Below are 62,395 nucleotides of genomic sequence, written 5' to 3'. Positions count from 1 at the left end.
CTGACCCTCACCCTCACCCTGACCCTGACCCTCACCCTCACCCTCACCCTGACCCTGACCCTCCCCCTAACCCTCACCCTCACCCTCACCCTCACCCTAACCCTCACCCTGACCCTCCCCCTCCCCCTCCCCCTCACCCTCACCCTCCCACTGCTACAGCCTACCTCTCCACAAATGGACAAAGAACATTAGTATTTTTTCTCCTCTGTTGCAGTTTCTGTTTAGTTATTTTTATTTTATGATTTACAACCCCCCTTTGTGTTATATTTCCCCCTATTCCCTCCCTCCTGATTTTACTGGTTATTATTTTCAGTATCTTGTGTGGATAACTCTTACCATAATGGCTTCAGAGTGTTGGCTTCAGGCCACGCCACACCACGTAGGCCTCCTCTACTAGCTGTTAACCCTGTAGAAAGAAACACAACAAGCAATTTAGATCTGAGTTCAATAAAAGTTCACCTCAAATTATTACAAGCTATTCATCACAGAGAGATTCTTGAAGAAGCAACCACAAGAGGCTCCCCTCCAACAGGGATGGGTCAAAAGGTAGCTCACCTGACTTCATTCATCAAGCCAGCTGCTCCAAACGACACGGTCCTAAATAAAATAAAAGATAACACTACGAAGTGGATGAACCAGAATCTGACTGCTCTAAAGAACACTATGCTGGGATCCTACTGGATCTCAGCACTGGTTTAGGGCCTTTCAACAATGAGGCTTATGACAGAGCCCTCAGGCGGGCCCACCAGGCTACGGCAGGCGACTGACTTCCTCCTCCATCACCACACTACACTCCCTGGTCACAGATATCCTCCTCCATATTCTGATCTAGCCCCCATCATGTAATCATCCGACTCTTGCCTGTCTATCTCCTCCTCCTCCCCCAGCCTGGCCCTGGACTGCCCAGCCTGTGCTCTTCCTCCCCTCTCTCCTCCTCCTCCTCCCCCTCCTCCTCCTCCTCCTACTCCTCCTCCTCCTCTTCCTCCTCCTCCCCCTCCTCCTCCTCCTCTTCCTCCCTCTCCTCCTCCTCCTCCTCCTCCCTCTCCTCCTCCTCCTCCTCCTCCTCCTCCTCTTCCTCCCCTCTCCTCCTCCTCCTCCTCCCCCAGCCTGGCCCTGGACTGCCCAGCCTGTGCTCTTCCTCCCCTCTCTCCTCCTCCTCCTCCCCCTCCTCCTCCTCCTCCTACTCCTACTCCTCCTCCTCCTCTTCCTCCTCCTCCCCCTCCTCCTCCTCCTCTTCCTCCCTCTCCTCCTCCTCCTCCCTCTCCTCCTCCTCCTCCTCCTCTTCCTCCCCTCTCCTCCTCCTCCTCCTCCTCCTCCTCCCCCCTCCTCCTCCTGCTCCCCCTCCTCCTCCCTCTCCTCCTCCTCCTCCTCCTCCTCCCCCTCCTCCTCCTCCTGCTCCCCCTCCCCCTCCTCCTCCTCCTCCTCCTCCTCCTCTTCCTCCCTCTCCTCCTTCTGCTCCTCCTCCACCTCCTCCTCCTCCTCCTCCTCCTCCCTGCCCCTCAGTAAGTGTAGCAGCCACTAGCCAGCAGCATCCACATAGGCCTAAAGCCCAGTTCAGACCAAAGATTCACCTTGCAACGACTTGCAACTCGCAACTCCTTGCGACGCCTTGCAACGAGACGGGCTGCGACGTTCTAAAACTGGGCAGTTCACACTGGCTGCAACGCGCTGCAACGGTCTGCGACGGTAGGTGGTTTCCCTAGCAACTGTGAACCAAGTTCACAAGTTGATCTGGCTGCCTTTCGTGTTTTCACGAAGAATTTATATTTTTTTTGCGGAAAATTTCTATGTGGGTCTACCGTACAACAGAATGAAATCCGACCTTATTAATATTCCGCCCCACGATAGTATGAGTTCGAATCCCGTAAAGTATCATATTTTAAGCATTCGTTTTTCATTTATTTCGGCTTTAAACGGTTCTACGTGACAAGTTTCTTTCAATTACACTCCAAATACGAATGAGATGGGAATGTTTTTGACATTTTATTGAAAGACAAATCAAAGAGGCATTCGCAAGGACAGCTACGTGTCTGCCACGATTTCCAACAGCTGGCGTAGCCACGACAACAAACTACGCATTCGGCTAATGGTCACCAGTTAACACGGTCACGAGTTGAACTTAATAATAATAATAATAATAAATTACATTTATATAGCGCTTAATATGGTACTCTAAGACGCTTTAAAACACCACACCAAGTGCCACCGCAATGTCGCAACAACATGCCAACGTCGCAAAGGACAGGTTGCTCTTCCAGCAAGCAAATTAAATTCTCCTCCCTCTCCTCGGACCAGAAGTCTGCCATCTTCGGATATTTATATGCTGGAGTGGACAGTACGGTACCGGGACGGAGTAAGGCCGTGACGTACAAGTTGTTCTGTGCTGTGATTGGCTGAAGAGAAATAGTTAAATCATCGCGTTCTAAAACTGGACCTTGCGATTTGACCTGTTCAATCTCTGGCGACTGCTTGCAACTCCTTGCAACGACCCGTTCACACCGCCCCTGCGACGTTCTAAAACCGTCTCGTTGCAAGCCGTTGCAAGGTGAATCTTTGGTCTGAACTGGGCTTTAGTATACTCACTGCCTGCATTTCATAGAAGCTGACCTTTTTCAGTAGAGACAAAACTGAATAGGCAAAATTGAAATGTGTTTCCCTTCAAGGCAAAACCAGTCAGGTAGCCTATTACAGGTTGTTTTTTGAAAATTATAAAACTATTTCATTTACCATAGGGTCCTATAGTCATCCTGGCAATACTGCAATTCTTTGTAGCTGAAATACAAAAGCCGTCATACTGACTTTTAGTGACTTTTAATATAGCCCACTCTTATTCTGTATGGTATGGAATTGAATTGAATTGAAAATGTTTTTATTTCAAACAAGTCCGCGTGCGTGCGTGCACGTATTGTGTGTGTGTGTGTGTGTGTGTGTGTGTGTGTGTGTGTGTGTGTGTGTGTGTGTGTGTGTGTGTGTGTGTATCAGTCCCGGCCCTCTGCCCCCAGCGCCCTCCAGAACCACGCTCCTCTGACTCACCCAGACCACGGCCCTCTGCCCCCAGCGCCCTCCAGAACCACGCTCCTCTGACTCACCCAGACCACGGCCCTCTGCCCCCAGCGCCCTCCAGAACCACGCTCCTCTGACTCACCCAGACCACGGCCCTCTGCCCCCAGCGCCCTCCAGAACCACGCTCCTCTGACTCACCCAGACCACGGCCCTCTGCCCCCAGCGCCCTCCAGAACCACGCTCCTCTGACTCACCCAGACCACGGCCCTCTGCCCCCAGCGCCCTCCAGAACCACGCTCCTCTGACTCACCCAGACCACGGCCCTCTGCCCCCAGCGCCCTCCAGAACCACGCTCCTCTGACTCACCCAGACCACGGCCCTCTGCCCCCAGCGCCCTCCAGAACCACGCTCCTCTGACTCACCCAGACCACGGCCCTCTGCCCCCAGCGCCCTCCAGAACCACGCTCCTCTGACTCACCCAGACCACGGCCCTCTGCCCCCTGCGCCCTCCAGAACCACGCTCCTCTGACTCACCCAGACCACGGCCCGGCTCCACGGCCGCAGTGTTAGTGGAGTCCTGAAGGGGTTCCCCAGTGGCTCCTAGCACCCTGCTCCCTAGAGGAGTCTCCTAGGACCTAGCACCCTGCTCCCTAGAGGAGTCTCCTAGGACCCTGCTCCCTAGAGGAGTCTCCTAGCACCAAGCACCCTGTTCCCTAGAGGAGTTTCCTAGCACCCTGCTCCCTAGAGGAGTTTCCCAGCACCCGGCTCCCTAGAGGAGTCTCCTAGCACCCAGCACCCTGTTCCCTAGAGGAGTCTCCTAGCACCCTGTTCCCTAGAGGAGTCTCCTAGCACCCTGTTCCCTAGAGGAGTCTCCTAGGACCCTGTTCCCCAGAGGAGTCTCCTAGCACCCTGTTCCCTAGAGGAGTCTCCTACACAGTAAAATTACAAGAGTAACATTTACTCAAATTGAAGAAATGTTTACTCTATTTTGGATAACATTTGGTCCCTCTCTAAGAAGAGTTAAGTTAACTCTTTCGATAGAGCTGTTTAATCTGAGTAATTTCTCTTCAATTTAGAGTAAAAATTATACTCTTTAATAGTACAATTCACTCTATGTAGAGACAATTTCAATTGACTCTCACTCTATTTTTACTCCTACTAGAGGAACTACAAATTTACTCCACAGCAATTTACTCCCTTAAAAAGAGTTAACATTCCTCAATTTTGAGTAATTGTTTCTCCGTAAGGAGTCCAATTTAGAAATTGCACAATTCAATATTAAGCTTGTACAATTGTTAAAAATGACAAAAGATCAATTATTCCACATGTCCTTTTATTTGGCACCAAATATTTGCTCTCAATAGAAAAGTATCCTCATCATCACAAAAAGCATTACATGAAAAAATAAGGAATTATAAACAAATCTGAATCAAGACCACATGACATTAAAATATCAAAAGACTTGTGGTGCAAAAGGTCTTTAAATTCCAAAACAATGGGTGTTTCTGTGGTGTGCATAACCTTGAAAGCATGGACATGTTCCTCTAAATAAAGAGTTTTCATAGCAGTCACACACTCATCTCTTACAACAATATTCTGGATTACATGAAACACAGGCATCTCATTCTCCACTCCTATGCAAACAGCCAGCCCAGGCCGATACAAATTCCCAAAACTCTTTATCCATTTTACATTGTAGATCGTTGTCCAAACAGGAACATTGAGCTTAACAGCGATCTCTGTGTAGGATTCTAGTCTATTCAAGGGGACCATTTTGCCAGGGCCTAATTTCAATTCATTTGGATTAAATGTTTGCCACAAATATGCCACATGACATTGGTGTTTTTTGGCCAATGTTTTTGTAATGTTTTTAAAACTTTTTATTTGTCTTTTGAAGTAATTGTGTTTTCCTTCGTAGCGCATGCACCAGCTATGTATCAAAGGGCCAAGTTTCTGCATCGACGTCGGGTAGTGGATTAAGAAATGATGTTTGGGCAGTAATTTCTTGTGGGGATATAAATACTTGAATAGACTGTGGTGTTCAGAAATCAGATGCTTCAAATATATAGTTATGCCACTCGATATGGCTGGAGACAAAACTATGCTGACTATTTGAAGCAGTAAAATTAATAGATACCAGTTTTGGTCACTTGAACAAACAAGATCCCCGAATATAATCGGGAGGTGGCGCAGCAAACACCAGCTTTGTGTAGCATTAAGGCTTAAGTCATTAGAACCCTCAACTAAATTAACACCTGGAGGTTTGTTGCACTGTTCCAAGCGACCATAATTGAAACTCTGAATTCGTCTGTGTATTTCTGGCGGTGTTGTGTAATTGTGACCCAAGTGTTGCAGAAGGAGCTTCATCTCAAATTGGGCAACCCCTTCAAATATGTCGTGCATGATATCGACTGAAAAATTTGTCGCCGTATGAAAATATTGCAAGGAATTTAAAAGGCACGACTTTTTCACGCCCATAACATAAGGAAGATGAGGGTTACTCTTGATAACCTCACAATGTTCTGCGTGAAGTTCTTTGGTTCGAAGTGAGATCTTACTGCTATCTTCACTGAATTCCGTTTGAAAATCTTCCTTCTCAAGTAGGCAAAAACGACAACAATAACGAGCACTGAACGATTCTACAAAACCAAATAAAGAATGGATACCAAGGTTGTCTCCTGTAACTTGAATGATGGTTCCGTAAACAGCATGATCATAAAGGGGAATCTGAACTCCTTCAGTTTCAAGACGAGATATATCCTTGACCAGTGGCTCAAGGATCTTATCAAATCCATACGTTTTGATGTCTTGTGCGTGAAATAATTAAACCAAATGGATGGCAAGTAAATTTGAGTTATATTTTGGAGAAATATTTCTCAACGTAAAATAGATGGCTCCTAACTTGTGTATTCCACTCTTGGACCCAAGGGGGTTTGAACACTCAAACTCATCAAAAAAGAGCTGGATCTGAAACGCATGGTTTTGCTTCAAGAAAAGGGCATGACTATTAAAGAATTCTCCATCCTGTATATCATAGAGAAACGTTTCTTTCTTTTCCCAATCTCTACTTAAAAAGTAATTAATATTAGGATGCTTACAAATGAACCGCAAAGTCTCAAGAATGGGAATATATGTAAACTTATCTCGGACAACAACTTGAGAAAATGACCCATTTGTCGTATTACGTCTGGTAGCAAACCTTGTCCCAAGGACATATTCGACTGGATAAATTTTCCCCCATTGCTCAGAAAAGTACTGCATTCTCTTGCTTTCAAAGTTTAATGCCAAGAATGGATTTTCAATTTTTTGGAATGACTGATCAATTTGAGAATCCACAACACTTTTCATTGGTTCCTGTAAAGATAAACCGTTTTTCACTGACACTAGAGTTTCGTTTTGTATGTCATCAATAACTTCCCCAACAGAGTTGACAACATTATTAATGGTGGTCTCTGCTACCCCAGCAACTTTCAGTTCTGGGGTAAAAGTTCTACATCCCTAACTGAAACGGCACTGGCTGAAGATGAACTTTCATTAACAATAGAACTGTCACGCAAAGAACACTTAGTGAGATGCTTTCGTAATCCAGAAAAACTATTATATACATGTGCACAACCCCTTTGAGCACATTTTAACCTGAGAGTTTTTCCGGGACAAAGACCATGAACCAACTTAAAGTGCTTAATCAAGGCATTGACACTGGCATGACATCTTGCACAAATGAAGCAGATCATAGGAGTTTACTTCAGCGTCCTGGCCCTCAACTCTGCAACTCTAGGATTTACCTTGGTGTTTTCCACATCTATGTCATAGACAGTGGTTGGCAGAAAGGTGTACACATTGGTCAATTCCTGACAGTATCTTGTGCCAAAGACGAAATGTGCTTTGAAAAGTTCATCAACACAAGCCAATGAAGTTGAGGTCTTACAGGGTAGAGCATGTTTGTCGATCACGATGTAGTAAGACTCGATCATGCTCTTCTTGGCACCAACAGCAAGTAGGTATGGCTGGAGACTCCCAGAGATGTTGTCCAGGTGTCCTTGGATGCTGGTCCCAATCTGTGGTTGAATAAGGAGGCATGGTCATTTATTATGTTTTGGATTTTTACAAAGTTACAATATTAGTAAAAAGGAAGAGGGCACACTATGCATAACACTTATTAGCGCATACGCTGTAAAGCACTCTGAAGACAACGCCGAAACACGTAAATGCAAATAAGGTCAGTGTTATGCAACGTGTGTGGCCACCTTTTGTTAGTTATTTAAGCGTTACCCAATGGCCCAGCACTATTAGAATAATAAAAGAGGAAGTATTTTCCAACCCTTTTTGTTCCACACAAAGCTCACCTTGATGAATTTTACAAGACTGTCGCATGCTTGTCTGGCTGAGATTTTCCCTGGTCTTTTTCGGCCTTGGCTTGAAGGTGGCAGAAGGTGAACCAGCAACAGCATTGATGACATGTCACTGTCCCAGCCTGGGGAATATATAACAAAAACAGAACAGTTAAGCATTTCATATTGACTCAGATTTACAGACAGAGCTGCAGACGGATTATCCATAACCAATAAAGCCTGCAAAAGGATCAATGACATGAGTTTTGAGTAGGAAACTATAAAAACAACTTTGTGCAGTTCAATTACTGTATTCCCAGTGATTTCACATGTGAATGGCAGCCACTTCCGTTTCTCAAGGCAACAGGTTGATATGTACATATAACTCCAGTAACTTTGTGAGTGGCAAAATGTGCCTTAATGCACAATAAAATGGTTATCCCCATTCCAACTAGAATAGTCGAAGGAGAAGACATTACCATCATCTACTTCAGTGGCTTCAGCATTTTGGATGAGGTCTTGTACATCTCCAGTCAGTGTAAGCTCACGACACTGAGCAACAACCTTTGCTTGAAAGTTGGTGGTCCACTTCTCCAACATCTTTGCAGAGGTTGCGTCACCAAAAAGACTCCTGAAATCTTGATCAATCTACAAGACATGGCAAAGACATTTAGTGTAAGTCCCACAGTAGATGGTCAAAGTAGCTACAGAGATCATTTCTGAAGTCTGATCAGGTTCGGCAGATAGCAATCAAAACATGTAAAAGTAAACAAAGATAAATGTACATTCTGTCTGACAAAACAAACAATAACAAACTACACAAAACATTACTTTGTAGTTCTTTACTCACCAAACCTGGAATGTCCAAGAAACGAGGAAAAACAGATAGGATGTCGGCTGAGTTCTCAGGATCGTGCAGCAACTTCTGACGATAGGCCAGGGTTAGCCTCATTTTCTCCTTCACTACAACTTCATCCGTGGAATGCTTCATCAGAGCAATTGCTTCTTGACACTGCTGTTCGTCCCATTGGATGTCTTCTTTCAATGGATCCCTGTGTGAAGTTGGCCCACCTAAAGGTTTGGGACAACATGCCAGTTTAATACTCAAAAGAAAACCTAGACCAAATAAACGAGTGGTCATGTTCCAAATTAATCACTGGCCTGTTTGAAGTTGTCGTGACCGTTTCATTCGCCCCTCGGACACCTCTTTCTGCAGAGTTTTGATTCTCCAAGCCAAATGCCCACTTCCATCTTCAGCATTATAAAAATGTTCCTTTGAAAATAAGGGGAAAAACATGTAAATACAAATATACTTTTCACCCATAAATACGTGACTGATTTGAAACCATTTCACCAGAAAAGCAGCAGTAACTTACATAGCCAAGCTTGCTCAGGGGGTCAGCCAAGTAAGGAAAAAGGCAGATGATTCCTTTGGCGTATTCCTCCTTCAATCTCCTAGGGGGGCTTGTGCTATACACACAAACCAAATTACCATCCTGTCCAAAATACAACTAAGATTAATTTAATATCAGTCTTGTGAGTTTATGAAAAAAACTTACCCATGCTCATTTGTCAGATGTGCAACTAGTATCTTCACTAGGTCACATCTTCTGACATCTGACAATGTTTTTGTGTGAGCATACTCATGTGTGATCTTATCACCTCCAGGGCTACTCTTGAGGATGTCCTCAATCATCTTGGGAGAGGTGATTGACAATTGACAGTACACAGAGAACACACAGAGTACACAGATTAACAAGAGCATATATATGGTTGCAACAAAGTTACAAAAAGGACATAAACAATCTATTGATCTTACTCGACCCAGACGACGATCCTCTGCGTCTCTTTTTTCGGAGGGATTTCTGATCACTATTGCTGTGTCATCAGATCCTGATGAAGCCTCACCATCGTACTAGAACTGAAGGAATCTACAAAATAATGTTTCATGGGACACAAAATGTTTACAGCATGAGCTGCACAACTCAGAAAAGGTTAAATGTGAACAATATGTCATTGCGGAGATGATTAAAAGACTTGTATCTAGAAGTTAAAACGTAAAGTTATTTTACCATCAACGCTTGCTGTTGGGATCACAATTTCTAAAACCCCAATATCCTGTTGTTTTAGAATGTGTTCGAATGCCTCATCATCGATTTCGGTCCTGGTTTCATCATAGACTTTAATATCCAGGGTGGGTAGATCAAACTTCTTGGCAACTTTAAAAGACATTTAAGTCATATTAACACTGACCATGATATAGCCTACATAAGTAGTGGCAACACACAAACAAATGCATTGGTAACAATATTTTATAATAAAGGCTGCATATGCAATGTTTTCTCTTACCACTTTCCAAAAATACTTCGAATTGAAAAGGTGATGTTAGGAAGAAGTACTTCTTTCTGTCCTTATATTTCACCCTAACAGTTGCCTCCATCCTGAAGGAACAGGAAAAAATAGTGGTTAGTTAGTTGGTTTGATTACTTGTCTTGAACTAATTAATATGAAAAACATATCAACAGTAACAGAGATTTGAGAAACTGCAGTCAGAAGAACGCAGGGATGTGAACGTTTACAAAAATGTCTAACCGTGTTGACGGATTTCTTTTCTTGTAAACGGTTAACCATGACTTTATTGTCCTCGTGTGTGTGAGTGAGTGTGCGCCGATACACACACTCACTCACACACTCACCGAGGGACAGACACAACGTAACACAATTCGGCAGACTAGCTTTTATCCTCCCCAATTAGTTTATTAGTGATGTAAAATCAATAAATGCGTGTCTCCAGAACATAATTAAAAACTTTGAAAAAAAGATTTTTGTTTAAAAACTGTTTTCGTTTATTGTTTTTTCCTAAACGGTTATGATTTAAACGGTTACACGTGTACAAGTGAACACGTGCACACCAGCTGCATTCATCATGAAGTACGACCCGTTAACTCTTTTAAGAGTAGAGTACACGCGGTGCACCAGAATCACAAGCTTCTCACGTAAAATGAGTCTCCCCACAGTGAACCAATGTGTACTGGACACAAACCAACAAAAGACGATGTTCCATCTAGTCTACTTACCAAGTTTCCTAAAAGCACAAACGTGAATTGCACTGCATCGGTGTGGCGCACAACCTCTGTTGACTCTTTCCAGAGTTAAGTCCATGTGGTGCTAAATCATGCTAACGAACCAGTCAATGATACACTATGGTAAACAAAATTCTCCGCAGTCGACTAATGTGTGCATTAAACAACGAAATACAGTGTAACATATACTTATACATTTTCCTAAGAACAAAAACTTGAATTGTTCAAATGACTGGCAAGCTAACGTGATACCTTAGCAGCATCTACTGTAGCAGCTGCATATAGCAATGACTAGCGTAACTTACATAATATGTTTAAATCGCGCGGCTTCGTTGAGCTTGAATTTGGGATGCTACCGATTTTAACTCATCCTCCCTCTGCTTTAATAACCTGTGAACTTCCATTTTTAGAAAAGGTGTGACACGACTCAGCACGTCTTGCGACTGGCATGGTAATGTTAAGCCACACATTTGAAAATAACACAAACCAAACATTACATGAATCCTGTACGATGAGAACAAAACAAAACTTATGCGGTAAAAAAGACAGTTGATGTATTACTTACGTTGTTATTTTCCAAGCAGACCTTTCTCCAGATCGGTTGCAGGTCAAATGACCATCGGCGTAATGGCGGACAAAACGAAACTTAACTGCGTTGCCCTTTATATTATATTCATATAAACTTAGACTGTTCAGACTGTTTAGACTGCATTGTTCTTTGATATCAGAGTGAGGTGTCTCACCAACACGTCCCTCCTTCCATTAACTCAGAAAGAAACCAGAATGATTTGAGGAGGGAGGGTCGACGGTGAAAGTGCAGGGGGCGGGGCCCTGAGGCACAGCCCGACCTGTCCGTCAAGGACAGGCGTGGTGCGGTTGGAGCTTCTGCAGCAGGTCACGTCAAGGCGGTCCCCACAGTGAGACCCCTCACTCTGTTACCAGAGAACCAGGGGTCACGCCAAGGGGACCCCCACAGTGAGACACCTCACTCTGTTACCAGAGAACCAGGGGTCACGCCAAGGCGGTCCCCACAGTGAGACACCTCACTCTGTTACCAGAGAACCAGGGGTCACGCCAAGGCGGTCCCCACAGTGAGACCCCTCACTCTGTTACCAGAGAACCAGGGGTCACGCCAAGGGGACCCCCACAGTGAGACACCTCACTCTGTTACCAGAGAACCAGGGGTCACGCCAAGGGGACCCCCACAGTGAGACACCTCACTCTGTTACCAGAGAACCAGGGGTCACGCCAAGGCGGTCCCCACAGTGAGACACCTCACTCTGTTACCAGAGAACCAGGGGTCACGCCAAGGCGGTCCCCACAGTGAGACACCTCACTCTGTTACCAGAGAACCAGGGGTCACGCCAAGGCGGTCCCCACAGTGAGACACCTCACTCTGTTACCAGAGAACCAGGGGTCACGCCAAGGCGGTCCCCACAGTGAGACACCTCACTCTGTTACCAGAGAACCAGGGGTCACGCCAAGGCGGTCCCCACAGTGAGACACCTCACTCTGTTACCAGAGAACCAGGGGTCACGCCAAGGCGGTCCCCACAGTGAGACACCTCACTCTGTTACCAGAGAACCAGGGGTCACGCCAAGGCGGTCCCCACAGTGAGACACCTCACTCTGTTACCAGAGAACCAGGGGTCACGCCAAGGGGACCCCCACAGTGAGACACCTCACTCTGTTACCAGAGAACCAGGGGTCACACCAAGGCGGTCCCCACAGTGAGACACCTCACTCTGTTACCAGAGAACCAGGGGTCACGCCAAGGCGGTCCCCACAGTGAGACACCTCACTCTGTTACCAGAGAACCAGGGGTCACGCCAAGGGGACCCCCACAGTGAGACACCTCACTCTGTTACCAGAGAACCAGGGGTCAAGTCACCCAAAGGTAACGCCGTCTGAAGGCTTTCCTATAGGTTCACTGAAGGAAAGCCTATGGTGACCCCTATAGGAGAGCTATGGAAGGACCTCAACCTCCCCATAAACAGCCTCATCCCCCTGGACTCACTCTGTCCACGATAATTACAGTGTTTCACACTTTAATTATCTTTAATTTATCTGTTTATGGAATATGCTGTAATTTTTCATAATATCACACATTTGACTTTTTATGGCATAATAACTGACATGTATATATATATTTTGTGTTCAACCTTTTCTACTTATATTATAAACCTGACCTTTTTAGAGAGAGAGAGAGAGAGAGAGAGAGAGAGAGAGAGAGAGAGAGAGAGAGAGAGAGAGAGAGAGAGAGAGAGACTCATTCACCGCGTCTCTCCCCTCTGATCGTGAATACGAGTTTCTAGTTGTTACGTTAATCTCACCCCACCCTGGAACGCTTATTTTGCTGCGTCTACAGACTAGTCCTGGCTAGACCCCTCGGTCATCCGTCGACGGACGGAGGTAGTGTGAATGCGCCCTGGCCTGAATACGCGCGGACCATGGACCTATAAAGACCGTTTGGAATGCGCCCGGACCGTTTTGAGTACACCATCCGGGTCCTTTCAGTGCACTGCTTTCCCCCCGATCGTAATTGGAACGCCCTTATCAAACTAAGTATAGTAAGTATGGGAAGTATGGATATCGGAATACGTTTAACAGTCTATTTATTGGTAAACTGACATTTGTTTTCTGTAAAGGACGTATGAAGCGATGCATCAGTGACTGAGTGTCTCTACCTGCTGTTTGAACCATCAAGTGTCTCTTTGTATTTGAGCTTCTAGACAGCAAAGCTATCTGTCTGTCTCTTTCATATTTTATTAAAGAGATGATTCTTCATCTCTGAGGGAAGTCATGGAGCAGCAGCCTCTAAGAGGTTAGTCTGACAGGACTGCAAACTGGGAGGGGAACGGGACCAACTGTTCACAACAGCGTACTTTAACTCTGATTTAGTCGGACGGTTTTTATTTCACACTTTATTGCAGCAGGAAGAAGACTAAGGTACGGTCGTCAACACTGACCTGTGATATAATAATCATATGTAAAGATTGAACTTGTCTATCATCATATATCAGCAGGTTGATCTATCTAAGGTCACAGTCATTAGTTCGCAGTGTTGCAGCACGCAGTCTCCTTCACCCTCACCGTAGTGTTTGTTGCCCGCCCCCAATTCATTTCCGTGTTCTTGTTGCATCTCTGTCAGAGCGAATGATGGTAAAACCATCCAGGTGAAAGTTTGTATCCTCAGTGACATCCTCAGTGCAGTCAACGTCCGAAGAAACAAAACGTGAAAGAAGGGTTAAAACTTCACGGTAAAACACAAACACGCAAACGCGTGTTTGTGTCGTGTCAGGAGTCGCTCCCAGTACTGGTATATCATCAAATATCAGTAGGTTGATTTATCTACTGAAACGCGGTTAAAGAGGATATTATATATGTTATGTATATGACTACAAATGTGAAGGACCTTGAACCCTATCAGTGTAAGATTGTAAGTTAGCCGGTCTCACTGCTGGAGCTCAACATTTTACTCTTTTACTATTCACCATTCAGATGCTTTTATCCAAAGGGACCCAGGGTAAATCAAGATGTACAAATATGTATTAGTCACCTGATTTAAGTGTTCTTGTGTGACTTTAAGGGGTACTTGGTGTAGAATGTAGGCATGCTGTTTTTATTCTTGATATGATTATTATTATTATTAGTCTGGATGAGGGCCATCTTGGTTAATGAAGGTTTTAAATGTAGAATATTAAATATTTGGTATGGTCTTGTTCTGTGGGCCTGTCCTCACAGATCTGGTTGTGATGTCAGCCGGCACGAGGAAGCCCATTTATGGTCATGCTTTCAGAGCGGTGGGATTTCTTGATCTTCAGGTTCCTCTGCAGACGTACCCAGGGAGGTCTTCATCAGTAGAGGGGGACGAAGGTGTGGAAGGTTCAGCTCCACAGCATCACTGATTGACAGCTTATTGAGGAGGCTCTGTGATTGGCTGGCCTCCTGACTGGGTGTGTGTTATGGAGGTCAGAACCAGAGGTAAAGCCTCCTGGAGCAGGACAGTGTGTTGAGGAGCTGGCTCTGAGTGGCCCACCAGGTCTCCCCTCCTCTGAAGGAGAGGGGCTATGATCTGCAGCTAGGAAAGACCGCCCTGCCTCTGGTCCACAGAGACAACAGCCCCCTGAGGCCGGCAACATGCAGCTCATATAAAAGCAGAGAACAAACCAACGCTGAACGTCCGTAGGAACAATATGGAGCTGGGTAGGGGCCCATGAGTCTGTGTATTAATGACTAACTCTTCAGGGGGCCCAGTAGGGGCCCCTATGAGTCTGTGTATTAATGACTAACTCTCCAAAGGGACCTAGTAGGGGCCCCTGTGGGTCTGTGTATTAATGACTAACTCTCCAAAGGGACCCAGTAGGGGCCCATGAGTCTGTGTATTAATGACTAACTCTTCAGGGGGCCCAGTAGGGGCCCCTATGGGTCTGTGTATTAATGACTAACTCTTCAGGGGGCCCAGTAGGGGCCCCTATGGGTCTGTGTATTAATGACTAACTCTTCAGGGGGCCCAGTAGGGGCCCCTATGAGTGTGTATTAATGACTAACTCTCCACGGGGCCCAGTAGGGGCCCTATGAGTCTGTGTATTAATGACTAACTCTCCAGGGGGCCCAGTAGGGGCCCCTATGAGTCTGTGTATTAATGACTAACTCTTCAGGGGGCCCAGTAGGGGCGCCTATGAGTCTGTGTATTAATGACTAACTCTTCAGGGGGCCCAGTAGGGGCCCCTATGAGTCTGTGTATTAATGACTAACTCTTCAGGGGGCCCAGTAGGGGCCCCTATGAGTCTCTGTATTAATGACTAACTCTTCAGGGGGCCCATTGGGGGCCCCTATGAGTCTCTGTATTAATGACTAACTCTTCAGGGGGCCCTGTAGGGGCCCTTATGAGTCTGTGTATTAATGACTAACTCTCCAAAGGGACCGGTGTGTGTGTGTGTGTGTGTGTGTGTGTGTGTGTGTGTGTGTGTGTGTGTGTGTGTGTGTGTGTGTGTGTGTGTGTGTGTGTGTGTGTGTGTGGTGGATTTGTGGTTGTGTACTATCCGATGGATAAACACAATCTAGGATCACCCATTCATTTCCTATGGCGGTCCCTTTTGACCGGGAACATCACAGGTGTTACAAAGTTGACTAAACAACTTAAAATTACATGAAAGTAGTGATCAGCAATTGTATTTGTTCAAATGCCTAGTGTGGAGGATATCATAAGCCCTCGAGACAAATAAATGTAAAACACAGTATTTATGATTGATCGAAGTGGAAATCGGTCAGATTTGACCCGAACATGACAGGAAGGTTAAAGGTGTTTAAAGAGAGTTCTTTCTTACCTAATGTTATGGTCTAAAATGTGAAAATTGCAGAGTATTCTTGATTGCAATGAGAATCAATTTTTTCCTACAAAGTTGAATACAGTCAAATTAAAAGTAACCTATGGCTGCAGTTAATCATTGTGTTGGCACTTTATTATTTTCCTCCATACAAACCTAGTCACTAGTCCATATCTGAGTAAACTACTGGCCTAGAGGGTTACCGAAACACACACACACACACACACACACACACACACACACACACACACACACACACGCACAACCACACACACTCTCTCAGAATATAGTGAAGAGGAGTGCAAACACACAGTAAGTGACTACATTAAGTTCCAGGATGTACAACGTACAATAAGTGCGTACAACGTACAATAAGTGCGTGGCAGTGTACCAGCAGTGTTGGGAAAGTTCACTTTCTACATGAACTAGTTCAAAGTTCAGTTCACAAATTTTAAAATGAACTAGTTCAGTTCAACGTTCATAATTCAACATTTTGAACTAAGTTCACAGTTCCAAAAAATTAACGAGTTCATAGTTCTTTTTTTCAATATGTTGCTGTGAGCTATTCGTTTTTTCCGGTATTTTGAACATAGAGCCCGCTTTGTGGTTTGTCTAGGATGAAATAGAGTGGTTGAATCAAGTATCGTAGCGAAATACAGTTTCTATCGTGTTTTATTGCACATTTAGCGCATTTTTGTAAATCCCATTGATTTCTGTTGGAAGGCTCATTGCTTGTTGGCCGGAAACGTAAAGGCGGGGGGGTTCACGTTTGGTTGTAGTCTTTTTGCTCGGTTCTATCCCTACTGTTGAGACAGAGAACCGAGTGAAAAGACTACAACCAAACGTAAACAGCCCCCTTTTCCGTTTCCGGCCATCAAGCAATGAGGCATTCTAGTCCGCTGAGCTATGAGCCAGAGAATTAAAGGTCCCATGACATGAAAATCTCACTTTATGAGGTTTTCTAACATAAATATGAGTTCCCCTAGCCTGCCTACTGTCCCCCAGTGGCTAAAACTTGCGTTTGGTGTAAAACAAGCACTAGCTGTTCTGCTCGCCTTTGAAAAAACGGAGGCTCAAGTGCGCTGATTTGGAATGTCTGTATTCATGACGTCATCAGGAATCTCAGCTCCTCCCCTTACTCTGCCTGGCCCGCCCAGAGACGTTGGCCCGCCAATGAGACTCGACCGTGCGAGCGCCACATGTGTGTGTGTGTGTGTGTGTGTGTCTGTGTGTGTGTGTGTGAATACACAAACTGTAACGCAAGTGTTTCTTGTCGGTTCTTTGACGTGTCTTGTATTTCCACAACGAGACTGTTGTGGGGGTTATCTGAGCCATGGTTGAGAAGGAATTGGGGGAAAGGAACTTTGGCTTTGACTGGCTGAAGTACATGAACTGCGACATGCCGCCGGTTGCCGCGAGGCACCATCGCTCGGCAGCGGGCAGCCGGCAGCAGGCAGCGCGCGGTTCAGTCGACTTCAGGTTGATGTGAAAGTGGAAGAACCAGAGACGTCGCAGAACCCGACAAAGTCGTTTGTGATTCATAATATCGTCTGGAGGCGCACACAGCTTTTGGCCGTGATAATATGTATTAAATGATATAGATTTCTATGTATTATGTGATATTATTTAGATATAGAGCTCCAGGACTGTAACGCAAGTGTTGTACACTTCCTTATTATTTGGATAACCGTTCTGCTTTTGGCGTTATGGCGCATAACACGTCGGACTCTCGTCTCTGGTATTTCTACAACGAGACTCGTATTGGGGGTTATCTCAGCCAAGGTTGAGAAGGAATTGGGGGAAAGGAACTTTGGCTTTGACTGGCTGAAGTACATGAACTGCGTCATGCCGCCGGTTGCCGCGAGGCACCATCGCCCGGCAGCGGGCAGCCGGCAGCAGGCAGGGCGCGGTTCAGTCGACTTCAGGTTGATGTGAAAGTGGAAGAACCAGAGACGTCGCAGAACCCGACAAAGTCGTTTGTGATTCATAATATCGTCTGGAGGGGCACACAGCTTTTGGCCGTGATAATATGTATTAAATTATATAGATTTCTATGTATTATATAGGGGTGTAACGGTACACGTATTTGTACCGAACTGTCACGGTACAGGAACTTCGGTGCGGTTACACAGGTGTACCGCGGTTCGTAAATGTGGCGTACATAGCGTTAATATGGTGAATGTAAAGGCTTGTTTTGCAATACGGAATTTAAAACTTGAAGTCGGAGTTCCACCCGGACCGTTTAGCCAAAGTAATGTAGCGACCCTGGGACAGTTAAATAGTTTGTGTGTTATGTGTTACATTATATTTCGTTGTCCGTTATGCCAGTTGTTCTATGTGCATGTATTGTAATGTTCTTCTTGTCAATCAGCGTGGGGGCGAATCATTAGGTCAGCTGGGGGAGGGTTTTGGAAGAACAGGAGGGTGGGGGCCTGCACGCGAGTGAGACCGTGTTGGGGGTTGCCGGGGTAACCAGGGTTTGTTTTGGGTCGGTTTTCTGCCGTTGGTTATGACGTTATGGGTTTCAGTGACCTGGTTTTGGTTCATTAAAACTACCTTCAACTACTAATGACTCAACATCATTATGTCACCGGCGAGGTCACTACATTGGTGTCAGAAGTGAAACTATTATTTTATTTTTTTTCTCGGTCCTGCTGTGCTCGGCGAGTCGGCTACTCCAACTCCGTAATCCCTTCAGCAGCTCTCAGTCGGGATGTCGGATACGCAATGCAATTGGCCGCCCGATCTATCTTATACAGTGTATGTTACAAACCATTTAAGCAGTGTTGTAAATACACTTCCAAAGCTTTTCAAATCTTATTTGGTGTTTTATTGGTCCTGTTGCAAAGTAAACAATGTACAAAGTAATTAAGGTACAAAGTCAAACCGAAGAAGTGATTCAGGAAATGATTTTGTTAGAGGACCAATCACAGCCCTTGCCGTCTCCGTTGCGGATCTCCAGGTTTCCTTTCGTTATGCTTCCATCACGCTGATTTCAGATTCGCCTGTCATCGTGTGACCGGTGGTCTACAGTGTTTATTAAAGTCTAGACATCTCCGAATGCTTTGCAACCGTTCTCCTGGGGAACACGCGTGGGCATCGTTCAGCCCACCTGAACGTGTACAACTCATACTTACCTGGCAAGGGAGATACCATGATCAAATAGGTGGTTCACCCATAGCGAGGCTCAGCCATTGCACTGAGGCTGTTGCTGACCCGTGCGAATTCCCCAAATGTGGGAATCTCGATTGCATAATTTCTGGTAGTGGGGGACTGCGTTCGCGCTCTCCCCTGGTCGTGTTGTTCTAAAGAAATAATAGCTATGAATGATACCACCCTGAGCACGCCCGATCTCGTCTGATCTCGGAGGCTAAGCAGGGTCCGGCCTGGTTAGTACTTGGATGGGTGACCGCCTGGGAATGGCTCATAACCCCCCAAAGTCCCTATCCCTCAACCCTGGGATCGATCCAAAAGGATCGAGGATCAAAACGGACGGCTCCATCTGGTGGCCACTGGTGGGTGGTTTTATTTTCAGAAATGTCATGTGCAAGGCCTAGATTATCAAAATCCACTAGTCTGCTGGATGTTTTGTTTATTATTTTCATACTTTGAGTGGATGTAGCTGATGAGATTCATACAATCAAGTGGAAAAGTGTTAAATTGTTAAATTTTTGGGCTGAATTAAGAAAAATAATAAGAATGTATTCAGTGCACTCTCACTTTTTCTGGAAGACATCAGAGCCATTCACAGAACTCATTGTTTTGACCACACAGGGAGTGCAGCCATCACATTGGGGGTGTATTCACACCGCTGGTTGCGGGAGTGAAGACACAAGGACTTCTAATTGCTTTGGTGTGTTTTTTCTTTCCAATACCCCACCCCTTCTGAAACCCAAGCACACTGAGACTCCAAAATACTTTTACAACTTTTATTTTTCAACCAGAATGTGTTTCATTGAAAAGGCAATCCATATAAACACAAATAAACAAGATCATTTTAGTTAAAAGCTCGCCCACCACGACTAGGTACAGATCTACAGGCGAGAACACGAGAGCATGAGGCGAGAGACAAACATGTACTACCATTTGCAAACATTTAGTTAAACATGGAGCTGACAGACATACACACATAACAAGGACAGGCACATATAAATAACATTAATAATAATAAAAAACACTCAACAATTAAAGAACACACACACACACACACACACACACACACACACACACACTTGTACTTAAGATACAAATCAACAATTGGCTTGTACAGGCTAAAGTGCAATAATGAACATGATTATCCATAGACTCAGGTGACCAATCAACAAATAAAGGCTCAAGCTGTTCCTCCCTTTTGTGTTTTCTTTAGCAAACTTTTGTTAAAACTGAAGCAGGCAAATACATACAAACATCACAAAGACATGAAGCTGACAAAGACAAACAACATGCATGACAAAAACACAGATTATCTGAACATGAACAACCACTAAAAGGTATGTAAACTGATTGTGTTAGATTGGAACTGATTATGGTTTAAAAGATTGGCCTCGATATTGAACCTAGAGCAGAATGGATACTACAAAGTTGATTTTAACAGCAATATAAATAATAATAAATAAAAAACGAACAAAAGAACTTCAAGTAAAACTGCAAAGTGCCTTTTTTTTGAACGATATAAATAAATAGATAGTGCTTGATAGTGTTTAAAAAACACACACAAAGACAAAGACAAACACACACAAACAAGCCTCTTTCTCTCTCTTACAGATGGCACAGGAACAGTGGCATCACAGAGGTAAGTTATTCACACACATATACACACACGCATTTCCAGGTATTTACACAGTCCTCCTTTCCAACTCCGCATCCACGACACTCTTAAAGTGTTCAAAGTTGTCATACACCACATTGTAAAAGCCAGGGGTAGTGGACATCCTAGTGGATGGACAGTAGGAAAACATTTTCTGCATGCTTCCAGCCACTTTGTCCTTGGAAGGGGTGTACCTCTTCCGCTGTCCACCACAGTCTGGCACGTGGCGAGCCCCACATGGCCTTGAGGACTTGTTATGCATGAATGTCTTCACTGTTGGTGCAGGAGGGACAAAGCTCTGGCTGCAGGATGGCCCACGAAACAGGACGGAGGGGGCCTGTGGCTGTGCGGGGAGGACCAGCAGTATGGGTGCTGCCGACACGGGGTGGGCCGTAGGTCAACGCAGCAGGTGGCCTCGGCTGGAGGTGGGTGGACGCAGGAGGCCTCGGCAGAATGGGGGTGGGCGCAGCAGGCTTCAGCCGGGTGGAGGACGACAAACCCAGTGGGCTGAACGGGCCGGTTCGCGGGAGTCCCAGGCTCATCAACAAATAATCTGGAAATATAAAATACACATGTGATCAGTATTGATATGACGTGTGTGTGCTATTTGCTTTCCACAGCCAACAGGTGAAACAAAGTGCTTATGACAACTTACCTCCGCTTCTCACCACGTCTCTTTCCAGCCTCGTGATGGATGTGCCGGTACTGGACCTGAGGCCGGTCTGGCGGAGCAGTCGCTCCTTCTGCCACTTCAGCAGCTCGTTCTGCTCTCCCTGCTGGCAGTACTGGAACAGCAGCCACACCAGCCAGCCGACATCATTCTCCACAAGCCACCTGAAGGTCTGACCGGCGTACTTCCCGAACGTGATGACCAGCTGACCTTTCCAAAGGTCTCTGCTGTCTTGAGATCCAGCCATTTAGGGTCAACAACAGTGCTGCTGCGGGCCTCTGCCACAGACCTTGCTGCCTCTGTACAGTACAGCCTGGCCTCTCCTTGCCGGTACAAAATGATGTTGGGGTACTGGTGTAGCTGTTGATGGCTGACCAGCGATGGTTTAGTGGCCAAGCTCTTCCCGCAGACGTCACAGATAAAGGTCTCCCTGGCGATGGCATGGATCTTCAGATGCCTCGCCAGGTTGGACTTTTCACCGAATGTCTTGTCGCACACGGTGCACTGATGTGTAGGCATGTTCCATCTGGTACAGTAAAACATGAATAAATGAGTAAAACTAAAAGCAGATAATTTAGATTGACAATATGTAGCTGTAACGGGTTCACGGAGTCAGGACACAGTTCTTTGTGGAAATGGAGCGAACTCCTGTTTATTTCCACTTCAATTACACAATCTTAAAGACACACGAACAAGAGGACAACGGTTCACTGTTCAATCCGTCCGTCTCCTGGTTTTACGATGCTCTCTCCGGCTCGCAGAGAGCGTCTTCCTCCTCCCTATCTCAAGCCCCGACTGAAAGACAAGCAGGCACATAAATACACACTTCCTGATTGGGTCAGATTGCAGACACCTGTCCGCAATCAGACCCCATCACCCCAGCAGACCCGGTGCTCCATGCTCCCCCTGCAGGCCAGACGCCGCCCCACCTCCACATACCCCCACCGCCCGACACAGGCCGGGGACCCATCCGGCCGTAAACCTACTCCCCCCCCCCCCCGGGACGGGAGAGGAAGTCTGCCACGACCATCTGCGCCCCCGGCCTGTGGGCCACCCGGAAATTGAACAGCTGCAGCGTGAGGTACCACCGGGTGATCCTCGCGTTGGCATCCTTCATCCGGTGGAGCCACTGGAGTGGGGCGTGGTCGGAGTAGAGGGTGAACTGGCGACCCAGCAGGTAGTAGCGAAGGGCACCGACCGCCCACCGGATGGCGAGACACTCCTTCTCTACCGTGCTGTACCGACCCTCGCGGTCCGACAGCTTGCGGCTCAGGTACAGCACCGGACGGTCGGTCCCCTCAACCTGCTGGGTCAGGACCGCGCCCAACCCCCTATCCGACGCGTCTGCCTGGACGGAGAAAGGGAGAGCAAAATTAGGAGCACACAGGACTGCTTCCCCACAGAGGGCTGTTTTAATAGCCTCAAACGACACCTGGCATGGCTCCGACCACTGGACTGTATCTGGGGCCCTCTTCCGGGTGAGGTCGGTCAAGGGGCTGGCCAGGTCGGAGAAGTTTGGCACGAACTGCCGATAGTAACCCGCCAGCCCCAGGAACCGCCTCACCTCCTTCTTGGTCCTGGGTCGAGGGGCGGCGGCGACCGCCGCAGTCTTACCGACCTGCGGCCGGACCTTCCCCCGCCCCAGGTGGAACCCCAGATACTGAATCTCCCTCCGCCCGATCACACACTTCTTCGGGTTGGCCGTGAGCCCCGCCCGTCTCAGCGACTGAAGGACGGCCGCCACCTGCTGCACATGCTGCCCCCACTCGTCACCATAGATGACGATGTCATCTATGTAGGCGGCAGCATATGCAGCATGAGGCCGTAACACACGGTCCATCAGTCGCTGAAACGTGGCCGGGGCCCCGAACAACCCGAACGGAAGCACCTTGAACTGGTAAAGACCGAGCGGAGTGGAGAACGCAGTTTTTTCTCGGGCTGCTGGAGACAACGGAATCTGCCAGTAGCCCTTCGTGCAGTCCAGGGTCGTATAATATTTGGCCATGCCAAGCCGGTCCACTAGCTCGTCGATCCGAGGCATTGGGTAGGCATCGAACTTTGACACCGCATTCACCCTACGGTAGTCGACACAGAACCGGACAGACCCGTCCGGCTTCCCCACCAGCACGACGGGACTGCACCAGTCACTGTGGGACTCCTCGACGACGCCCAACTCTAACATTGCTGCCAATTCGCGCCGTACCACGTCTTGCTTGTGGACGGGCAGCCTGTAGGGACGTGTCCGCACCGTTAACCCGGGTTGCGTCTCGATGTTGTGAGTTATTAACGGGGTGCGACCAGGCAGGGGCGAAAAGACGTCGGCAAACTGGAGCTCCAGACTGCCCACGTCCGCCGCCTGACTCCCCGACAGATCCTCTCCTCGGCCGACCGGAGGGACAGGCCCCGGAGTAGGGACTTCCGGTCCGAACTCCTCTCCCTCCGGTAGTGTCGTAGCGAACGCGACCGGGACCACATCAATCCACCTTTTGAGCAGATTGATGTGGTAGATCTGTCGGGAGTCGCCCCGGTCTGGCCGCACTACCTCGTAATCCACGTCCCCGACTCGCCGTGTGACCGCAAAGGGACCTTGCCACTTCGCGAGTAATTTGGTGCTAGAGGTGGGCAGCAGAACGAGGACCTTATCCCCCGGTGTAAGATCGCGTAATCTAGTCCCTCTGTCGTACAGGCGTTTCTGATTCTCCTGGGCTTGGTGCAAATGCTCACGTGACATTACCCCGAGTGAGTGGAGCTTTGCACGCAAGTCCATGACGTACTGGATTTCGTTTTTACTGTCGCTGGATCCCTCCTCCCAGGTTTCTTTAATGAGGTCCAGGACGCCCCTGGGCCTGCGCCCATACTGCCCTACAAAGGCAAAGTGCAGTAACTACGTCAACATTGAAACTGAGAAAAATGCCTTCAAAGTTTTCATACTGGCCGGCCAAACCTGTTGCAGGTACAATAGTGGTGATACTTTCAATGAATACCTTTATAGGAAGGAAAATTGTATAGAAAAAGAAAAGACCAACGATATGACCTTTGACCTCAAAATTGTAGATACTGCACTCTGCCTTTGTATTACCTCGAACAACTAGAGTACTATTACAAAGGCAAAGTGCAGTATCTACAATTTAAATGTGTTCTGAAAGTAACTTTTTTGCATTACCAATGCCTTTTTATTTAATTTAATTTGCTTGTGCTTCGTTTATGAAGGTTTTTGAGAGTATTGAAATTGCTTGTAACCTTCAATAATCTATTTTGTCCTTATGTCCGTGTCACATCGCAGCCCTAAACAATTGAAGAGTTTGGTTCCAACACGCTATATCCACAATTTTAATGAATTTTCATGAATCATTTTTTTATATAAAAAGGTTTTAGGTTATATCAGTGAACCTGCAGTTGGGATAGTGTTCTGTGATGTATCTTAACTTTAACAAAACAACAAAAATACTATTTTGTTGATATCACTGGAGATACACACTATAAATATAGATGGCGTTTTGAAATCAAACCCTTCAATTGCATTTTTTTGTCATCAACATTGCCATTATCTTCCCAAATATCCTTAACATTTTACACACAATCAATAGTATTTTGGTTTGTGGATTTTCATTTTAATTAGAAAATTAAGGGGGGGGGGGGGGGGGGGCTACTGCATGGTGGCAGCCAGTGGGAAGCTTAGATAAGTGATTCACTGGAACTCTTGGATGCATACATATGTGTGTATTAAAGTAAGTATTATACAAGATTGGATATTACTGTTTTGGCAAGAAGTGGCAAAAGACTATCAACAATTCATAGAGGTCACTCAGTTACATTAGTTTGAAATATAATAACCATAAGAACTACAGATAAGGTAGATATAATAAAAAATTACTTGCCAATTATATCCCAAACTAGATCTAACGTCAAAATGAGTGACTGCTATTTTATACAATAGAAGAAATGAACCGAAGACTGATCTCGATGGTGGTTTTGCAACCTTTGGACTTTCTGCTTGAACTTCATTGGCTATCCTTTAGACAACGCGATATTTTACCTAAACCATGTGATGTAATAATAATAATAATAATAAATAAAATGTATATAGCGCTTAATATGGTACTCTAAGACGCTTAAATGTAGCGTGTGGAATGATATGGAGTCAGTTTCCTGCCATAATTCAAACCTGAAAAAAAAAGTTTCAAAGGCTTGTAAGTCTGGGTTTGAAAACTCAACACCTTGTAAAAAAGGTTTTGCAACACTGAAAAAAGAGATTATAACCTGAAAAAAAATAAAAATAAAATTCAAACATCTGTAAACATGATTTTGTGTTCTATTTTATCTTCTTCATCATTTTCACCAACACATTTTCAAAGTTCAAACAATTTCACCAGCGCATTTGCAGAGTTTCAAATCTGGCACTGTTCTAACGGTGTATTTCATTGTTGCCCGGTTTTGAAACCTTGTAAATGGGATTCTGCAAACAGGTGTTCATACATTGAGAAATACGTTTTGAAAGGTTGAATATTTAGTTTTAAAAACTTGTAAAGGTGTACGTTTACGGCATTGCAACGTATTTTTTCAGAACTGACTTTTCAGCACTGACTTTTCAGAGATTTGAGCGCAAGCTTTGAGTCACGTGAATATTGGCAGTGTTCTGACGCCACTCGTTTTGAAACTCCTGACAGTCGAATCTGAAAACGTTCCTGGGGGCGGGACCATTTAGCTCTAAACCTATTGGTTGCTCTCGGCTGACGTACATTCCAATCACATGTGCCGTTCACCGGGCTGTTCATGATTGACAGTGCTCTGCCGATGACACGAATAATAACGGGTTGATTTCGCGGTTGATTTTGATTTCCATTTTCTGGAACCAGAGTCTCATCTCCATAGGACGCGACTAGCAAGGCTGCAGCCTTCACTTTGGGAAACAGCCATGGTTCCAGAAAATGGAAATCAAAATCAACCGCGAAAGTCGCTTGTTATTTGTGTCATCGGCAGAGCACTGTCAATCACGCACAGCCCAGTGAACGGCACATGTGATGGGAATGTACGTCAGCCGAGAGCAACCAATAGGTTTAGAGCTAAATGGTCCCGCCCCCAGGAACGTTTTCAGATTCGACTGTCAGGAGTTTCAAAACGAGTGGCGTCAGAACACTGCCAATATTCACGTGACTCAAAGCTTGCGCCTGTGTGGTCAAATCTCTGAATAGTCAGTGCTGAAAAGTCAGTTCTGAAAAAATACGTTGTAATGTCGTAAACGTACACCTTTACAAGTTTTTAAAACTAAATATTCAACCTTTCAAAACGTATTTCTCAATGTATGAACACCTGTTTGCAGAATCCCATTTACAAGGTTTCAAAACCGGGCAACAATGAAATACAGAGTTAGAACAGTGCCAGATTTGAAACTCTGCAAATGCACTGGTGAAATTGTTTGAACTTTGAAAATGTGTTGGTGAAAATGATGAAGAAGATAAAATAGAACACAAAATCATGTTTACAGATGTTTGAATTTTAGTTTTATTTTTTTTCAGGTTATAATCTCTTTTTTCAGTGTTGCAAAACCTTTATTACAATGTGTTGAGTTTTCAAACCCAGACTTACAAGCCTTTGAAACTTTTTTTTTCAGGTTTGAATTATGGCAGGAAACTGACTCCATAGAATGAGAAGTAAACAACCAATCTAAATGGACATTTCATTTTCATTCAATATCGTATTTGCGGCTGCAGGCGCTGCACGGCTCTCCTCAGGAGATCAGCTAACTCTAGAATGCTAAAGTAACAGTGACTTAAATGGAGTCGACTAACTAAATGAGTAGGCTGATTTTGTTATCTTCACATCAGTTAGATTAGCTGCCCCGAAACGAAAATAGTTTCAGAAATGAAGACAAGAAACAAAACAGCGACGTGATCGTAATTGGACTATGACAGCGGTTCCAGAGTGGAAAGATGCTACAGGCTTCAAGGGAGCAGGTTGGCTAAAATGGCTTAATAGATTTAGGTCAGTTGTTGATATTTTTCCATCGTCCTTACCATTGTCTGGATACTTGCGTTTCAAAGCAAGTTCCACCATGAGTTTTCCTCAGTAGATTCGGATGGAGCTAATAAGGCAGACCGCAGTATCTACTGTGTCAAAGCCGGGTGAACAAAGGCAGAACGCAGTAACTTCACTTACTGCGTTTAGCCTTGGTATTAGGTTGGATTTTGTAGTTACTGCAAATTTGACTTGGGGATATCTCTGAAACGGGACACAGTTGGACCAAGAGTTTTTGTCTCAAGACAAAGAAGGTGTTATAAAACCCATTTTCACTCTGAACTAAATTTTGACAAAATACGTAGTTACTGCACTTTGCCTTTGTAGGGCAGCATAGAGCAACTCGAATGGGGAAAACCCCGTGGAAGCCTGAGGAACTTCCCGCACCGCAAACAACAGAGGGTCTAGCCATTGATGCCAATTTCGAGCATCCTCCAGTACAAACTTCCGGATCATGGACTTTAACGTCCGGTTAAACCTCTCGCACAAGCCGTCAGTGGCTGGGTGATAGACGCTCGTGCGGATGACCTTCACCTTCAACAACCCGTAAAGTTCCTTCATCGTGCGTGACATGAAATTGGTGCCCTGGTCAGTGAGAATCTCTTTCGGGATTCCCACCCGCGATATGACATGAAACAACGCCTGCGCAACACTCTTCGCAGAGATGTTGCGCAATGGAATTGCTTCCGGGTATCGGGTTGCGTAGTCGATCAGGACCAACACAAATCGATACCCTTGTGAGGAACGTTCTAATGGCCCGATAATGTCCATGCCCACGCGGTCGAATGGGGCCTCCACCAGAGGAAGGGGCCGCAAGGGAGCCCTGGGAATGGCGGGGGGATTCACCAGCTGGCACTCGGGGCAGGAGGCGCACCACCTACGCACTTCCGCCCGAATCCCCGGCCAATAGAATCAAGCCATTATCCGGTTTAGTGTTTTCTCGTACCCCAAATGGCCCGCCATTGGGTTGTAATGCGCCGCCTGGAAAATCATTTCCCGGCGGCTCCTGGGTACCAGCAACTGGGTAAAAATCTCCTCACTCTCGGTGTCACGACCCACCCGATAAAGCCTATCCCTAACGACCACAAAGTGTGGGTAAGTCAGCACTGCGTCTGGCTGTACCCTCGAACCATCAATAGCAATCACTTGGTCGAAGGCTGAGCGTAAAGTAGCGTCACGAGACTGCTCGAGGGGGAAATCGTCCACCGGTGGGAAGCTCGGCGCTCGGACCTCGGGTTGAGAACCTCCCGCCTCCTCCCCCGATCCCTGATCAGCGTCGGACGCCCTTGCATCGGCGCAGAACACAGCGCATGACCTACATGTCCCTATCTGTCGTGGCCGCACCCCCGTAGTCTCGCTAACCGCCCCTGGAAACCCAGCCCAATCTAACCCTAGAATCAGGGGGTGCGTGAGGCTCGGACTAACCGCCGCCTTGACTCTATGCGTTTTCCCCCCATAACGAATTTCGATAGGGACCAAGGGATACGTGTGAACATCCCCGTGTATACATCTCACCGAAACACTCGATGCCTCTATCAATGCCTCGGATCGCACCAGGCGCTGATGGATCATGGTCTGCATACACCCCGAATCCAACAGCGCCTGGTACGTACCCCGCTGTATCCTCACCGGGATACGGTACGCCTCGCCGGGACCGTGGGGAAGAACCGGGGCACCGGTGACGCGGACGACCTGGCCCACCTCCATCAACGGACAGTCCCGCCGAAGGTGGCCCGGCCGTCCACACCGCCAGCACGCCTCCCCTGCCGTCTGAGTGCCCGTCTGCGGGATGGGGCGGGAAGGTGCACTATGTGCCTGCTCGTGACTGGGACCCCCCCCCCATCTCGCCCTCGGTCCCGGGGTGGGCCTGTCCCGCTGCAGGGCTACGGCACCGGTCCGCGGGCTCGGGACCGGTCGTCGGTCTGACAGAGGGGGAGCCAGGTGGCCCTCCGCGATGTTGACGGCCGCCGAGAGGCTCCCGGGCTGGTGGTACCGGACCCAGGTAGATGTTCTGGTTGGAAGCCCCTCGACGAACCTCTCCAGGGCCACCTGCTCCACTATGTCCTCCGGTGTGTGTTGTTCCGGGTCCAGCCACCTCCTCGCCTGGTCCCGCAACTGCTGGGCGTAGGTGAAGGGCCGGTCGCCGTCGTTGAAGGCCAGGGCCCGGAACCGGCGGCGATGTTCCTCCGGGTTTAGGCCCAACCGGTCCCGGATAGCCCTGGTGACGGTGTCAAAGTCCTTCTGGGCCGCCGCTGGTAGGCTGTGGGCCGCGAGCTGGGCCTCTCCCGTCAGCAGAGGCAGGAGACGGTGGGCCCACTCCTGCGGCGGCCACTCTGAGACCTCGGCCACCCCCCGGAAGGTCTCCAGGAAGGCCTCTGGGTCGTCGGCCTCCCCCATCTTGGGGACGTATATATGTCGCCGCGGTCGGGTTTCCCCGCCGCGTTCTCCGGAGCCGAGTAGCTCCCGCATGGCCTCCCGGTCGGTGGCCAAGGAGCGGGCCAGCTCCACCAGGACCTCGTTCTGGGCCTGCTGCAGTTGGGTCTGTCGCTCCGCTCTTTGGGCCAGGTGTCCGAGGACACTGGCCAATGATGATGGATCCATACTTGACTCCGCCCCACGTTGGGCGCCAGTGTAACGGGTTCACGGAGTCAGGACACAGTTCTTTGTGGAAATGGAGCGAACTCCTGTTTATTTCCACTTCAATTACACAATCTTAAAGACACACGAACAAGAGGACAACGGTTCACTGTTCAATCCGTCCGTCTCCTGGTTTTACGATGCTCTCTCCGGCTCGCAGAGAGCGTCTTCCTCCTCCCTATCTCAAGCCCCGACTGAAAGACAAGCAGGCACATAAATACACACTTCCTGATTGGGTCAGATTGCAGACACCTGTCCGCAATCAGACCCCATCACCCCAGCAGACCCGGTGCTCCATGCTCCCCCTGCAGGCCAGACGCCGCCCCACCTCCACAGTAGCCCTTTATTATACAGAAATCTGCTGTTGGTGTATTAGCCTAGGACAACAAGCTCGCCAGATTGTCAAGAGATTAACACGGTCGCCAAATTGCTTCATGTTACAATTACTCTCGCATCAGCTGTTGTCTAAACAGTCACATTTACCCATATTAACACATATCCACATCAAATTGACCAAGAAAACGTTGATTGTCGCCGAAAAGCAACAAGTTTGCAGGTATGCGACGTAGCCCTTACTATTGTAAACAGTGTCGTTAGCCGCGCCTAGCTATCGTCACAAAACACACATTAATCAGCTTATTATTTCAACGACCCTTGGGTGAATATAGTAATGCCATACACCGTTGGAAAGCTTAGATTGCCACGGTTAGAACGAGACTTCCCACGGGTAATATGGTTGCTCACCGACAAAACGGCGATAGGTTGACTAAAGTCTACCCAGCAGCTAAAAACGTACCCACTACTTCTTCCCTTTATACACAACGACCGCGTTATGACACGGTCGAAATCTTTTCTCTTTCTACAAAATCGAAACAGCTTAATATAAACCGTAAAAAAAATGTCTAATTATTAACTAGCAAACGATGCAGGGGATAACATTTACCTGAGTGAATCCTCCGTCGACAGCTTCACCGGGGAATACCACGTGCTGTAAGCTATTTTCTTTTTCAACTCGAACTCATTGGCTGCAATAGAGTTCCGGGTGTTATAGATATATATTTATTTGTCATTGGACAGAAGTACAACGACATTCAGTGCACTCACGTACTGGTCTCATTTAAAAAGGTAACATAATAAATAATAAATAAAGAAAGAAAATACATTCAACATTTCGTTCACTCACTGCTTCACCTGTAGTCTCATAGAAGCCTCCACTGCTCCAAACTCTATTTGTGAAACATGCAGACGGCCTAGTGAGACTGCCAGCAGGCAGCAGCAAAGAGATGTAGCGACCTCGGTTTATTTCTCCAGCTTTCACAGACACACAAACACGCACACAGATTGCTTGGTCTTTTTTTTGTTTCGTCGTTGTCTGTTAAACCGCCAAGTGGAGCGACGTGTCTGGGAACCTCGCCTCTTGGTCTGAGCATGTGGGAGCATCGCTTCTCGGCCTTTTGGCTAAGATCAAGTGTAGTATCTGTTCTTATCAGTTTAATATCTGATACGTCCCCTACCCGGGGGTAGGGGACCTATTTTTGGAACTGGGAGATGGAAAAGGGGCTTGCTCCGTCCACTCCACCCATCGACCTGGTATTGCAGTAACTCCAGGACCGACGCACCCCTCTCTCACTGTGAAAAACTAAACTCCTCCTGAGAGTACACCCGTCCGCCTGTAGACAATAAAGTGTCATTTACAATTCATAAACGCACTGTTTACAATTATTCCAACGATATTCTGTTGTAGTGATGTTATGGTTTGCGTCGAGGCATCGGGGCGTGTGTCGAGTACCTCGGCTCCTCCCCCAGCGAAGCTCCGTATCGAGTAGGATTCACATAGGCGAAATGACGTAGCGCGTGACGTTCGAGGCTTCATCTCGGGCTGTTCCGCGATATGGGTTCACAATTGGCACATTTTTACAAAAAGAAGACCCTACCCAGTTCCAAGATCACTTTTATGGCTATGTAATTAATCACACTCGTTCTCAGATATCATGCAGTTCTATTAATACAATTATTAGTAGGCTACTGTAGTTATAAGACAATCTATTTTGCCCGGGATGACTTAAAACCTTTGTCAAATGATTTGTTCTCTACCATGAGCTCGGGAGATATTTATGAACGGCACACTCACACGTATCACTGAAATGACTTTAATTCTTAAACGATTTGATGTTGTACGAAGCAAACATCACATCATCACAGGAAACTCTTTCTTTCATCATAATTTCATTCCTTGTCCCTAGCGTACTCATTTGAAGCTTCGAGGTCTAACCACTTTGATGGTTCACCTGGCTGCGAGGCTTTGACGTTTCATTTGACGCATCATCTCGCCACCACTATTCGGTTGTTTAAGAAAGAAAAAAGGATTCTTTCTGTGGCGTGTCGATAATTCGGACCTCCTGGTTTCCTTTCGTTATGCTTCCATCACGCTGATTTCAGATTCGCCTGTCATTGTGTATGATACCGGTGGTCTACAGTGTTTATTAAAGTCTAGACATCTCCGAATGCTTTGCAACCGTTCTCCTGGGGAACACGCGTGGGCATCGTTCAGCCCACCTGAACGTGTACAACTCATACTTACCTGGCAAGGGAGATACCATGATCAAGAAGGTGGTTCACCCAAACGCCTAAAAATTGAAAATTGGTTCACCCATAGCGAGGCTCAGCCATTGCACTGAGGCTGTTGCTGACCCGTGCGAATTCCCCATATGTGGGAATCTCGATTGCATAATTTCTGGTAGTGGGGGACTGCGTTCGCGCTCTCCCCTGGTCGTGTTGTTCTAAAGAAATAATAGCTATGAATGATACCACCCTGAGCACGCCCGATCTCGTCTGATCTCGGAGGCTAAGCAGGGTCCGGCCTGGTTAGTACTTGGATGGGTGACCGCCTGGGAATGGCTCATGACCCCCCAAAGTCCCTATCCCTCAACACTGGGATCGATCCAAAAGGATCGAGGATCAAAACGGACGGCTCCATCTGGTGGCCACTGGTGGGTGGTTTTATTTTCTTTATTTTCTTATTTTTTGTGTAAGAAACACTGGTCATTTAGTACCGTAAAAGAAGAGAGACTTTGCTTTGATTATCTTATTTGTTTTGAATGCACCGCTCAACTCGCATGGTCCCACGTGGGGTACATAGTTCTCAGCAGCCAATCAGAAGCTACGCAGGCCACGCTCAGCCTGTCGGCTCGGAGAGGAAGTGCAGTCGCGTTGCTCTTCCGGTCTTTTCGGATCTCGGCCCGGGAAGCGAGGGCAGCTGTGTGTTAAGGAGAAGAGGAAAACTAGAGAAAAAACCCAGAGTGAAACCTGTGAAAAAGGAAAAAGAGTCGGAGCACTTACCCAGTAGAGGTCCGGAGCCAAGTGGCTGAACGAAGGAGAGTTACGTCGGTAAGACGAATTCATTATCCGATGAAAAGATAGCTTGACGCTTACCGTCGTCGTCCATGCTAATGCTAGCTCTGTGCTTAGCAGGCTAACTGCTTGCCTGTCCTCCGGAGAGCTGCTACGAGGTTCGGCATCGGCATGCTCCACCTTGATACACAGAGCATCGGTGAGAAATTTGCTCTTTAGCTGCTCTGGTGCTATTTTCCTGTTGTTTTCCGTGTGCTGAAAGAAAGCAGTGGTGATATTAGGGAAAAAAGAGTAATTTGATATGTTGTGAGTGTGATGAATATAAAACAATAGTTTATTTTGTATTGTGCAATTTATTGAAGACATTTATGTTATTCCAACTGAGTTTAAAGCAATTAGAGGGTAATTTTTGGTGCAGATCTCGGACATGAATAGGCCTATAGTGTAAGAGTGAACTAAGCACAATTCTTTAATACCTCTGAGTTTAACTCAAAATGTGTACTGTTATGTTATTTGCACATGGTTCAGATGTTTATAATTAATGGTTTTGTATGTTAATGGTTACTTGCCATAAGTATTATTTAAACTGTTCACATGAACAGGTAAATGTGTGAGCACTTTAATATTTAGTTCTCATGAATGATACACTAAAGATTGAACGTTGTACAACAAAGATAGATATTTGAGAATTGAATAGAGATGAAGATTTGTCAGAATAAGATGTAATTGTGTGCATCTTTCGACATCTGATATCCCTAATGATGCATCTGAGAATGGATAGTGTTGAATGTATTGTGTGACCCTGTCTACAGGTCAGGTTTTTTAGAGGACTGAGAGTCTGAGGTTCAGGACAACTATCTGCTGTGAAAGATGGCGAGCCAACTACCCTGATTGAAGATTAGCACCGAGGAGATATTCACGTACACACTCATTCACACAAATAATACATTCACATTACACTACAAGGAACCTTGGAATCAGGTGAACTTGCAACAACTCCTTTGATTTTAAGGGCCCCAACAGACATTTTTGTTTTAAGTGTGCACACTACTTTTTTATTTTTCTTACTGTTTGGTATAATATTTTGCATTTTGTACGAACCAGACAAATTACTTTGTTCACTGTAAAACATAAGAGTGGCTACTCAATTGTTACTCTTGTGTCTGCCTCATTGTTGTTGCTCAGTACAGTGGCTCCTCTCGAATTTGGTCTCTTCTGATTCTGGTCCTGGTCTTATTGTTAGTCCAACTTATATTATACTGTAATTCACTTTTACACTCCTAAAATTGGTTACATTTGTCAAATGATTTGTTCTCTACCATGAGCTCGGGAGATATTTATGAACGGCACACTCACACGTATCACTGAAATGACTTTAATTCTTAAACGTTTTGATGTTGTACGAAGCAAACATCACATCATCACAGGAAACTCTTTCTTTCATCATAATTTCATTCCTTGTCCCTAGCGTACTCATTTGAAGCTTCGAGGTCGAACCACTTTGATGGTTCACCTGGCTGCGAGGCTTTGACGTTTCATGAGGCATCATCTCGCCACCACTATTCTGTTGTTTAAGAAAGAAAAAAGGATTCTTTCTGTGGCGTGTCGATAACTCGGACCTCCAGGTTTCCTTTCGTTATGCTTCCATCACGCTGATTTCAGATTCGCCTGTCATCGTGTATGATACCGGTGGTCTACAGTGTTTATTAAAGTCTAGACATCTCCGAATGCTTTGCAACCGTTCTCCTGGGGAACACGCGTGGGCATCGTTCAGCCCACCTGAACGTGTACAACTCATACTTACCTGGCAAGGGAGATACCATGATACAAGAATTCTCAAAGCAAAAGTATTTTCTTCAAGTATAATTATTTACAATTTCAAACACAACGAACGAACTGGGTGTACCCCAGGGATCTGTCCTGGGCCCTATTCTGTTCAGCATCTACATAAATGACCTGCCATCAGTGTGCACTGGATGTGAGATTCAGATGTATGCTGATGATACAGTCATATATGTTCATGCAAAAACTAAAGCCCAAGCTGCTGCCAAGCTCAGCGACACAATGGTACATGTACATAAATGGCTTACTTGCTCACAGCTGAATCTCAATGTTAAGAAGACAGTCTGTATGTTTTTTAGCAAAAGCAATACTGTATCTCACTGTGAACCCAATGTCTGTGTGTCTGGGGAGGTCATTCAAACAGTTACACAGTTTAAATATCTAGGCATTATTCTTGACTCTACTCTATCATTTAAAGATCAAGTGAGAAAGGTAGTGCAAATAACCAAATATAACCTAGCAAACTTTAGGTATATAAGGAACTGTTTGACAACACCTGTAGCAAAGCTATACATGAATACTATGATAATCCCTCACCTAACATATTGTATGACAAGCTGGACCCAGGCATGTAGCACAACATTAAAGCCTATTTTATCGCTTCACTTTACCACTTTACAAACTTTACCACCACTGTAAGATTCTTAACAAATATAACTTACTCAGTTGGGAAAATATTTTAAAACACAGTGATGCATGCCTAATCTTTAAGATCCTTAATGGGAAGGCTCCTCCACCACTCTGCACTTTTATACAGCAGAAGTCATCCAGCAGCAGAACCACAAGGTCTGCCTTAAGAGGGGACTGTGTAGTCCCTCTTAGGTCCAGTTCATTTGGCCAACTATGCTTTTCTGTGAGAGCATCTAAACTATGGAACCAATTGCCAGTGGACATTAGAAACTCCACCTCACACCATACATTCACACACCATCTTAAGGGCTGGCTTTTGACCATACAAAAATGTGAGCACCTCTCATAATACGTTAATGTTTGTCTTCCTCTATATAGATCCCCTAAGGGTTGTATGGCTGTATGGTTATATGTCTTATGTTTTAATGTTTTAATGGAGCCAGTCCTATGGCATTATGTTTTATTATTGTATATCAATTGCTGTGTGATTTAATATGTTATTTTATTTTCAGCCACCATGTGCCTAGTATAACATCTTGCCAAGGGACTACAGTTGAAAATTAGCCTGCTGGCTAACACTGGCGCATTTACAGAAATGTTAATCAATGTGCACTGTCCTTTAAATAAATGAATAAATACTAAAATACCAAAATGATCAAGAAGGTGGTTCACCCATAGCGAGGCTCAGCCATTGCACTGAGGCTGTTGCTGACCCGTGCGAATTCCCCAAATGTGGGAATCTCGATTGCATAATTTCTGGTAGTGGGGGACTGCGTTCGCGCTCTCCCCTGGTCGTGTTGTTCTAAAGAAATAATAGCTATGAATGATACCACCCTGAGCACGCCCGATCTCGTCTGATCTCGGAGGCTAAGCAGGGTCCGGCCTGGTTAGTACTTGGATGGGTGACCGCCTGGGAATGGCTCATGACCCCCCAAAGTCCCTATCCCTCAACACTGGGATCGATCCAAAAGGATCGAGGATCAAAACGGACGGCTCCATCTGGTGGCCACTGGTGGGTGGTTTTATTTTCAGAAATGTCATGTGCAAGGCCTAGATTATCAAAATCCACTAGTCTGCTGGATGTTTTATTTATTATTTTCATACTTTGAGTGGATGTAGCTGATGAGATTCATACAATCAAGTGGAAAAGTGTTAAATTGTTACATTTTTGGGCTGAATTAAGAAAAATAATAAGAGCCATTCACAGAAGTCATTGTTTTGACCACACAGGGAGTGCAGCCATCACAGTGGGGGTGTATTCACACCTCTGGTTGCGGGAGTGAAGACACAAGGACTTCTAATTGCTTTGGTGTGTTTTTTCTTTCCAATACCCCACCCCTTCTGAAACCCAAGCACACTGAGACTCCAAAATACTTTTACAACTTTTATTTTTCAACCAGAATGTGTTTCATTGAAAAGGCAATCCATATAAACACAAATAAACAAGATCATTTTAGTTAAAAGCTCGCCCACCACGACTAGGTACAGATCTACAGGCGAGAACACGAGAGCATGAGACGAGAGACAAACATGTACTACCATTTGCAAACATTTAGTTAAACATGGAGCTGACAGACATACACACATCACAAGGACAGGCACATATAAATAACAATAATAATAAAAAACACTAAACAATTAAAGAACACACACACACACACACACACACACACACACACACACACACACACTTGTACTCAAGATACAAATCAACAATTGGCTTGTACAGGCTAAAGTGCAATAATGAACATGATTATCCATAGACTCAGGTGACCAATAGGGATGGGCGATATGGCCTAAAATCCATATTGCGATATACATGCAACCTATTGCGATAACGATATATATCACGATATATAAATCATAATAGAACCATTTCAGAACAGGTTACATAGACTCTAAGGAAAGCTAAACTGCTAAATGTATGTCGTTTTGAGAACATTTATTGTGCAAAACTAATCATACAACTGTTGTAGCTGCAGAGACTTTAAAAAAGAAAAAAATCTTCTGTGTAATGACGTATACTTCTCTTAATGAAATTAAAATTGGTGGTGTCTTGTTAATAAAGAAACTAATACTGTGAATTAGGGAAATACGCCCAGTATTATTTAGGCATGGCTATTTTAAATAAAGAAAAATCTTCCAAGTGTGTGCACAGATACTTGCTATTAAAACATAAAACAATAAGTGCAAAATGAACGCATATAATTTTGAAATGAACATGAAATGAGAGCAATCACCAGCTCCTCCGTTTCGCTTTCAGCCATATTTACTTGATGACGAGATGACGATGATGCGTTGAAGCCGGTCGGAGCTCATGGCTCTTTAAATTCCGCGGGTCGCGGACGATGCGATGCAGCTGGTTGCAGCTCGTGGCTCTTTTTAAAATTTGCGGGTCGCGGACGATACGTTGCAGACGGTTGCAACTCGTGGCTCTTTATATTTCGCGAGTCATGGATAGATCGCGTCAAACGTACATTATCGCGATAGAGCAATATAACTAAAATCTCTATCATAGGCCATTTTTTATCGTTTATATCGTATATCGCTTATATCGCGCATTCCTAGTGACCAATCAACAAATAAAGGCTCAAGCTGTTCCTCCCTTTTGTGTTTTCTTTAGCAAACTTTTGTTAAAACTTAAGCAGACAAATACATACAAACATCACAAAGACATGAAGCTGACAAAGACAAACAACATGCATGACAAAAACACAGATTATCTGAACATGAACAACCACTAAAGGGTATGTAAACTGATTGTGAACCCTTTTTTTTTTTTTGGTCTTAATTTGGTCTTAATTTGGTCACCGTTGGTAAGTGACCGTGGTATAAGCGGGAGTTAAGCGGGATAATGCCCTTTGAGGTGTCAATTAGCAGGAATTAATGGACGAAGTGGAGGCGTTCACGCCCATTCTGGCGTCCATTCTGGTATTTTTCCAGAATGGAAAAATACCAGATCGAACTTTCCTTGACCCCACGCCTGATTGGCTCCTGGCGTGGAATTTTGCAACATTGTATACCTTTTCAAACCCTGTGACCAGCCAAATATAAGCCTCCCTCTCATTCAGTCTACAGACCGGCTAGAGACAAGCTGCTTTTTGCTCTGCTCTGAGATTGACGTCCTTCATCAGCTTTATATCTCAGACATCAGCACAAAGCACCAGGGCCTCCTCCATCATGTTGGGAGTAACGCGTTACAAAAGTGGCTATCGATCTATCTACCTATCTATCGTGTTGGGAGTAACGCGTTACAAAAGTGGCTATCTATCTATCTATCTACGTATCTATCTATCTATCTATCTATCTATCTATCTATCTATCGTGTTGGGAGTTACGCTTGACAAAAGTGGCTATCTATCTATCTACGTATCTATCTATATCTATCGTGTTGGGAGTAACGCGTTACAAAAGTGGCTATCTATCTGCCTATCTATCTATCTATATACGTATCTATCTATCGTGTTGGGAGTAACGCGTTACAAAAGTGGCTATGGCCATAACCACTATGTAGGTCTAGCTATGTCATTCATTTTCCTATGAATTCTCTGTGAATGAAATTGAGAAGACTGTCTATCTATCTATCTATCCATTATTATTCCTCGTGTCGGCGCCCGTCGTTTCCTCCACAGCCCTGTCCCGAGCAGGCACCTTGCTAATTTCTTCATCCACTCAACGGGCTTCCATCAAGTCTTCAGGGCTTGGTGGTTGCGCACTGGGTTTCAAATCAGGAGTGGCCTTGTTGGTGTCCATATTGTGATGGTCGGCCGTGATCTTCGTTCTCTGGGTTAGGGTTAGGTACGGACACAAGGCTTTCTTTGTTTTACGGGCATTTATAGATCCAAGTGTGACCGGCTGAATCTGCGTTGTGTTTGCCTGCAGTCAAAGGGTTCATTTTGTTTTGCTAAATCCAGATTTTTTTTTCAGTCATGATCTTTTGGAATTGGCTGCAAAGATAGGGCACACAACACGGGCTTGGGTGCCTTCTTGGGGGCTCTTCTTGGCCGCTTCCTTCTTGTACATCAGTAATAACAGGTTTTGCAGTCATATAGATACCCCACACCCCTTCCTCTTCCCTGTATGGGTTCAGCCTGTTGTACATGGCCTCGATTACACTCCGTCTGTTGACACGCAAACAAACAAGATTTAGTGTTAACAAAAAAACGACTCCCTCTTCTTCATCGTCTCAGATTCCTGAGCGTAGAGAGAGTGTGTGTGTGTGTCTCTGTGTCTGTCTCAGTGTGTGTCTCATTGTGTGTCTGTTTGTTATTTACTTGCTGGCCAGGCCTCCACCAGGTGGGAGGTTGGGCACGGTCTCCGTGGCGATGCTCCGCAGTACAGACACCAGGTCGGGGACCCCCTCGTCCCCGAAGCGTCCCAGCAGCTCTGGACCCCCGGAACAAACACACACACGCATGTGTGAGAAACACAAGAGTGCCTTGCAAAATAAATAAACGCCATCTACGCCAATTCATTATCATACAAGGAGATTCTTCTGGAAACTACGGTGACAACGTGGAGGGTAATTGGCGGTATCGGGGCAGTAGGACGCAGTCCATACTTACCCTCAACCCGCGACTCCAAGTATTTGTCCAGGTCCTCCTCCTTCTTCAGGGCCTCTTCGGTCACCTTGGGCGCGCCCGGTAGGCTCACCAGCACCACGCTCATGTTGTCCCTGCTCCCCTAGGGTGAGGGGGGGCCTTGCAGATGCACAGAAAACATGTACCTTTAAATTGCACTGATAAAACTATTTTCCATCAACTTAATAAAAAGAGTTTGAGGTTACAAATTATAATTAAGAGGTGTCCCTCTTCAGGATCCTCCAGCGGTCCTTCAGCATGACGCCCGTGCGGCCGTTGTAGTCGTGGTCCAGCAGCATGCGCTTCCAGTTGCCCTCGCCGTGCTTCCTTCCGCGCTATTTGAGCTTCCCGATGAGCAGTTAATCAGTGTCCATGTGGTCCATGGAGCTCAGTAGGGACCCGGTCGGCCCAAAAAAACAATCCGTGTTTTCTTGGGAGTATTTTGTAGGTAATATATATAATGCATGTATATACGTATATACATACACATATGTATGTACTTATAAACACGTTTCGTTTTTGTTTTTTTTAGAGCTACAGCACCTTTTCCCACGGGGCGACAGTGTCAATATCTCGCACGGCCGTGCCAAAAGAGAAAAATTAAAAAATAAAAACAATATATTGGTCAGGATATTCATCTTTTGATTTCCCTAAAATTGGCATTGGACATGATGATAATCTATTGCCGTACGGGGAAGGTTCTGGACTCTAAGAGAAATGGTTCTTCTTTTCAGTTTGTATCTGTTTGTTTACACAACCTCGTCTATTGGTAAGGTGCATGCCCCGTGGTCGTGAGTTTGAGTCCGAGACAGTGCGTCAAGTCGGACAACACAAATGAAAAGATTATCCATGGAATAGTCCCTTCCATTTCGGTGGAAAACTTTCCAATTCTTCTGTAAAATATTAGCAGTGATACATCCTTTTAGAAGTTCACGTGAATGTAAAAGCTCCAAGGTGGATAGGCAATCTTCATATATTGTATTTATTTTTTTAGCTCAAAGCCAAAAAACAGCCAAGAAAGCGTAGGTCCAATCCCGTAATATCCTCTGCAGCACTGGGACTTTAGCTACAAAACGATTTATATGGTTTGAGATTTACTGGATGTGTCGAAACCCGTCAATATAGGGCAGGATCTGCTGAGTGGTCAGGTCCCATTGCGTGGGGGGGGGGGGATAGGGGGACCGGGTCAGGCCACGGTGTCCCTCTTCAGGATCCTCCAGCGGTCCTTCAGCATGACGCCCGTGCCGCCGTTGTAGTCGTGGTCCAGCAGCATGCGCTTCCAGTTGCCCTCGCCGTGCTTCCTTCCGCGCTATTTGAGCTTCCCGATGAGCAGTTCATCAGTGTCCACGTGGTCCATGGAGCTCAGCAGGGACCCGGTCGGCCCAAAAAAACCATCTGTGTTTTCTTGGGAGTATTTTGTAGTTGAAAGGTGGACAAAGTAGTGTTTTAGTCTCGTATCATCTGTCTTCCTGTGGTGGTTTAGCAGCGGATCCAGAAGCGGGTCCTCTCAACATGGTAGCCAGAGAAACGCTTTTGTAGGGCTTGTGCGAAACGTCACCTTTGGGGGTTTGAAGGGGTAGTCTGGCGTGAAAGCGATGTCCAGGAAGAAGACTCCTCCCTCGTACACGGAGCCCGGGGATCTCAGGATGGTGGAGCGCCACTCATAGATGTTGTCTCCCTTGGGCCCGGCGCTGCAATTTGGCGAATTGACAAAGACCGCTGGGCTTTTCCCTCTTCGCTCGCCGCTAACTAACCAGGGAATCCTGGTTAGTTTATTTTCCTCCGCTTAGCGCCACTTAGCGCCACTCATAGATGTTGTCTCCCTTGGGCCCGGCGCTGCAATTTGGCGGAGGGTCCAGTGTGATGTCTGCCAATTCCTTCTGAATCCTTTTGGCACTGGTGGACAGTAACTTGGAGGTCTTGTTCATGCTGGCTTTGCTTTCCCGTTTCTTGCGAGGAGTGCAGGAGGGGGACCAGAACACACAAACAATAAAGAACCCAAACCCGTTAACCCCACTTAACCTAATAACACAACAAGTTATACAAACGAAACATGAAGACAACAAATAGGCAGTTTTTCTTTTTGAACAAAACATTGAATTCGATACATTCAATGTCAAATAAAACAAGTAAATACATTTTTTAATCTGAAGCCAGCATGTCCTCTTTAAACGGTTTAATACTGCTGGCTTTTCTGCAGCAACGTCTTCCTTTCCAGCGGTTTTGGAGATTTGTGCTCCCATGCTTTTGGTTTAACAAAGGAACCCAATCGATGAAATTAATGAACAATGACCGCAAGAGAAAAAGCGTGATTGTGGAGCTATTGACCCAACATCATGTGTGGGTGTAGTTTTCTATAGAAGTTTACATGTCCCTTAACTTAAAGAAAATAAAAGAAAAAGGAAATGCTTTTGAACAAAGACCGCTGGGCTTTTCCCTCTTCGCTCGCCGCTCGCCGCTCGCGTTGAGCTGTTCTCGGCGATGCACTGGTCCGGTCAATCCAGAGGTCCAGAGCTGCTCCTCCTCAGAGTCTGTCTCTTCAATCTGGTCAGGGCTTTTCCCTCTTCGCTCGCCGCTCGCGTTGAGCTGTTCTCGGCGATGCACTGGTCCGGTCAATCCAGAGGTCCAGAGCTGCTCCTCCTCAGAGTCTGTCTCTTCAATCTGGTCAGGGCTGTATCTGGTCCTCTTCGAGGACCAGATACAGCTTATAAAAACAGACCAAAATATCTTCAAAACAAAATCAAGAATACAGGTACCAAGTGAGAAAAACAATACATTTCTACAAAACTAAAATAAATGACACGAATGATGTCCCACTACGGCATCGGTCGAGAGTTGAAGATTAAACCAGTCATCGTCTAGTTGTTTTTTAAAGCTTTACAGAAGCTCAAGAATGCAGTTACCCTCAAACATGTTTACTAGCAAACAAACAACCACACACATAAACAGGTACATATACCTGCTTACACAGACACACACACACACACACACACACACACACACACACACACTTATAAAGGTAAGCCGAAATCGTATTTTCACATTATGTGACAGGAAGTACCTAGGTGAGCAGACTGAAACATTTTTGTTCCGTTTCCTCTCCTAAACCAGGGACAGAAATGAAATCTTATTTACAGACTGAGACTGAGAATAGAGACCTTGTTGGTGTCCATATTTCGATGGTCGGCCGTGATCTTCGTTCTCTGGGTTACTGGGTTAAACTCGCTTGGCGTAGGGTTTTTAGCCAGGCATTGGAGGGCCTTGATCTCGACGTCCTGGCAGGTTTTATTTAACAATCAACGTGAAACAATCAAACTATGAAGGAGTCGCGGTCTCTCTCGCTGCCACGAGCCCTTCCTTCCTGCTCCCGACCCGTGCTGTGCTGTGCTGGTCCTCTTAAGATGGCTCCTCCGCTTTCGGCCAGGTGTCCCCCAATCACCCTGATTGAGGAGCCGAATGGGCTGCTCTCCATCGCCGGCTGGTGGGTGGGGGTGGTATACCCAGTCCTTTACGGTACCCCGGGCCTGTCCAGGCCGAGGCTTCCGTGGCGGGATGCCACAACGGACACAAGGCTTTCTTTGTTTTACGGGCATTTATAGATCCAAGTGTGACCGGCTGAATCTGCGTTGTGTTTGCCTGCAGTCAAAGTGTTCATTTTGTTTTGCTAAATCCAGATTTTTTTTTCAGTCATGATCTTTAGGAATTGGCTGCAAAGATAGGGCACACAACACGGGCTTGGGTGCCTTCTTGGGGGCTCTTCTTGGCCGCTTCCTTCTTGTACATCAGTAATAACAGGTTTTGCAGTCATATAGATATTCAGAGCTCTGAGAGAAGATGGGAAACATAATCCAACAGGAAAAGGCTTCCTTAACAAAGCATGGAACATGAGAATAAAGCTATTGATCACATGGATATCGATGTGCTCCTCCTCAGAGTCTGTCTCTTCAGGTGAGCAGACTCTCACCTGGCCGGACTTCTCTCTCCTCATGAAGGCTGGAGCCACAAAGGACAGGCCTGAAAACACACTGTTGTTCTTCTTCTTGGCTTTCTTTGGGGTAGCCTTCTTGACGGTGGCGGCAGGCTTCTTGACAGCAGCCTTCTTGGCTTTAGGGGCAGCAGCCTTCCCCTAAAAAGGTTTTTATTTATTCTTTTCCCTTCCACACAAAAACCAAGCCGACCAATCTGAAATCACCTAAACAGGCTTGATCAGGTTAATCTCAGATTAGTGGTTAAGAGTTTTGGACCAATAATAGCAACCTGCAATAATATAAGTACACCAAGTAAGGGGGTTGATATCACTTCTGGACATTCAAATGATCACAAGTCTGAAATTTCTACGCTAAAAGAGTCTAGACACGCACACGCACATTTTTCATAAGCACTCGCCACGTTATCCGAAGAGATCAGATGGTATTTACAATAGATGCATCACTATGAGGACTTATACATTATGTACACATTAGTCTGACATACTAAAAAACACACAAACAGAATGAAGAGAAAGAAAACAGAACAAATAAAAACAAAAGGTGCCATTAAAAATAATAAAAAAATACATCTCTATCTTGACGTTGTGTAAAATGAAAGCCAGGGTTCGCAATACGAACCCTAACCCTCGTATTGCGATGGTCGGCCGGTCAGAGAAAAATTAAAAAATAAAAACAATATATTGGTCGGGATATTCATCTTTTGATTTCCCTAAAATTGGCATTGGACATGATGATAATCTATTGCCGTACGGGGAAGGTTCGGGACTCAAAGGGAAATGGTTCTTCTTTTCAGTTTGTATTCAAGTTTTTTTTTCCTTTTTTTTTATGTTTGTTTACACAACCTCGTCTATTGGTAAGGTGCATGCCCCGTGGTCGTGAGTTTGAGTCCGAGACAAAAAACAATCTGTGTTTTCTTGGGAGTATTTTGTAGTTGAAAGGTGGACAAAGTAGTGTTTTAGTCTCGTATCATCTGTCTTCCTGTGGTGGTTTAGCAGCGGATCCAGACGCGGGTCCTCTCAACATCGTAGCCAGAGAAACGCTTTTGTAGGGCTTGTGCGAAACGTCACCTTTGGGGGTTTGAAGGGGTAGTCTGGCGTGAAAGCGATGTCCAGGAAGCGATGTCCTCTCCACATCATATCCAGGGAAACGCTTGGTCGCGTTGAGCTGTTCTCAGCGATGCACTGGTGGTCGCACCCGCGGTCGTATTGCGATGGTCGGCCGTGATCTTCGTTCTCTGGGTGACCAGATTACATTTGAAACACGTGCAAGGGTTTAAAATGAGCTTCAGGTGTATCGTGTTGGACTCGTCTATTGGTAAGGTGCATGCCCCGTGGTCGTGTTGAGCTGTTCTCCCCCTCCAGAATCTTGGACTGGTTGAAATCTGTGACCTTAATGAGACAGGTCTTTGCCTGAGAAGCCAATAGATTATTCTCGGGTTTCAGATCTCTGTGGATGATGCCATTCCTGTGGAGGTACTCCACTGCCATCAGCATCTGGTAGAAGGGTTTGTTCGTCACTTAACTTATTTGAGTTAATAGAATTGCTCAAAATATAATAAGTTAATAGAATTGCTCAAAATATAACCGTTCATAAAGCCCTTTCAATAACCCAAAACAAATAAGGTTACAACGGGAATCCCGTGGAGAAATGAATAGCCATAAGTGTAATACTAATATTCATCCAATGATTGACAGATCCCCGTAGCCTTCCGAAGCCTTCTTGGCTTTAGGGGCAGCAGCCTTCGCCGCTGGCTTGATGCATTGTGTGTGTGTGCATGGGTCTTTGTACATGTCCATGTCAGTGTTACCAGTATACAATCATCTTCCCCAGGTTGGGAGTGCTATTGTCGAATATATGTAGAGTGTTTGACTGTATGGGTCTTTGTATATTCCCATGAGACTGTGAGATATATAGAATCTTCTCCCCAGTTAAAGTGTGTTTTTCTCGAATATATTCAGAGTGTTTGTGTGTGTGTCTGCATGGCCCCTGTCCGGGAGGGCCAGGACCTCGTCAGGGGGGCTCCGGTCTATGTCTGGGGTGGCATGGGAGAAGTTGGGGGTCGGCTCCCGTGACCCAAAGCATTGTGCGGGGGAGCTGGGCCCTGGAACACAAGGGTCAAGTGGTGTTATTCTCGAATATATTCAGAGTGTTTGTGTGTGTGTCTGCATGGCCCCTGTCCGGGAGGGCCAGGACCTCGTCAGGGGGGCTCCGGTCTATGTCTGGGGTGGCATGGGAGAAGTTGGGGGTCGGCTCCCGTGACCCAAAGCATTGTGCGGGGGGGCTGGGCCCTGGAACACAAGGGTCAAGTGGTGTTATTCTCGAATGGATGAAGACTGTTTGACTGCTTGGGTCTTTGTATATTCCCATGATACTGGGAGATAGATAAGATCTTCTCCCCAAGTTAGATGTGTTATTCTGGGATGGATGAATAGTGTTTGACTGCTTGGGTCTTTGTATATTCCCATGAGACTGGGAGATAGATAGGATCTTCTCCCCAAGTTAGATGTGTTATTCTGGGATGCTATACAATCTTTCCAGTTGGGTGTTGTGTTTTCTTTGGCTTCGGTCAGCCGGCCTGCAAGTGCTTTTAGGCTGCAAGAGCTCATTCAACAAGCCGACAGCATAACACTGAATGTATCACTGCTAAACTCCAATTCAACGCATAGCAATTTAGAAAACATCCGACTATATTAAATTTAACAAGAAATAGGAAACCACGTAAACCACATCCTGAGCGTTGATGTTCCACACGACCCAAACAAACTATGGCGTAGCCGTAGTTTGGTAGTTGTACTTGTAGTCGTGGTCCAGCAGCATGCGCTTCCAGTTGCCCTCGCTGTGCTTCCTTCCGCGCTATTTGAGCTTCCCGATGAGCAGTTCATCAGTGTCCATGTGGTCCATGGAGCTCAGCAGGGACCCAGTCGGCCCAAAAAAACAATCTGTGTTTTCTTGGGAGTATTTTGTAGTTGAAAGGTGGACAAAGTAGTGTTTTAGTCTCGTATCATCTGTCTTCCTGTGGTGGTTTAGCAGCGGATCCAGACGCTCCCATTGGGATTTGATAAAGTGGTCTTTGCCTTTAGCAAACATGGAGAATAAAGCTATTGATCACATGGATATCGATCAGTAAAGCTGAAAAAAATAAATAATCCTACTTTCTTCTGAGGCACACTTGGTGAGTGGGGCTTCAGTTTGTAATGTAAACTAGATTTATTTAAACACATTCACTTCAACAACAAGCAAACAGTTGCCTTCAAACTAACCCAAAAATGTCGATATTTCCCAAAGCAATGTGAAAGGTCTAAACTGTGGCCATTGAAAAATCAACCCGCAAAAAAACTTAAGAAGAGACTGTTTACACTACATATTACCTTTAAAGTGCTGCGCCGTTCTCTGCGCCGGCATTGGTTCCGATGCGACGTTCCGACATTGGTTGTTTGGTTAGAGATAGCCAATAGCTGAGATAGCCAATAGCTGAGATAGCCAATAGCTGGATCGATAGCTCGATCGATAGCTTTTATTGTGGTTTGCTATACAATCTTTCCAGTTGGGTGTTGTGTTTTCTTTGGCTTCGGTCAGCCGGCCTGCAAGTGCATTTAGGCTGCAAGAGCTCATTCAACAAGCCGACAGCATAACACTGAATGTATCACTGCTAAACTCCAATTCAACGCATAGCAATTTAGAAAACATCCGACTATATTAAATTTAACAAGAAATAGGAAACCACGTAAACCACATCCTGAGCGTTGATGTTCCACACGACCCAAACAAACTATGGCGTAGATAGACTACTGTTTTTCCTTATTAAAGACTGCCGAGGGAAAGTTCTTCTTCTTAGAGAAAAAGCGTGATTGTGGAGCTATTGACCCGACATCATGTGTGGGTGTAGTTTTCTATAGAAGTTTACATGTCCCTTAACTTAAAGAAAAGAAAAGAAAAAGGAAATGATCATTCATGAACCGGTCCCATCAGGAGGTGGTTTCCCTTATATAATCTGCCCTCCGTCTGTACGTATACACACAAGAGGGAAAAGCTGGGCTTTTCCCTCTTCGCTCGCCGCTACTAGGGGAATCCTGGTTAGTTTCTTTTCCTCCGCTTACTGATATGCTTAAGTTCAGCGGGTTGTCTCGTCTGATCTGAGGTCGTATTCGAGATTGGTTGTGGTGTGGCCTTCCTTCCCAGAGAGTTAACAAGTGTCTGCTGAAATATGTTTGAAATGATTTACACTTTGTTAGTGATTCAGCCTAAGTAATACAGCTACAGTAGTTATATCAAGGTCAAATAACACTTGCACTCACGTACTGGTCTCATTTAAAAAGGTAACATAATAAATAATAAATAAAGAAAGAAAATACGTTCAACATTTCGTTCACTCACTACATTCATGTCGTCACACACTATACCGTTAACTTAGTGCCATTGTATGCCTAAAAAATAGTAAAAGAAAATAGTATGCCTTAAAATAGTGGTACAAATATGTAAAGTGCTGAGCATTGCATTACATGTGGACGTCATGGATTATTACTGTCGGAACTAGTGGATTTATTTTCAAGTCAGAGTTAAGTATGGTGACTGCTTTGGGATAGAAACTGTTTATGAATCTTGTGGTGCGTGTTCTGATGGACCTGTAACGTTTCCCTGAGGGCAGCAGTTCAAACAGATAGTTGGCAGGGTGGTATGAGTCTTTCATAATGTTGTGTGTCTTCTGCAAGCATCGGGAGTTGAAGATGGTGTCCATGGTAGGTAGCTGTTGGTTGATGATGTTTTGGGCGGTTTTAATAATCCTCTGCAGTGACTTCCTGTCTGCAGCAGAACTGCTACCGTACCAGGGCAGGATTCCATAGGTGAGCACACTCTCGATGGAGCAGCGATAGAAGGACCTTAGGTGCTGTTGTGAGAGATTGACTTTCCTGAGTGTGCGGAGAAAGTATAGCCGCTGCTGTGCTTTCTTAACTATTGCTGTTGTGTTTATTGCCCATGATAAGTTCTCTGGGATGTGTATGCCCAAGAATTTGAAGCTGGACACCCTCTCCACCGTCTCCCCGTTGATGTGTAGTGGTGTGTGTGTGTGTGTCCTGCTTCTTCCTGTAATCAATGATCAGTTCTTTTGTTTTTTTGATGTTGAGGCTCAGGTTGTTCTCTGAGCACCACCCTGTCAGCCTTTGAACCTCCTCTCTGTAATTGGCCTCATCACCTTTGGTGATCAGACCCACCACAGTTGTGTCATCTGCGAATTTCACTATGGTGTTGGTAGTGTGAGATGGGGCACAGTCATGTGTGTACAAGGAGTAGAGTAAAGGGCTCAGTACACAACCCTGTGGGGCCCCTGTGCTGAGTGAGAGTGGGCGAAAGGTGCGGGCCCATTCTGCAATATAGGATATTGATTGTACAGGTACTTTCCAGGCGACGTCACCTTTTAGCATTGGCTCAGCTCGCTTGGAACCTAGAGCGAGGCGGTACTAAAAAAAGCAGCCACTTCAGGTACCAGATACCATGTTTTCACGGTGGAAACGCAAAAAATGCGAGCTGAGTCGAGTCGTGTCGAGCTGGTACCATGCAGTGGAAAAGCGGCATAACCGTTCAGTAGTTCAGTTCAGTTCTATATATTTATTATTCGTGTTAGGGTTAGGTTGGGGAGCATAAGACTCAAAGAAGCTTTGGGCATAGATTTTTCATTCGTGCTCCTCGGTTAGTTTTAAGATAGGATAGATTTCTCGTTGTTCGGTTGGTGTTAAGATGGGAAAGATTTTCTCGTTAGTGCTCCTCATTTGGTGCCTCATAAGGCTAAAGATTAAGGTTAGGGGTCGGGATAGCCACTCGGGTTAAGGTTAGGGAATAAGGCTAAAGGTTAAGGTTAGGATTTAGGTAAGTGGTAGGAATAGCCACTCGGGTTAAGGTTAGGGAATAAGGCTAAAGGTTAAGGTTAGGATTTAGCCACAGGCGCGTAGCTGCGTACGTATGACCATTTTTGACACAAAATGGTCAAGCAACATTTTAGCTGCGTTACGCACGTAAATCTTACGCGGGTTACGCGTTTGGTGTGTTCGTACCTTAAGCGTCGACAGTGTGTTGAGATAACCAGCACGTGAGTCAACGTCCTCGATATTCTCCCTCACAAAGTCATTAAAAGACTTGACACAACGGAGTTGGGTGGCGGATAGCCTGATAGATACCGTTATGAGGGGAATTGCAATGCGAGCCTGGGGGAATGTTTCTCTGGCCGTCCTAATTAAACGTCGGGTGTCCTTAATTATTGTGATAGCTGTCTGTTGTCTAAGGCAGTTGTTTATGCCAATAGACAATAAGATGAGCTTAGTGTCCGATCTGGGAGATGTGTGTTTCTGCAAGATGGCTGTTAGATGTCTTAATGTGGCTCCTGGAAAGCTATCTATCTGGATGTCGTCCATTTTTCTTTTTGGGATGCGGGCCAAGTTGGAATCGCCCGTGATAATCATGTGTTTTCTAATAGACAGGGACCACATAGTGGCTTTGCGGTTCGTAGGGGGGTGTATGCAGGGCTGGTGGTAGGAAGCACTGAGCATAGGGGAAGAGAAAAGGGAAGGAGAAGTCGGGGTTTGGCGACTCGGACCTTTCCCCACTGGGACAAGGGCAACAACAGCAGGAGTGGTCAGAGGAGGCGTGAGAGGGCAAGGGTGAATCTCCACGCAACCTGTGAGTGAGTCAGAGTTCTGAATTGAGCCATTCTTAGTGATGATTATCTTGTTCCTTGTCATGGAAGGTAACACTGCCTGACCAGGTGGTGGAGTGGTCAGCGCCGGCGAGGAGGACGACGGACAGAGTCGCTTCCGGGTCGTGGCACTTGCGAGGGAGAGACGGTTGGGTCTAGGGGCTGAGGAAGCGGGAATGGTGACTGGGGGCTCCGGGTCCGGCGTGGGAGATCCAAGGCTCGTCTCCAGGACGCCAGGAGGGTCAATGACTGCCGAGGTGGTCCGCACCGGTGGGACGACCGGAGGAGGACGTGGCCTGGTCACTGGTAAGCGCTGTGGGCCTTGTGGTAGCGGGACGCGGCTAGGTCGCGGTGGTTGAGGGGCAGATGTAGGAAAACGTCGGGTTAAGTTAGGGCATAGAGTTGGAAGGGTAAGAAGGGAAGGAATAGTTAGTGGCCTGGACGGTAGCATTACAGTTTTTCTCAGTCGCTTTGGTACATTTCTCAGATCAGAATTGAAATTTGCAAAGCAGTAAGTGCATTTCTCAAAACAATGTGTTCAAATAGCAAAACACCATGGATTAACTGCAAAAGCCAGCCTCTTGCTCAAAATCCTTAGTTCATCTCTCAAAAGTAAATATCTGTTTCAATGAACATGTCAGTGCCATCAGAATGACAAGTCCTTGTGTCATTGTCTACGGATAAGACAGTCAAATTGCTTAGTCATGTTGTCAATATAACAGTGTACTCTGGAGGGATGTTCTGATGTAAACTGTCTAAAGTTTTGAAGACAATTACTGTAAATTGTAAGTTACACCTTAGTGTATGTGGGAGATTGATTGCAAGAGATTGGACAAGATTCACATTTACGCTTTGACTGTTTGTGCTGTAATTTGTTGACAGACCATGTCATTGCTCGAAATGTGAACATAGGAAAATCTCCTTATGGTAAACTGTACATGCATTGCTGTAGGAATTACAGTGCAGTCATCCTACAACTCCTGACGTTCCTGTCTGTTGGGCCACAAATTCTCAGACAATGTAACATTGTGTTGTGCTCCAGCTATATACTTGCCAGTTCATGGCTCAGGAGATGCACCTTTGAGCTATTCCAGTACTGGTTGATCGTTGGTTGATCTAACACTTCACAGATTTCCCTTCTTTAGGGAAAGTCAAGATTCACCTGGTAGCAATTGACCAATTCAGGACAGATATAGAAAAAAGAACAAAAAAAAGTCTAATGCCAGCGTATAGAAATGTATAGAAATAGGCTTGACATATTATGACAACTTGTTCAACCATTTTGCATGTAAAGACTTATGCAATGAACTAATACCTAAATGTTGTGGGGGTGAGACTATTCCATAGAGACCATTACAATACATTTTGATCAACATGATATAAGCAATTGATAATGTAGGAAAGAGCAGAGAATTGTACATAATCATGTGCATGGATGTACCAAAGCATTCGCAATGTGTTCAAATAAATGAGAAACTGTTTTCATGTGCACAAGTGACACACTGATGTGAAGATTGAACAGGTAGTTTTGTGAATTTCAATTCTGATCTGAGAAATGAACCAAAGCGACTGAGAAAAACTGTAAGGTGTTTCGATGCTTGAAAGGTGCCATAGTGGACTGTGGTCATCTGGGAAGCGGTGGAAAGGCCCCAAGGTCCGAGAGGAGCAGCGGAGTGGCAGGCGGTGGCGGATCCGAGGCCGACAATAGCAGCCACAGTGCGGAGATGGAAGACGGAGTAAGGGGTCTGGCATAGCGCTGGTGGGCCCACCGAAGGGCTCTGTCGAGGGCCTCATTGTTGAATGGCCCCAGGTTAGTACGGATCTTTGCTATAGTATGTGTATAAATAAAATGTATTATTATTATTATTATTATTATAATGTTGTATTAAGGTCTTTACATTTATAATCATGTCCTCCATTGTGTTCTCTTTGATTTGGTTTAAGACCAGATCGTCAGGTGCCGCCGGTTTAATGAATGCTGTAAGTTGAGCCACTTTCCTAGCCATCCCTAATGGTGGGATGCCTGTTCTAATAGATTCTTCTAGAATTTCTGTATGATGAATTGATTGTAATATTTGAAAATAATGTTTGATTAATTTCGGGTCTAGATCGGTTGAAGGACTCGACCCGACCGGAGTCAATTTTATGTGTTTCTGTGGGTCTGTAAGGTGAGTGGGCCTACCCAATAGGCTAAACCTATTTCTAAAATCATTAGCCAAATAAAAAAGGCCTAGGACTATTGACAAAAAGAGGAGGGGGTTTGGGAGTTGGAGTTTTTAAAAAAGAACCAACAAAGAGAAAAGAAGGAAAAGATAAAAGAGAGATGTAAAATCAACCAAATTAGAATAAGGTTAAAAACGTAGCTTTCCAAAGATGGCGATTAAAACAATAGATGCAGTTGTAACCATAAGATAAACAAAGAATGTAAAATAATAATAATGTCATAACCGGTCAGCTGGTGCAATGTCTTTTAGCTAGGAGGCATGGTTAGCTTAGCAAGAATAAAATCGATTTCCCCAATCGGTTCTGTCGAGTAGTCTTTAGCTGGGAGGTAGGCTGTGCTTGGGTAAGGTGACAGGATGTCGTTGATCCGCCCGATGGGGTTGTAGAATATCCCAAAAACTGATTACAGTCCAAAGTTAAAAAAAAAGCTGAACACGTAGATGTCTCTGTACTCACCAGCCAAAAAAGCATTTGAAGGAGATTCGATTAAAACCAAAGGGAATGAGGTAATTTCCACAGGTGTTAAAAAAGTATAAAGTTGAATCGCTCCAAAATGCAGGTTGACCAAGTAAAAACAGACTTTGTTTAAGTTAAAACAAACAAAGTAAAATAATTAAAATAAAGTACATCCAAATTAAAAACTCCAAAGTTGCTAAAACAACAGTTCACCAGAATAACTGACTTTACATCCACAGAAATAGAGAGCGTTCCTAACGTTTCACCCGGTTAGGCTTCGTCAGAGGAAGGGTTAGGGTTAAGGTTTGAGGCCAATTTAACATGGGGTTTAATAGCCAATTTGGAAAGTCCAGATTCAGCTCGACTGACCCCCCTCCAATTTGGACTTTTTGACAGAGTGTCACCATTGAACAAGTGTAAAGTTGGACCTTCGAATTTGGAAGTTGGACCCTGGATTTGGATGTTGGAAGTTGGAAGCTGGATGTTGGAAGCTGAAGTTGGATGTTTGAAATTTGTACTCGTACTAAAGGGCGGCAGCACTGAGTCAAAAAAATGTACGTCTGGATTTGGAAGTGTAATTCGAAAAACCTCTAGGGGCAGTAGTGCTCCATGGTAAAACTAAACATCAGTAATTTGGAAGTTGAAAATGTATTCAAACACTAAGTCCACCGACAGCAATCGGTTCATGTCTACGATTTGGAAGTTGGAAGTAGGTACATTTCCTGAAGTTGGAAGTTGGAAGTTGGTTAAAAATCAATGTATAATCTAATTCCACCAACAGCAATTGGCTGATGTCCTGAAGTTGGAAGTTGGTTAAAAATCTATGTATAGTCTAAGTTTTGTCAGAATTTTTGTCAGAGTGTCACCATTGAACATATGTCGATTTGGAAGCTGGAAGAAGGTAAATGTCCTGAAGTTGGAAGTTTTGTCAGAATTTTTGTCAGAGTGTCACCATTGAACATATGTAGATTTGGAAGCTGGAAGTAGGTAAATGTCCTGAAGTTGGAAGTTTTGTCAGAATTTTTGTCAGAGTGTCACCATTGAACATATGTAGATTTGGAAGTTGGAATTTGGAAGTGTGACCATTGAACAAGTGTGGAGTTGGAAGTTGGAATTTGTCAGTGTCACCATTGAACATGTGTAGATTTGGAATCTTCCCCATTGACAATAACTGTAGAGGCGGTTGTTGCACTTACTTTGTTTGGTGAAGTTGTCTGGTAGTCTATCGGCTAGTCTGTGTTGGCTCCAAGCTCTAACATGAATGAAAAAATAGATGAATAGCTTTGTTATTACAGTATACATTCCCACTATGTACTTTTCTGTTCTAATTCACTATTCTGTCTGTTCCAGCGTGTTGCGGGGGTGCTGGACTGGATGCCTGGACTCTCCTCATGGATATCCGGCCAGATCCCATTCACCATTTTATTATGATGTGCATGTATTTACCTGTGTGTCAATTGTGGCACCCGTTGCACTCCTGACCATCCCTGGTAGTATTGACCCATCTCAATTATTATCATTATTTATAGTGCATTGGTCTTTTCTATTTTCTTTCTGTACACAGGCTATGTATTTGTGTATCCATTTTATATTTGTCTAAATTAGTCGTGCTCGTGTTTTTTTTATTTGTTCCTTTTATTCCTGGTGGGGCCTCTTGGACCAGATCAATATTGTAAATAAGAAACTGTTCTTAATGTTTATTAAGGTTAAATAAATAAAAAGTATCAAAGTGTGTCGGGAGCTGTAAAAGACTGCTCTCTCAGCATTCACTGGGTCAAATTGTTTGTTTGCACACCTGCATACAATTACTGACTGATTATAAGGCTTTTCATCACTACCACATTTCAAGACGATTCCTCATGCACCTAAAATAAGTCAATCTTCGGTTGTCCCGGTGGTGCACTGGGTTAGGGTTAGGGTTAGGGAAATTGAAATATCTCATGGATCTCCCCACGTCGTCCGACGACTTCGCAGTTAGGATAGAGATCCAAGGCAAGGCACTGGCCGGCGCTTGTTATTCATGGTCTTAATGTCCTCATGTACTTTGACCCGTTCTTTGGAATGAATTTTCGTTTTTCCAGTTTGGATTTTACCAGGTTGATGCGTTATTCGTATTGTAGTTTGGTTATTTGATGTTGGAATTTATTCAATGTTTTTTTGTATGCACAAGATTTTATTCTTTTGTTTTTGTTTTAAAGTTTTGGCTTATATTATTTTGAAAAATCTCTTCAAGAATTGCAGGACATGTCATCAGTTGTGGTCCCCAGGATCAACGAGTGTTTCGGCCCTTATCACAAGACACTCACCTGGGGGTGGCCCTCCCGAGGTCGATCAACTCTCGGGAATGTCCTACAACTCATCAAGAACTTCTTCCTTTTTATAAGGTTTGTCCGGTTGGTTTTAAGAGAGGATAGATTTTTCCTTTTTGTTTGTTCGGTTGGTGTTAAGATAGGATAGATTTACCTTTTAGTGTAACTCGGTTTGGTCTTAAGAGAGGATAGAATTTTCCTTTTTGTTTGTTCGGTTGGTGTTAAGATGGGATAGATTTCCATTTTAGTGTTACTCGGTTGGTTTTAAGAGAGGATAGATTTTTCTTTTTCTTGTTCGGTTGGTGTTAAGATAGGATAGATTTCCCTTTTAGTGTAACTTGGTTTGGTCTTAAGAGAGGATAGATTTTGCCTTTGTTTGTTCGGTTGGTGTTAAGATGGGATAAATTTCCATTTTATTTTTTTAGGATTTAGATAAGTGGTGGTGAGGATAGTTTACTCGGGTTAAGGTTAGGGAATGAGGCTAAAGGTTAAGGTTAGGATTTAGATAAGTGGTAGGGATAGTTAATCGGGTTAAGTTTAGGGAATAAGGCCAAAGGTTAAGGTTAGGATTTAGATAAGTGGTAGGGATAGTTACTCGGGTTAAGTTTAGGGAATAAGGCCAAAGGTTAAGGTTAGGATTTAGATAAGTGGTAGGGATAGTTACTCGGGTTAAGGTTAGGGAATAAGGCTAAAGGTTAAGGTTAGGATTTAGATAAGTGGTAGGGATAGTTACTCGGGTTAAGGTTAGGGAATAAGGCTAAAGGTTAAGTTTAGGATTTGGATTTAGATAAGTGGATGGTTTGAAGGTTCGGGTTAAGTTTTTTAGGGAATAAGGTTTAAAGTTTAAGGTTAGGTTTAAGGTTAGGGTAAGTAGTTCGGTAAGAAATAAATAAATTGGGGTATGGAATAGGGCTAAGTAACAAAGTAGTAAGAGGTACAATTACTAGGTCCCGGTGCACCCTCGGCTTAGCCCCTAATGTGGGCTAAGGGGTGAAGAATCGAAATGGCTAAAAAGGTTCAAACACTAGGTCCCGGTGCACCCTCGGCCCAGCCCCTAATGTGGGCTAGGGGGCGAAAATTTGGAATTGGCTAAAAGGTGCTCAATTCGGTTCAAATTAAGGTCAGATTTAGACGTATGTGGTGCAAGATGTGCCGTTGTATGGGTGAGGCTAAACCTCATAGAAGATTGGGCCACGATTAAGGTTCTGCCGCCCTGGACCACCACACCCTGCGTGCTGTTCCTAGAGTCGGAACACTTACCACCTGATTAGCCAAACCATTCGTTAACACCGCTAGGTAGCCCTGGTTTGGCCGGGCAGGTTTGAGAGTCTGGTGAAGTCCAAGGGTATCCCCGGGGGGGTGACCGGGGCCAGCCACGCCGGAGCGGTGCCTACCCAGTCACCCCTGGTGAAGAACCTGGGTGAATGCCCCCCAAGGACGACCGGGGCCAGCCACGACAAAGCGTTGCCTTCCCAGTCATCCCCAGGGCAAGGGAGTGGAGCAAGTAGCCAAAGCTAGCTCGCTACCACCTCCGAGCACACTGGAGAAAGCAAATTCCTGCGTTCCATACAACGCTCAACCCCAGGAATTGCTAGTGGTGAATCCACTCCGACAAACCTAATTCCAATTTCAATACGCTTTTACACCCTATGGGTGGAGAGCGCCGACTGTCGAAAAAAATTAGTATAAAAGTTAAAAAACAGTCCAAAGTTAAAAAAAAAGCTGAACACGTAGATGTCTCTGTACTCACCAGCCAAAAAAGCATTTGAAGGAGATTCGATTAAAACCAAAGGGAATGAGGTAATTTCCACAGGTGTTAAAAAAGTATAAAGTTGAATCGCTCCAAAATGCAGGTTGACCAAGTAAAAACAGACTTTGTTTAAGTTAAAACAAACAAAGTAAAATAATTAAAATAAAGTACATCCAAATTAAAAACTCCTATGTAGATTTGGAAGTTGGAATTTGGAAGTGTGACCATTGAACAAGTGTGGAGTTGGAAGTTGGAATTTGTCAGTGTCACCATTGAACATGTGTAGATTTGGAATCTTCCCCATTGACAATAACTGTAGAGGCGGTTGTTGCACTTACTTTGTTTGGTGAAGTTGTCTGGTAGTCTATCGGCTAGTCTGTGTTGGCTCCAAGCTCTAACATGAATGAAAAAATAGATGAATAGCTTTGTTATTACAGTATACATTCCCACTATGTACTTTTCTGTTCTAATTCACTATTCTGTCTGTTCCAGCGTGTTGCGGGGGTGCTGGACTGGATGCCTGGACTCTCCTCATGGATATCCGGCCAGATCCCATTCACCATTTTATTATGATGTGCATGTATTTACCTGTGTGTCAATTGTGGCACCCGTTGCACTCCTGACCATCCCTGGTAGTATTGACCCATCTCAATTATTATCATTATTTATAGTGCATTGGTCTTTTCTATTTTCTTTCTGTACACAGGCTATGTATTTGTGTATCCATTTTATATTTGTCTAAATTAGTCGTGCTCGTGTTTTTTTTATTTGTTCCTTTTATTCCTGGTGGGGCCTCTTGGACCAGATCAATATTGTAAATAAGAAACTGTTCTTAATGTTTATTAAGGTTAAATAAATAAAAAGTATCAAAGTGTGTCGGGAGCTGTAAAAGACTGCTCTCTCAGCATTCACTGGGTCAAATTGTTTGTTTGCACACCTGCATACAATTACTGACTGATTATAAGGCTTTTCATCACTACCACATTTCAAGACGATTCCTCATGCACCTAAAATAAGTCAATCTTCGGTTGTCCCGGTGGTGCACTGGGTTAGGGTTAGGGTTAGGGAAATTGAAATATCTCATGGATCTCCCCACGTCGTCCGACGACTTCGCAGTTAGGATAGAGATCCAAGGCAAGGCACTGGCCGGCGCTTGTTATTCATGGTCTTAATGTCCTCATGTACTTTGACCCGTTCTTTGGAATGAATTTTCGTTTTTCCAGTTTGGATTTTACCAGGTTGATGCGTTATTCGTATTGTAGTTTGGTTATTTGATGTTGGAATTTATTCAATGTTTTTTTGTATGCACAAGATTTTATTCTTTTGTTTTTGTTTTAAAGTTTTGGCTTATATTATTTTGAAAAATCTCTTCAAGAATTGCAGGACATGTCATCAGTTGTGGTCCCCAGGATCAACGAGTGTTTCGGCCCTTATCACAAGACACTCACCTGGGGGTGGCCCTCCCGAGGTCGATCAACTCTCGGGAATGTCCTACAACTCATCAAGAACTTCTTCCTTTTTATAAGGTTTGTCCGGTTGGTTTTAAGAGAGGATAGATTTTTCCTTTTTGTTTGTTCGGTTGGTGTTAAGATAGGATAGATTTACCTTTTAGTGTAACTCGGTTTGGTCTTAAGAGAGGATAGAATTTTCCTTTTTGTTTGTTCGGTTGGTGTTAAGATGGGATAGATTTCCATTTTAGTGTTACTCGGTTGGTTTTAAGAGAGGATAGATTTTTCTTTTTCTTGTTCGGTTGGTGTTAAGATAGGATAGATTTCCCTTTTAGTGTAACTTGGTTTGGTCTTAAGAGAGGATAGATTTTGCCTTTGTTTGTTCGGTTGGTGTTAAGATGGGATAAATTTCCATTTTATTTTTTTAGGATTTAGATAAGTGGTGGTGAGGATAGTTTACTCGGGTTAAGGTTAGGGAATGAGGCTAAAGGTTAAGGTTAGGATTTAGATAAGTGGTAGGGATAGTTAATCGGGTTAAGTTTAGGGAATAAGGCCAAAGGTTAAGGTTAGGATTTAGATAAGTGGTAGGGATAGTTACTCGGGTTAAGTTTAGGGAATAAGGCCAAAGGTTAAGGTTAGGATTTAGATAAGTGGTAGGGATAGTTACTCGGGTTAAGGTTAGGGAATAAGGCTAAAGGTTAAGGTTAGGATTTAGATAAGTGGTAGGGATAGTTACTCGGGTTAAGGTTAGGGAATAAGGCTAAAGGTTAAGTTTAGGATTTGGATTTAGATAAGTGGATGGTTTGAAGGTTCGGGTTAAGTTTTTTAGGGAATAAGGTTTAAAGTTTAAGGTTAGGTTTAAGGTTAGGGTAAGTAGTTCGGTAAGAAATAAATAAATTGGGGTATGGAATAGGGCTAAGTAACAAAGTAGTAAGAGGTACAATTACTAGGTCCCGGTGCACCCTCGGCTTAGCCCCTAATGTGGGCTAAGGGGTGAAGAATCGAAATGGCTAAAAAGGTTCAAACACTAGGTCCCGGTGCACCCTCGGCCCAGCCCCTAATGTGGGCTAGGGGGCGAAAATTTGGAATTGGCTAAAAGGTGCTCAATTCGGTTCAAATTAAGGTCAGATTTAGACGTATGTGGTGCAAGATGTGCCGTTGTATGGGTGAGGCTAAACCTCATAGAAGATTGGGCCACGATTAAGGTTCTGCCGCCCTGGACCACCACACCCTGCGTGCTGTTCCTAGAGTCGGAACACTTACCACCTGATTAGCCAAACCATTCGTTAACACCGCTAGGTAGCCCTGGTTTGGCCGGGCAGGTTTGAGAGTCTGGTGAAGTCCAAGGGTATCCCCGGGGGGGTGACCGGGGCCAGCCACGCCGGAGCGGTGCCTACCCAGTCACCCCTGGTGAAGAACCTGGGTGAATGCCCCCCAAGGACGACCGGGGCCAGCCACGACAAAGCGTTGCCTTCCCAGTCATCCCCAGGGCAAGGGAGTGGAGCAAGTAGCCAAAGCTAGCTCGCTACCACCTCCGAGCACACTGGAGAAAGCAAATTCCTGCGTTCCATACAACGCTCAACCCCAGGAATTGCTAGTGGTGAATCCACTCCGACAAACCTAATTCCAATTTCAATACGCTTTTACACCCTATGGGTGGAGAGCGCCGACTGTCGAAAAAAATTAGTATAGCAGTTGTCAAAACTATTTTTTGGTTTTATGATGGTTTCATTAAAATACTTTTTATGAAAACCCTAGGGGTCACCAGTGGGGGGCCCATAGTGGTACCCCAGAGGGAATCCCAGTGGTCCAGAGCGCCCCCTATCGGGTGTATTCCACAACAAGAAATCAAGAGAAGCTTATTTTTGCAAAAATTCTTTATTACATAATTTTTTAATTTTTCAATTTTTTTAAATTTTTAAGTATTTTATTATATATTATATTAAAAAAATATATATTTTTATTTTTACTTATTTTTCAATTTTTCTTATTTTTTATTTTTTTTTATATATATTTTTTATATTTTCTTATTTTTTATATTTTTCAAGAATTTTTTTCAATTGAAAAACAAATAAATAAAAGAACAAAAAACTACAGCAACTTCAATCAAATAAATCTAAGATTAGTACCGTAGTATTATGTATATAAGAATTGGGCATGTTTGGTTAAGCAAAAAAGCCCATTTGAACGTGTATTTAATTTTATTTAATTGGTATTTAATTGGTCGTGGTTATAATATTAAAGATAAAGGAGAACATGGAATATTTGAAGTTGAGGTTAAGTTTAACTATATTTTTGAAGGATAAAAAGGTAAGAAACTCAGATTGGGTAATTATCCTGGTTCAGAGACCAGGGAGAAGTTACCCGAAATCCTCATTGGATCTTTTATCCTTATATATTTTTTAAAAAGATTATTTTTTAATTTTTTCAAAGAATGTTTTTCAATGATCATTATATTAACATAGGAATATAAAGAATACATATAAAATAGATACAAAGAATAAACCAAGTGTGAGAATACAATAAATGGTATAAAACCAGTAATTTAATACTAAATAGTAAGTAGTAGATAGTAAATGACGAGTTATAATGAGAATAAAATGAATATATATAAAAATAGTTTGAATTATATACAAGGTATCCAAGAAAATGTACAGGCTAAACATGGCAACTATGAGTAAACGTAAGTAATATTTATAAAAGTAACAAAAAATAATCTAAGTGTAAGAATTCAACAAGCGATATGAAAATAGTAGTAGTATTAACAAAGAGCAATATACAGGCCAAAAATGGCAACTATAAGTAAACGTAAGTAATAAGTAGGTAAATTCTGACATGGGATATCTACATGAAGGTAATAATCGTGTCCCAGTAAAAATGGAAAGTACATAAGTATTCTCAAAATGTGGGTATAGAAAGGGATTAGGTCTTTCCTAGGCTTCGTTAAGGCCCTTGGGAAACCTTGTATCTAATTTGTTGATCCAGTGGCGTTCCATTCCCTTTCTTTCCTTTGTTGTCCAGTGGGGATTGTGTTGAAGGCCCTCTATCCAAAGGTTGTGTAGTCCATGGGCCATGAAATGTTTCACCAGAAATGTATCTGATTTTCGTTCGGTTCTGATATTGTATCTGTGCACGGATAGGCGAGCCGACAAACTATTTCTGGTTTCACCTATATAGATGATCTTACAACGTCTGCAATGGATTTTGTAAACACAGTTGGAGTGTTTTATGGTTATATTCTTTTTCAGAAGGAATGT

At 44.7% G+C, this 62,395-nt stretch overlaps 2 protein-coding genes, 1 long non-coding RNA gene, 3 other non-coding genes and 1 pseudogene across 6 annotated transcripts; 4 read left to right on the top strand and 3 right to left on the bottom strand.

The window, feature by feature from the left end:
• Window positions 1-4,405: 4,405 nt before the first annotated feature.
• On the bottom strand, window positions 4,406-9,241 carry LOC132446496 (uncharacterized). The gene is made up of 8 exons (XM_060036824.1): window positions 8,894-9,241; window positions 8,711-8,804; window positions 8,496-8,607; window positions 8,185-8,405; window positions 7,814-7,982; window positions 7,350-7,477; window positions 6,513-7,061; window positions 4,406-4,634 (listed from the first exon to the last, which is right to left on the bottom strand). Exons 1-7 carry the CDS (start codon window positions 9,097-9,099, stop codon window positions 6,744-6,746), a joined length of 1,248 nt encoding a protein of 415 aa, XP_059892807.1. The 5' UTR covers window positions 9,100-9,241; the 3' UTR covers window positions 4,406-4,634; window positions 6,513-6,743.
• Window positions 9,242-16,667: 7,426 nt separating this feature from the next.
• LOC132446536 (uncharacterized) lies at window positions 16,668-17,383 on the bottom strand. Its single transcript, XR_009522911.1, has 2 exons — window positions 17,006-17,383; window positions 16,668-16,971 (listed from the first exon to the last, which is right to left on the bottom strand). It is a non-coding gene; the product is annotated as an uncharacterized LOC132446536 (long non-coding RNA).
• A 1,492-nt stretch (window positions 17,384-18,875) lies between these two features.
• On the top strand, window positions 18,876-19,040 carry LOC132447101 (U1 spliceosomal RNA). Its single transcript, XR_009523035.1, has one exon. It is a non-coding gene; the product is annotated as a U1 spliceosomal RNA (small nuclear RNA).
• Window positions 19,041-31,313: 12,273 nt separating this feature from the next.
• LOC132447105 (U2 spliceosomal RNA) lies at window positions 31,314-31,499 on the top strand. Its single transcript, XR_009523037.1, has one exon. It is a non-coding gene; the product is annotated as a U2 spliceosomal RNA (small nuclear RNA).
• A 949-nt stretch (window positions 31,500-32,448) lies between these two features.
• On the top strand, window positions 32,449-32,644 carry LOC132447102 (U1 spliceosomal RNA; annotated as a pseudogene).
• Window positions 32,645-36,333: 3,689 nt separating this feature from the next.
• Window positions 36,334-36,489, top strand: LOC132447104 (U1 spliceosomal RNA). Its single transcript, XR_009523036.1, has one exon. It is a non-coding gene; the product is annotated as a U1 spliceosomal RNA (small nuclear RNA).
• Window positions 36,490-37,176: 687 nt separating this feature from the next.
• LOC132446174 (protein phosphatase 1A-like) lies at window positions 37,177-40,397 on the bottom strand. Its single transcript, XM_060036323.1, has 4 exons — window positions 40,264-40,397; window positions 39,973-40,084; window positions 39,720-39,819; window positions 37,177-37,188 (listed from the first exon to the last, which is right to left on the bottom strand). Exons 1-4 carry the CDS (start codon window positions 40,364-40,366, stop codon window positions 37,177-37,179), a joined length of 327 nt encoding a protein of 108 aa, XP_059892306.1. The 5' UTR covers window positions 40,367-40,397.
• Between the last annotated feature and the right edge of the window lie 21,998 nt (window positions 40,398-62,395).

The sequence above is a fragment of the Gadus macrocephalus genome, chromosome 18, assembly GCF_031168955.1.
Source record: "Gadus macrocephalus chromosome 18, ASM3116895v1".
Classification (NCBI taxonomy): domain Eukaryota; kingdom Metazoa; phylum Chordata; class Actinopteri; order Gadiformes; family Gadidae; genus Gadus; species Gadus macrocephalus.
This window is presented reverse-complemented; position numbering and strand designations above follow the sequence as displayed.

What these genes read in the sequence shown, in the direction of transcription:
- LOC132446496 (XM_060036824.1), bottom strand. Translation starts at nt 9,099, where the DNA reads ATGCTCTTGTTAATCTGTGTACTCTGTGTGTTCTCTGTGTACTGTCAA. An exon ending in GTCACGACAACTTCAAACAG is followed by an intron (nt 8,406 to 8,495) that starts GCCAGTGATTAA and finishes CCAAACCTTTAG; the next exon opens with GTGGGCCAACTTCACACAGG. An exon ending in TCTTGGACATTCCAGGTTTG is followed by an intron (nt 7,983 to 8,184) that starts GTGAGTAAAGAA and finishes CATGTCTTGTAG; the next exon opens with ATTGATCAAGATTTCAGGAG.
- LOC132446174 (XM_060036323.1), bottom strand. Translation starts at nt 40,366, where the DNA reads ATGAGCGTGGTGCTGGTGAGCCTACCGGGCGCGCCCAAGGTGACCGAA. An exon ending in CTTGGAGTCGCGGGTTGAGG is followed by an intron (nt 40,085 to 40,263) that starts GTAAGTATGGAC and finishes CCGGGGGTCCAG; the next exon opens with AGCTGCTGGGACGCTTCGGG. An exon ending in GGTGGAGGCCTGGCCAGCAA is followed by an intron (nt 39,820 to 39,972) that starts GTAAATAACAAA and finishes GCGTGTCAACAG; the next exon opens with ACGGAGTGTAATCGAGGCCA.